Source organism: Silurus meridionalis, chromosome 24, assembly GCF_014805685.1.
Source record: "Silurus meridionalis isolate SWU-2019-XX chromosome 24, ASM1480568v1, whole genome shotgun sequence".
Lineage (NCBI taxonomy): Eukaryota > Metazoa > Chordata > Actinopteri > Siluriformes > Siluridae > Silurus > Silurus meridionalis.
In genome coordinates, this window is record NC_060907.1 from 15,107,400 (window position 1) to 15,179,488 (window position 72,089).

At 39.6% G+C, this 72,089-nt stretch overlaps 4 protein-coding genes across 7 annotated transcripts in view; 2 read left to right on the forward strand and 2 right to left on the reverse strand.

Annotated features, from left to right (window-relative positions):
• cenpe (centromere protein E) overlaps nt 1-2,916 on the forward strand; it is a 30,038-nt gene extending 27,122 nt beyond the window's left edge. The window contains exons 54-57 of one of the 3 annotated variants that reach the window (XM_046838367.1): nt 17-128; nt 216-481; nt 587-625; nt 2,654-2,916. In XM_046838367.1, coding sequence (XP_046694323.1) covers nt 17-128; nt 216-481; nt 587-625; nt 2,654-2,772 — 536 coding nt within the window. In that variant the 3' untranslated portion in view covers nt 2,773-2,916. The remainder of the gene's footprint in view (nt 1-16; nt 129-215; nt 482-586; nt 626-2,653) is intronic. The other 2 variants (XM_046838368.1, XM_046838369.1) reach the window with 2 other exon arrangements.
• A 5,493-nt stretch (nt 2,917-8,409) lies between these two features.
• On the forward strand, nt 8,410-32,103 carry LOC124378669 (transmembrane protein 255B). Its single transcript, XM_046838422.1, is given in 10 exon segments — nt 8,410-8,654; nt 10,616-10,758; nt 10,848-10,910; nt 19,930-20,019; nt 25,393-25,473; nt 28,105-28,190; nt 28,323-28,423; nt 28,426-28,481; nt 30,173-30,322; nt 31,832-32,103. Coding segments are annotated over 10 exon segments (1,044 nt in total). The 5' UTR covers nt 8,410-8,608; the 3' UTR covers nt 32,060-32,103.
• A 3,609-nt stretch (nt 32,104-35,712) lies between these two features.
• On the reverse strand, nt 35,713-60,260 carry gas6 (growth arrest-specific 6). Of its 2 annotated transcripts, none has more exons than XM_046838394.1 (16): nt 60,250-60,260; nt 59,763-59,881; nt 58,561-58,721; nt 55,755-55,779; nt 55,583-55,639; nt 54,661-54,783; nt 49,922-50,041; nt 48,915-49,040; nt 48,111-48,232; nt 47,599-47,717; nt 47,242-47,431; nt 45,208-45,372; nt 41,650-41,818; nt 41,394-41,536; nt 36,725-36,932; nt 35,713-36,645 (listed from the first exon to the last, which is right to left on the reverse strand). In XM_046838394.1, exons 2-16 carry the CDS (start codon nt 59,827-59,829, stop codon nt 36,494-36,496), a joined length of 1,947 nt encoding a protein of 648 aa, XP_046694350.1. In that variant the 5' UTR covers nt 59,830-59,881; nt 60,250-60,260; the 3' UTR covers nt 35,713-36,493. The 2 variants fall into 2 exon arrangements, with proteins under 2 accessions (XP_046694350.1, XP_046694349.1); XM_046838393.1 differs by lacking the exon at nt 60,250-60,260 and adding an exon at nt 60,193-60,211.
• Nucleotides 60,261-65,231: 4,971 nt separating this feature from the next.
• The window catches only part of pros1 (protein S), a 29,607-nt gene continuing 22,749 nt past the window's right edge, over nt 65,232-72,089 (reverse strand). The window contains exon 14 of the mRNA XM_046838389.1: nt 65,232-65,860. Within this exon, the coding sequence (XP_046694345.1) occupies nt 65,694-65,860 (167 nt within the window). The 3' untranslated portion in view covers nt 65,232-65,693. The remainder of the gene's footprint in view (nt 65,861-72,089) is intronic.

The window sequence follows — 72,089 nt, forward strand, 5'->3', positions numbered from 1 at the left end:
CTGCCCTTGTGAACAGTTGTAGATGGTGAGGAACCTCATTCGAAACCTGCCACTCAGGCCAAAACCTCAACTTGCCATAAAGATAAAAAGATTGAAGAGCTGGAGAAGAAGACCGCACAATTTGAAAGGTATGTTGGTTGATTTTAATTGATTCAGCTTGTTTTAAATCCAGATGTGGAAATCCCTTTAAAAAAACAATCTAATCTGATTTCCAGCGTGGTGAGCAAACAACAAGACGAGATCACTAAATGGAAAAACAGAGCATATAAATTGAGGGAAAGCAAGAAAGAAGCTCCTCATTCACCACGCACCCCAACCAAGCGGCCTCAGCTGTTAACAGAAAGCGAAGTGAACTCCCCTAAGAAAACGTTCCTCGACTCTCCCAAAAGCAAGTTCTTTGACGTCCATGCTGGCACTGATCCGATGGCACTCAAGTGCCCAAAACAGTTCTTTGATAACTCCAGCCTTGGAACCATGCCAGGTATGTATACAGGCACATCAGTGTCCTGATGTAGGTCTAAAAACCTACATTTGTAGCTTTTTATTTGCTGTCTTTTTCCGTGTACATTTTATTTCTTTACACCAGATGATCCATCTACAGATGATTCATCAGAAAGTGATGATGGTAATGTACTGTGCATTTTGACTGTTTGTGGTGCCTACGCTTTCCTTTTGGGAAATCACTGGCTTGGTTTCATTCTTGGACCACTGGTTGAAATAAGTTCTGTAGTGCCATAGGGGTTTTTTTTTTTTTTTTTTCTTTTTCCCCCCACAAAAGGGTGAATAGTTGATTTTGTGGATTGCAGCCAAATCTGGTGACTGTTACACGGGTATACTGGAAACATCAGTATCTTCACAAAGTGGAAATGTAAAACGCTGTCGCAGTTGTTCCTTTCAGACTGCAAAAGAGGCTCTATTCCTCAATGTCTGTCTGATTTTTATATTTTCTTTTTTTCATTATTGTTATTGGTTTTTTGCCCTTGATACAAGTTTCCTACAGAACCGCTGCAGTGTCCATTTACTGATTTTCTCTGTGCTGATGACAATTTCTGTATTTCTAGATCCTTACCTAAAGTCCTTCTACATCCATGGCATCTTCCACATGCACAGCGAAAAGTGTCTTGCAATTGTGATTTTTCTCAAAATATTATATCTTAAATTTTTTTATTTTTTAAGGTGTCATTAAAAGCCGTCAAATAAGTCAGCACCTAATTTAATTTGGTTGAGCTAGTATGGATTTTTTTTTTTTGTGCAATCAAAATCCCACTTAAAACTTATTCATCAATTAATAGAAATTAATTCACCAGTTCAACTTTGATTCCATGGAAAATAGTACTAGTAATTATATATAGCCTTTAATAATAATGTTAAACAATGCACTATTGTGAGAATTGTCTCATTTATGGTCTGTGCTGGGCTTTGTACTAGAGGTAACTCATAGTGGATTTTATGGATAACTAGGTTGGATCTTGTCGATAATCAATTAATCACTTGATTAAAATTGATTCTGTATGGGAAAAAATAAGCATACACCATGTAAAATACTGAAATTTATTAGAAAAATAAAACAGTACTAAATCATGAAAATGTGCTAAATGAAATAAATATGAATATACTAATAAATATAGAAGAAAATGCCATGCATTCAAAAAGTAACTCCAAATATCTAAAAACAGTTGCCTCCAAAATGAGTTAAAAAAGACAAACAAACATCATGTGGTGTCAGTGATTTGCCTCTAGAGGCCACTCTTGCACTGTATAATGACAGCAGACCTTCTCAGCCACAACCCGGAAAAACTGTCAATTAATTTTTTGCCGATCTAGCAATCAACAGTTGGTGCATATCAATCATCAAAACCGATGAATCGGTCGGCCTCTAGTTTGTATAGACTTTATTCAGAGTTAAACAAAGTTTGCTAGAACATAGCTAGGCTCATAATCACCCACCATGTGCACCAACGATTTCTGCAACTTTTCTTTCGTGTGTGGCTATGGCTAAAAAAAAAGATTTTATCTTGTATCACTAAAAGGTGTGTTTTGACTTGTAAATACTTTAGCAAATTTGAAGAACTAAAAATTATGTATAGGTGGTAGCTCAGTGGTTAAGGCATTTGACTTTGGATCGGAAGGTCACAGGTCTAAATCCCACCACCACCAAGCTGCCACTGCTGGGCCCTTGAGCAAAGCCCTAAAACCCATCCCCTGCTCAGTTGTTAGTCGCTCTGGATAAGGGCGTCTGCCAAATGCCGTAAATGTATATTAAAAATTGCACAAATTTCAGCCAAATAAATCACAGAAAGGCAGCCTTTACTGTTCCCCTGAACATAAACCTTGTGTTAAATAATTAGAATTTCCCTCAATGATTTTATTTTTTTTCCCCAATAAAAAAATTGGGAATTGTTTCATATTTCTATTAGCTATTATCTGATAATGCAGGAAAATGTAAAAAATTTTTGTTGTTGTTGCAATATTTCTAGGGTATAATTAAATTGATTTATTTAATTGAAAATACATAGTATTGCTTATGGTTTTGCATAAATTATCTTGATAATTGACATTAGATGAAAACTGGGTTATGGCATATAAGATTATGAAATCCTTTGAGATTATTTGTCTATTTCTTATTTCGCTTGTGCTTCTGTATTTTCTCTAGACTCCAGTACAGCAGTCGGCTCTACTGACTCGAACGCAGAAAGCTGGTGGCATATTCCAAACTCCTCGCCAAAAAAGACCAACCTGAATCTAGATGCCAACGGCTGTCCAACACAGTGATTTTCATTTGTAATTGTCTGTCTTTTTTTTAAATGTTTGTCAAGTCTGTCATTCCTTTAAGTATCTTTAAGCGTATGTTTGTTACACTTGTGAGGACAGTTCAGTTCCACAAGTTTTCAGAATAAAGTCTATCTACTAGAATCATGTGGGGGTGTGGTGTTTAGTTTTTAACGTGTACCAAACACAATAATTCGGACATTGTAATTATGGTTCTGTTGGCACTGCTTGCGTAATTTGCGTGTCTGTGAAATGCAGATCAGCAGTTAGGGTTGTTTCTCTCCGTGTAATCACATTAATTAAATTTCAATTCATTTTTATTTGTATAGTGCTTTTAATCATGAGCTTAGTCTTAAAGCAGCTTTACACAGATAATGTAGTGAGATTAAGAACATCTTGTTCATTTTTAAGATTTCACACTATCCAGAGATACTTCTAGCTGCATGTGGTCCTAGTAACAGTAATTCAGTCTTATCAGTGTTGAGCAAAATGAAGTTATCAAGCATCAACTGTCTAATGTCCTTTACACACTCCTCAACATTGTTAAGCTGATCTCTCTCTCTCATCTGGCTTTCCTGAAATATACAGCTGTGTTTCATCAGCATAGCAATGGAAGCGAATACCATGTTTATGTATAATTTCACCCAGAGGCAGCATACAGTGGTGTGAAACAGTGTTTGCCACATGTTTGTCACATTTTAATGTTTCAGATCATCAAACTAATTTAAATATTAGTAAAAGATAACACAAGTGAACACAACATGCAGTTTTTAAATGAAGGGTTCTTTTTTATTATTGAGGGAAAACACGATCTAAAACTACATGGCCCTGTGTGGGGGGGGAGTGTTTGTTAAAACTGTGGTTTATCACATCCGAGTTAAAATCTCCAGCCACACCCAGGCCTGATTACTGCCTCACCTGTTCACAATCAAGAAATCTCTTAAATAGGACCTGCCTGACAAAGTGAAGTAGACCAAAAGATCCTCAAAAGTTAGACATCATGCCGCGATCTAAAGAAATTCAGAAACAAATGAGAAAGAAGGTAATAGAGATCTATCAGTCTGGAAAAGGTTATAAAGCCATTTCTAAAGCTTTGGGACTCCAACAAACCACAGTGAGAAACATTTGCAAATGGCAAAAACATGGAACAGTGGAGAACCTTCCCAGGAGTGGCCCAAGAGCACAGTGATAACTCATCCAAGACGTCACAAAAGACCCCACAACATCCAAAGAACTGCAGGCCTCACTTGCCTCAGTTAAGGTCAGGGTTCAAGACTCCACTATAAAAAAGAGACTGGGCAAAAATGAGTTCCAAGACGAAAACCGCTGCTGAGCTAAAAGAACATAAAGGCTTTTCTCAGTTTTGCCAGTAAACATCTTGATCCCCAAGACTTTTGGGGAAAATACTGGACTGATGAGACAAAAGTTTAACTTTTTGAAAGGTGTGTGTCTCATTACGTCTGGCATAAAAGTTACTGCATTTTATAAAAAGAACATCAACAGTAAAATATGGTGGTGGTGGTAGTGTGATGGTCTGGGGCTGTTTCACTGCTTCAGGACCTGGAAGACTTGCTGTGATAAATGGATCCATGAATTCTGCTGTTTACTAAAAAATCCTGAAGGAGAATGTCCAAACATCTGTTCGTGACCTCAAGCTGAAGCGAACCCGGGTTCTGCAGCAGGACAATGATCCAAAACACACCAGCAAGTCCACCTCTGAATGGCTAAAGAAAACAAAATGAAGACTTTGGAGTGACCTAGTCAAATCCTGACCTGAATCCTATTGAGATGCTGTGGCATGACCTCAAAAAGGCGGTTCATGCTCAAAAACCCTCCAATGTGGCTGAATTACAACAATTCTGCATAGATGAGGGGAGCACAATTCCTGCAAAGTGTTGTTATTGCAAGTTATCGCAAACACTTAATTGCAGTTGTTGCTGCCAAGGGTGGTCCAACCAGTTATTAGGTTTAAACACTTTTTCACACAGGATTTTTGGATTTTGTTTTCTCTCAATAATAGAAACCTTCATTTAAAAACTGCATGTTGTGTTCACTTGTGTTATCTTTTACTAATATTTAAATTAGTTTGATGATCTGAAACATTACAGTGTGACAAACATGCAAAAAAAATAAATCAGGACGGACACTTTTTCACACCACTGTATATAAAGAGAAAAGAAGCGGGCCTAAGACAGATTCTTGTGAAACACCAACCTTGCCTCAGAAAGTGTGGAGAACTCTTCAACAAACTGATAGCGGTCACTTAAATAAGACCTAAGCCAGGAGAGAGCTGTTCCCTTTATTCCAACAACGTTCTCTAGTCTACATGACCACAGTCTGGCCTAGAAAGAAATAGTTCCCAACCTTACTGTGTAGCTTTCTGTTTATTTTTCTTCTAACATACCACTGTTGCTGCCTTTTTACTTAATTTTTAAAAAAGGTACTTCCATTTGACAACAGACAGCAAATCAGGTTTGGGTGCAAAAAAATTTAATCTTTTTTTTTTTTTTAATGGACCATTATGCATGAAAAAATAAACAACCATCATAAATAAAAGTAAAGCACCATAATTGACCCTGCTTTTCACACTTTATATCCAGGAATGAAATAATGCATTGAGGACCAGCTCAGACATTTGTAGGGATAGCAAGGTCTTCTCTGTTGGTCTAAACACCATCACTGACTTTTGTTATTCAATATATTTTCGTGCATGAATATATTCAATTATTCGCAATAGCCTATACTCTACATTTCATACCTCCTTTTTTGTCCTCTGGTGCACTGATACAAAGAGCATCTGCTAACTTTTCAATCAGATTTCAACCCCCACATTGTATTGCAATGTTGTTTAAAGGTAGGTACCTGCCTTGAGCCTTTAATGTCAGCACTTCGTGCTCTTGCAGCATACAGTTCATGCTGCTTGAAGGCTGTTGCTTTAAGCAATGAGATTGCAAGTTTGCGACACAAAAGTCATCTCGAGAGGAGGTGGTTGTTCAGTGGTTGAAACATTGGTCTTTGGAAGGTCAAAGGTTCAAATCCCACCACCACTAAGCTGCCTCGGCTGGGCCCTTGAGCAAGGCCCTTAACCCTCCCCTGCTCAGTTGTAAGTCGCTCTGGATCAGGGCGTCTGCCAAATGCCGTAAATGTAGTCATAGCTTGCCAAACGCATCTGTAGCAAACTGCACAAGATGTCATTTTTTTTTTTATTTCCAATTTTTATTTATGGAAAGCGCTTTGAGCCGTAACTTTTAAAGGCGCTATATAAATTAATGATTATTATATAAATTCTGAATGTAAAATTTTTTTCAAACTGCACCAGCTTAAATATACAGTGAGGAAAATAAGTATTTGAACATCCTGCTATTTTGCAAGTTCTCCCACTTAGAAATCATGGAGGGGTCTGAAATTGTCATCGTAGGTGCATGTCCACTGTGAGAGACATAATCTAAAAAAAAAAAAAATCCAGAAATCACAATATACGACTTTTAAACTATTTATTTGTATGAAGCAGCTGCAAATAAATATTTGAACACCTGTCTATCAGCTAGAATTTTGACCCTCAAAGACCTGTTAGTCTGCCTTTAAAATGTCCACCTCCACTACATTTATTATCCTAAATTAGATGCACCTGTTTGACGTCGTTAGCTGCATAAAGACACCTGTCCACCCCATACAATCAGTAAGAATCCAACTACTAACATGGCCAAGACCAAAGAGCTGTCCAAAGACACTAGAGACAAAATTGTACACCTCCACAAGGCTGGAAAGGGCTACTGGGAAATTGCCAAGCAGCTTGGTGAAAAAAGGTCCACTGTTGGAGCAATCATTAGAAAATGGAAGAAGCTAAACATGACTGTCAATCTCCCTCAGACTGGGGCTCCATGCAAGATCTTACCTCGTGGGGTCTCAATGATCCTAAGGAAGGTGAGAAATCAGCCCAGAACTACACGCGAGGAGCTGGTCAATGACCTGAAAAGAGCTGGGGCCACCGTTTCCAAGGTTACTGTTGGTAATACCCTAAGACGTCATGGTTTGAAATCATGCATGGCATGGAAGGTTCCCCTGCTTAAACCAGCACATGTCCAGGCACGTCTTAAGTTGGCCAATGACCATTTGGATGATCCAGAGGAGTCATGGGAGAAAGTCATGTGGTCAGGAGTGGTGTTTGTTTGGAGGAAGAAGAATGATGAGTACCATCCCAAGAACACCATCCCTACTGTAAAGCATGGGGGTGGTAGCATCATGCTTTGGGGGTGTTTTTCTGCACATGGGACAGGGCGACTGCACTGTATTAAGGAGAGGATGACCGGGGCCATGTATTGCAGATTTTGGGAACAACCTCCTTACCTCAGTTAGAGCATTGAAGATGGGTCGAGGCTGGGTCTTCCAACATGACAATGACCCGAAGCACACAGCCAGGATAACCAAGAAGTGGCTCTGTAAGAAGCATATCAAGGTTCTGGCGTGGCCTAGCCAGTCTCCAGACCTAAACCCAATAGAGAATCTTTGGAGGGAGCTCAAACTCCATGTTTCTCAGCGACAGGCCAGAAACCTGATTGATCTAGAGAAGATCTGTGTGGAGGAGTGGGCCAAAATCCCTCCTGCAATGTGTGTAAACCTGGTGAAAAACTACAGGAAACGTTTGACCTTTGTAATTGCAAACAAAGGCTACTGTACCAAATATTAACATTGACTTTCTCAGGTGTTCAAATACTTATTTGCAGCTGTATCATACAAATAAATAGTTAAAAAATCATACATTGTGATTTCTGGATTTTTTTTTTAGATTATGTCTCTCACAGTGGACATGCACCTACGATGACAATTTCAGACCCCTCCATGATTTTTAAGTGGGAGAACTTGCAAAATAGCAGGTGTTCAAATACTTATTTTCCTCACTGTATTTGTGTGGATGTAATAGCTGTTTTTGTTGTTGTTGTTGTTTTTGTTTTTTATTTCACGATGGATGACCAAGGTGAAGAAATCGATTTGGTCACAAGAATTTTTCAAGAAAATCGGTTAATTGTTAAGGAATCGTCAGTTGTTAACCATTTTCATCAACTATTTATATGTTTCCTGTAGAAGGAAAAATTTGCACACAAAAAAAAAATAATTCTATCAAATCCCCAGGAAAACTTGGGGTCGTTTTATGAGGTTAATATCTGCTAATAATAATAATAATAATAATAATAATAATAATAATAATAATAATAATAAATGCTTCTGCTAGAGATGATGTATGCAGGCAGGTGCAGTTGTGGCTCCAGTGAAAGGAGATGTGTTTCTTGTTTTGGTAATGACAATTCATTCTGGCTGTGTGAGATTCCTGTTTTTGTAATGCAGGAATTTCTCTATAATATTGATGGTTTCTATAACTGTGGTGTCATAATGAGGGGTATGAAGAAGTGGACTGGTTCAGGTAGAAAAAACCCCATCATACCAACAGTAAAATATGGTGGTGGTAGTGTGATGGGGCTGTTTTGCTGCTTTAGGACCTGAAGCAGCAAAACAGCAGCAAAAATGAGGGGTATAAAGAAGTGGACTGGTTCAGGTAGGAAGTGTGAAAAGCACTGGGTTTGAATGAAGTTGAAAAGTTTGTTAAATTCAACACTTGAGCCGTGAGGTGTCGCTTCTGGCTGGTGTTGAACAGTAACAGTACACCTCGGGGTAGTGAACGCACCCCGCACTCAGCAGCACTACACCTGCATGAGGAGCTTCGAGAAGCGGCGCAGCTTCGGTTTTTCCTCTAAAACTCGGTAGTCGGGAAAGAAAACGAATCCGTTTCGGATCATTGGAAATCGTCGTCTTTCTGTTTTTTGCTTGTAAAAACGTAAGAAAGATGCAGCAGCCCTCCGTAACCGCGAGCGCAGACGCAGACGCTGCAGGTAAGCAGCCTGAAACGGCTTCATTCACTCATCTACTCTTTTTCCCTCTGTTTCTACTCATTCACTCTGGTCAATTTATGTGCAATTCAGTTGGTAACAAATGCAACAATTTCCACTTCGAATTATTTCTTTTTTATAATAGAAATAGTACTAAATTTTTTAAAGTAAAACTAAATTACATTGAATTAAACGCTTCTTATTGTTGACTTCATGGTTACTTACAATAAAAGTGATTATTGTAAAGTATTTTCTGATCAAACATAATTTTTCTTTCTTTCTCCATTTTAACCAGGTTTAACATTTATAAGATTATATAAATGGCTTATATAAACATTGAAACACATTCCCAAACAATTTACATTTATTCTTGTGTGTTTTTAATACTGTAATAATAATAATAGTGATGATAATAATAATAATAATAATAATAATAATAATAAGTACTTATTATAGTACAAATTATTATTATTATTATTATTATTATAATACTTTCAGTGGAATATTTATATCTATAAAAACTTTGCTATGTTCATAGAGATCGTAGTAAGTGTATTGATGAGATGCCGAACATCACCACGTCACCCTGGAATAAAAAAATAAAAAATCCTAGCTACAAATTTGTTAGTCATGCATCGTTATACAACTTTTAATGCTTTATTCATCTCACAGGATTTTACCTTGAAACTTTGTGCTGTTTAACATTTCGAGTCGCATCGTCTTGACTGCACCTGGTGATTCGACAATCAAAGTGACTTATGGATCGAATGACATCTGAAAAGATTTGCAAATTGTTTTCAAGTAGGAAATCCTGGGTGGCACTTTTACAACGATGATTTTGGTGTTTTTGGGGGTTTTTTTTATGGGGGGGACGGAATTGCATTTCCTCCCATCCTCTTAAATGAAGCTGTAGTTACATTCGAGTACAAAATGTCTGAATTCATGGTGACTGCCCCGATCAGTAGGAATAAATAATACAAGATTTTCTTCTTTAGCTGTAAAAAAAAAAGGAAAAATGCTACAAAATCTAATGATGATGCAAATTGAGGAGTAATTAATTACTCAGTGTCAGATGTTGGTCAGTAATGAATTCAATTTAGTTGTATTAGTAAAGCACATTTAACAATGTCCCAAAGCAGCTATACAGAGATAAATAAGTAAAAAAAAAAATTATAAATTTAATAATCAAATGAGATAAATTCATTAATGCTGCTTAAATCAGAATATGACTTTCAGACAAAATAGAACTTAAACCTACTATTAAAACTTACAACTTTGGAATTTTCTTCCCATTTAGATTAGACAGGCCGAATCTTTAACTGTTTTTAAATTAAAAAACAACTTTTTTATGCTAGTTTTTATGTGAGACCTTTTTGTATTTTTGTGACGTATCAGTGATGTAAATTGTACTTATTTTTCCGTCTTATTATATTTTGTTATTGTTTAGTTATTATTTATTTTTATTTCCAATTGTTATGCTTGGAAAGCGCTTCGAGCTGTAACTTTTAAAGGCACTATATATATATATATATATATATATATAAAAGAAAAATTATTATATAAATGCTGAATGTTTTAATTTTGAAAGTCAGATAGTAACTTTGAAGATAGTGAGCAGTTTCTGTTCTTTGAAAGTAAAAAGCTTTTAAGGAACCCTTAAAGGTTCTTATTTTGGAAGTAGAACAGTAGAACCCCAGAGAAAAACACATGAAGTCTGTATTTAAACAATATAACACAGTGTTCTGTTTATGCTCAACTTGGAAGTCTTTGGACAACTCTTACAGATCCATACCCTCTGGGGAACTCTTCTCAGTAGAACATTAAGAGCAGTCTGGTTCAGTCTGGTAAAACAACAAAATAAAAAAAACACTGAAAAATCCTAAGGGAACTTGTGTCGTGATGTAGATTCTGGTGTTTGGAAGTAAAGGTGAAGTAAGTGTGCGTTTTGTTGACTCATCACACAGAGCAGTACTCAAAGAGACGCTGTACGGCGATGTGGAGCACTGTGGCCCTACACACACTCTCTGTCATCATCCTGCTCATCGGCCTCCTGGCTGCTACTCGCACCGGAAACGTGGCAGTGGCTGGTTACTACTCAGGCATCATTGTGAGTAACACCATTAGAACGATTACAGTTTTTACTTTTATTTTTAAAAATACAATAACAAACTGAAAACACTTCATTTGTTCTCTTAGCTGAGCTTTGGGACATTCTTAGCCATCGTTGGGCTCAATGTGGTGGAGAACCGCAGACCTATGGTAAGCAACAGTATGTTTACTTCCTGGACAGAAGTATTGCCAGCCATTTGTGGTTCTTTCCCAAACTGTTACTACAAAGTTGGAGGGACGCAATTGTCTGGAATCTTTGGTTGTTGTAGCATTAGATTTTCCCATCACTTGAACTAGGGGACCAGAACCTGTTCCAATGCCTCTGTACACAAATCCATTTCCATGACGACCTGGTTTACGTGTTAGATTTGAAGATCTTGAGTGGCCTCCTATTGTGCTTAAACCTTATTGAACACCGTTGAGATGAATTGAATACGCGCAAACCTCCACAAGCTAAATCTAGTGGAACATCTTCTCAGAAGAGTGAAGGTTATTATAACAGCAAATGGGGACTGAATGTGGACGTTCGAAACACACATGAATCTTATGGTCAGGTTTCCACAAACTTTAATTTAAATCATATAGCAAATGCAGCGATATCATCAAATATATCACTTGGAGGCTGGTGATTTACATCCGTTGTATGGAATTGTATTACGAATCTAATTGTCAGGTGTCCACAAACTTTTGTCATTATTGTGTAGTTACCTCAAAAAAAAAAAAAAAAAAAAACTCTTTGTGTTCTTCACAATCTCAAAACTACTGTGTCGCTCAAAATGCAATAACTTTCGCCCCCTCTAATTTATAATTTTTTTTAACAATTTTTGCTTTATGCATCTTGGTTTATCAGATAGTAAGTATATAAAAAAAATATATTTAATATTTCTCAAATATTTTAATTTTTTAAGGGTTTTACAATTTGATTTTTGCTCAAAAGTCACTTTGGCTGTATGTAGGCTATAATTATAGCGCATCAATTATATATTTACCTTGACTTCCGGAAATAAGTCATACATTTTTCCATCATTTCCTATTAAGTGAAAAACACATTTTATTTTTTCAAATCGAAGCTTTGTATCAAGCAGGTCGTACCGGAGTGTGTTTCTATCTCTTTAGGATTTTTTCTGTCCTCAATCATATTGTCATTACGATGTATGAATCAATTGCAATTGGGTTTCAGCACTTCTGTTTATTTGTGTCACTGAGCGATCGTGTTACAAGCGAAAAGGATGCAGAGATCTTATTGCAAAACAAATGTCATTTTACCTGCATGACAAATACAATTACAGAATAAATAGGCATTGCTTTGCTAACTGTCTGAGTCAAGATGCTCTCAGCTGCATCCGCTGTGATTGGTTAATGGATTTAAGCCCGAGCATGAAGGTAAATCATATTAGCATTGGTGAAAGCCTGGATTTCTCCAAAAAAACCCACTAATGTTTAATATTTATTCCATATTTAGTCCCCATTTGCTGTTATAATGACCTCTACTCTTCTGGGAAGATGTTCCACTGGATTTTGCTTGTGGAGGTTTGTGCTCACAAGGGTGTTAGTAAAGCCAGGTACTGATGTAGGTGAGGTGAGGAGACCTGGGGTGCAGTCAGCGTTCACGTTCATCACATAGGTGTTCAATAGGGTTGAGGTACATAAACACTAACCCTAAAGATCCATGAGGTTCCTGAGGAGGGTTAAACTTAAGAACCATGAGGATGGATTTGTATTGTAATTAATATAAACAGTTACAATGGTTCAGGGCTACAATTGCCATGAACAGTTTTGTATTGCTGTGGTTCATGTTTAAGTCTGGATCCTTTAAGGGTTTCTTCCTCATTCCATCTCAGGGAGTTTTTCTTCGCTACAGTCACCACTGGCTCGCTCATTAGGGACAAATGTACAGGGACTTTATAAATAAACATTTTTAATTCGCCATCAACTGTAGTTAATTTTTTAAGGCTGCTTTTGGACAATTTTATTTTTTTAATAAAATGCATGAAATACAATGATGTACAAATAAAATTGCATTGATAAAAGTCAAAGCTTTATCGTTCATGCTGCTTCCCAGACTGCATTTTGTGGCCAATTTGACCTCTCAGGTACTTTTTCTAGTCTTCAAACTCGATTTATTTGTATTTAGCAACTACATAAGAACAGTAAATGATTAAGTTTATTTAATAGCATCAGACAAGTAAGTGTGGAACCGTTCAGGAACTCATATCTCAAAAATTCTAATGAATATTATAATTATGTTACTTGTCAAGTGTTCCTTGATGCATTAACCTATTATACTGCAGAATCAATAATTTACCTAGCTAACGTAATGCAGTCTTATAGACAGCACTCCTTTTCTTCCGACTGTTTAATGTGTAGTTGGTTTGCTTTTAATGAGTGTTAGGCCAGTTCAGATTTATTTACAGTATTGACCTCACAACATTTTTAGTCATTTTGCCTCTGTATACTAACTCAGTGGATTCATAATAGCAAAAAAAAAAATCTATATTTTTTTACACATTGTCCCTCCATTTTTTACAGGTTCAAAATTAACTGGACAAACAAACATAATAAGTCTAAGAATTAATTGTAATGGTAGTATGGAGACGGATGGTCCGCTGTTGTGACCCCTAATGGGAGCAGCCGAAAGAAGAAGAAGAAGAAGAAGAAGAAGAAGACGAGGAAGAAAAAGATTGTCACTTAATTGAAATTTGGCTAAGGATTAGGATTTTAATTCCTGAAGAGAAGTAACAATGACAAAAGCAAAACTCCCTAAAGTAAACAGAGGACTCCAATGAAAAACAGTCTTGTAAATCATTGTAGTGTTCATGGGAACGTGGTGAAAATCTTCTCGGAATTAGCACAGGATAGTATTCTTGGGTACGACAACACAATATTAAATGTAATTTAATTCATTTTTATTGGTATGGCGTTTTTAACAATGGTCTCAAAGCAGCTTTACAGAGAAAAAGTCGGATGTACAAGTTTAGTGTCTATAAGTTTGTTCCTTATAATTGTAAGTTTATTCCTAATGAGCAACAGTGGCAAGGAAAAACTTCTTGAGATGGCATGAGGAAGAAACCTTGAGAGGAACCAGACTGAAAAGGAACCCATCCCTTATTGTAAATGCAGAACTGTTTATCTAACATGTGGTCCTGAGCCATTGTAGCAGAGTGATGATATTAATTACAGTTCAAATCCATACTCAAAGTTCTTGAGTTGCTCAGTATCTTCATGGATATTCGAAAAACATGAGATCATGCACAATTGTGTTACATTCAGTGTGAGACTATTGTGAGAAATGTGTCTCCATTTGTGTCTTTGACTCAGAAGAGTCCTCAACCAAACCTAGTTGTTTATTCATATAAAATATCATGTTGAAAATGTAATACCGACTCATTCCTATTATGAAGCAAAATCTAGCGTGGAATCATGATTTGGAATTGCTAAACCGAACGTTTCAATATTCCATTAAATTTAAGCTAAAAAAAAAAGATGTCTACTATTACACTGGATGTGACTAATGTAGGCAAGTGTCCTTCATTCCAATCCTGTAACAGAGTCGCCATTTTATTAATTAATGGTGACTGGCTTTAGTGTAACCTGAGTTGCCATATCATTGTCTCTCCGTCCTTCTCCAGTGAAACAAATTTCGAAGAAATTAAGAAAAGCACACAGTGTTCCTCTGACAGACAACACCAAACAACTTGCAACATCGCAACCTCAGTTCTCCGCTTTTAATTCAATGCTGCTTCATGTTTTCAAATCGTCTTTGTGTAAACTATGGTAACATTGTGATCAGGATTGAGATTTTGGATGTAAATGTAGCTCTTTTTTTTCACATTTCCTCTCGAGACCTCTGTATATGATTTAAGGGCCTGTTCTCTCGGTCCACCATCTTGGCCCTGATCCCAGAACGCCCTTTAAAGTTTAATGGTGGAGACTCTGCCCTATGCACACACTCATTCATGTACATACGCAGTTAGGGGTACAGTGTGTGTAACTGAACCCTGCAGGTGCTCACACATACACACTGATATGGTGTACTGTATGTACACACCAGTAACATCTTGCTTATTCAACACACACACACACACACAAGAACTTAGAATACTCCTCATTTTAGCTCCTGAGACACACTGAGAAGCATTTGGTCCCTCTTACACGCATTAACGTGCAACAACCCCTATCATGCTACGGGCAGATCGCTAGTGTCAGGTGGCCTGATGCTGAAACCAGGTATCATCTTCCACTCCTCTGCTCTACCACAGAAATTTAAATATTGAGAATTTTGTTAGAAGCATCGGTTTATTATTTACTGATTAAAGTATTAAAAAAGAACAGATTTTTTTTTTTATTAAACTCATTCTTTAAATAGTTTTTCTCTATGGCATTATAATTCACCAGTCAAGTAAAGTTATTTGGCATTCAAATCATTTAAATAGTATGAAGTCAAATGTTTAATATGCAATTTTAATTCAAATTCAGTGGTTTAGTTCGAAAGTCTATGGTTAACACGGTTAATATCTACTTATTCTCACCACAGCACCAACTCAGCATTTTGAGAGGAATAATTGATGGAGGAAACTCCTGAATCCAATTTGCCACAACACACGTGACCTTATTTTTTTTAAATAGTTGAAAATAAGTTTATGGGCTCATGATAATTGTAATAGATATCAATCAGGTTTTGACTCATTAATATCATTCTATTAATAGATCAATGTGTTAAGAGTAACAGATTCCTTTCACATAAACTGAATCGATTAAGCAAAGAGAAATTAAACCCTTAATAAATCATAGTATTTTGGATACTTTCCTACTTTTAAAGGAAAATACTTTTGTACTTTTACTCAAGTGAAAGTTCACATAGAGCACATTCACTTTTACCTTCTCATCCAACATCAGTGACTGACCTCACAAATGCTCTACTGGATGAATTTGCAAAAGTTCCCTCAGAAATACTCCAAAAGATGTTGTAGAAATCCTTCCCCAGGAAAGTGGAAACTCTTATAGCTGCACAATGGAAAATCTCTAAGTTATTGTCTAGCTTTTTAGAGTGCAATTTCATATAATAATCTGGTGGCCCAATACTTATTTCCATTAAGTAGATAAATGGCAGGTCTGTGTCAGGACCAAAGCTTTGCAACAAGATTTATCAATTGGAATACACATATATTTTAGGTCGTGTCTTTACCAGTACTTTTTTTTTGTATTTGAGAAATTTATCAACAAAGCTAATTCTGTATTTCTAGAACTGTATGTTGTAATGAATGCTCTATACTACATACTTTATGTATAAAATTGTCTTGAATTTCTAACCGCTTGTACACTTACTAAAAGAGAACTAATATGTACTTTACCTTGTCACTGGGTTTTGATCTTTTGTACCTTTCGGATGTGTTTCTACCCTAGAAATAGCTGCTTATTCCTTTAAAGCTTTACATAATTATGGCACAAAAACATAACATAAAATAAGTTGAATTGAAGGTATGTTATGTCTTTGTTTTAAGGTGAGAGATACATATTTAAATTAAAAAAGATGTAGGTGGTACCAGTACCACCGAAGTGACTGAAAAGGTACCTTTTATTTATACGTGTACATGAACCGACTTTGTTGTGTCTCTTTGTGTCCTCTGTTGTAAAATATTGGAGCGTTTGCTCTTGTCTAGGTCACCTTGTGGCCAAAGCAGTGCTTCTGTCAGGGGTCATAATTCTACATCCAGACCCTACAGTTCTCATTAAACCGATGATCAGCAGTGGCATCGATCACTTGACCGCACTATTCCGTTTGGCCTTGCAGGGATATAGATGCTTTCTTTTGCTTCTCAATTCTTCCACTGTGGAAAATAGGTTGTAAATGCTCAGATTGGCTGGGTTTTGGGATCAGATTGGGTCGTTAAAGACGAAAGGAGCAAGTGTGCGATTATATAACGAGATAGCAGTTGTTATGTAAGAACTCTGCTGTCTGGATTTATTCTGCTTTCAGGTGCGTGAAATGACAGCTTGTGAAATTGTTGATTGGTTTCATCAGTTATTACAGGGAGCATTCGGCAAATGTCCAGACCAGTGTTAGGATATTTGATCAGAAGTTCACCCTTCTTAAAAGAGTCAGTGCTGAGAGGTGGCATGTTTAATTAGTGGCTCAGTACTACAACCACAATGATGGGGGGGTAGCTTAGTGGTTAAGGCATTGGACTTTGGATTCTAAAGGTCACCAAGCTGCCACTCTGGGGTCACTGAGCAAGGCCCATAACCCGAAAGCTGCTCATTTGCATACATGAGGTAAAAGTCGCACTTGATAAAGGCAAAGTTTAAGAACTTATTTGCTCCATTAGTTAACAGGTGTTTCATGGTAAAACTATAATGAATTTCCTGTATACATACTTGCAGGTTTTGACCAGATATTACACAGCTAATAAAGGAAATTATTAATTGTCATATTATCCAGTGTTACCCAGATAAAGGTTTTCTCTCGTTTTCTTCCACATTGTTTCCTAGAGTTTTTCCTTGCCACAGTGATCTCTGGCTTGCTAAATAGGGAGATTCATATGGATAAGTATATTAATTAAAATTCTCTATTCTGAATCTATCTACACCAATCAGGCGTAACTTCATGATCACTGACAGGTGAAGTGAATAACACTGATTATCTCTTCAACATATCACCTGTTATTGGGTGGGATTTATTAGGCAACATTTTGTCCTCAAAGTTGACGTGTTAGAAGCAGGAAAAATTGGCAAGCGTAAGGATTTGAGCGAGTTTGACGAGGGCCAAATTAGGACGTCTAGACCACTGTGTCAGAGCATCTCCAATACTGCAGCTCTTGTGGGATGTTCTCTATCTGCGGGGCTGAGTATCTATCAAAAGTGCTCCAAGAAAGGAACTGTTTTGAACCGGTGACAGGGTCACGAGTGTCCGAGGCCCATTGATGCACGTGAGGAGCAAAGGCTGGTCCGTGTGGTCTGATCTAACAGACGAGCTCCTGTAGCTGAAACTGCTGAAGAAGTTAATGCTGTTAATTCTTGATGGGTTCAGGACTGTTTTGGCAGCAAAAGGGGGACCAACACAACAATAGGCTGATGGTCATAATGTTTTGCCTTATCGTTGTATTTTTGTAGGACTGCTTTGTGACCTTTGTGGCTGCGTTGTGATCTAATTCATTCTCCTTGGCATTGGTGCATAAACAGTACTAAACTGGGCGTACATTTCTTTTTAAACTCTATTCTGTTTTTGCATGGTACTGGGAATGTACTGCATAGTTGTACCACTATTGTACATTTAATTATGTGTTTGTGTAAAACTTTAATGGAGTTCAGAGTGACCACAGACGTGATTTTTAGCTCAGTATACACAATCAAACATGTGCTTAATGCCTCTTTTTTTGGCCTGTCCAAAGAGTGCAATTTACCGCATCTACTGTTCATCATCCACTAATGATTTCGGACTACGAACCATCCCTGATTAAAAACTCCCAGTTGGACAGGATTTTTAGGAGTGGCAAAAATATATGTTCAGTCTGACACTTCAGTTTGACAGGAGGGCTGGTAAGTTTTGCGAAAATTAAATTAGGGAGAAGCTTAAACATAAAAAAAAACTGATTAGGATTATGTGTGAGGTTGATAAGCATGTTCAGGGAAGCAAAGAAATTTCTAGATGTAAAAGTTTTCATTATTCACAGTAAGCTTGTGGAATCAGATAGGTGAACGTGATTGCCCTTTGCTGAGTGTAGCGTTGCCCTTCAGGCTGCCTTTGGTCAGTAAATTATCCATAAAGGAGCAGGTTGGCAGACAGTTTCACAGGCTGTACATTTCCTTTATTACTCCATCCGCATCCAGACACTGAAGTTATCAACTAGGGGCAAAGGAAACAGAGGCAAGGGCATTTTACGAAACCCATAGCTATGTATGGATGTGTGTATGTGTACTGGATTACAAGGATGCAGTAGAAAATGTAGATGTGTGTGAAACAAAGATACTCATTGCCACATATAGACAATAAAAAAAATGGCAAAAAAATGTGTTGATATTAATAATAAAAGGCTAACTAAATTATTAAAAAAATGTGTGGCATCTCAGGGTTTCTATGCAATATAAATATTCTTTAATACTGACCCACTACCATGGTAACTGAGCAGCTTTAAATGCCATTTTGCTATGCCAATTTTATGTATTCTTTTTAATAAATCTCTTGTATTTAGTTTGTATGTATGTTTGTTTGTATGTAGTTTTATTGATTGCCACCTTTAGATCAGGTGAGGAGACAGACAGGGCCGGGCCTCCACATCATTGTCATTTGCACTATTATCACCAGGCTCACGACAGATTGGTTACATTTTAATCAGAGGCTATGAAATCTGATCATGTATATACTATATATGATCGGAATACCTGACTTTTCCTACTACATTTGGTTCTTCCCCAAACCGTTACCACAAAGTTAGAGGCACACAGTTGTACAGAATCTTTGGATGCAGTAGCATTACATTTCTCTCTCCCTGAACTAGGAGACCCAAACCTGTTCCATCATGACAATGCCGCTGCACACAAAGCAAACACAATGAAGATATGGTTTCCATGGTTTAGAGATGAAGATCTTGAATGGCGAACTATAGAGCTCAACTTTATTAGGATGAATGTGAAAGCTGACTGCACCCCAGGTCTCCTCACATCACCTACATCAGAACCTGACTTTACTAACACCCTTGTTGCCAATTGAGCACAAATCTCCACAAGCACACTCCAACATCTAGTGAAACATCTTCCTAGGGGAGTGGAGGTTGTTATAACAACAAATGGAGATTAACTGTGGAATGTGATGTTCAAAAAGCACATACGAAGCTTATGGTCAGGCGTCTGTATACTTTTGTCCGTATAATGTGTTTTCAAATATTGAATCGTTTCCTTGAGAATTGAAATCCGATTATATCACATTAGAATCCTGAGATTTACATTCTTTGTATGGATGAGTTGTAAGAAGTATAATTATTTGTATTAAATGTTATAAAATGACTGGTGCAGGTGAGAGGTGTTTAATTGGAGATGCCTTGATAATAAAATAAAGACTCATTCAGTATATTACTGTCTCCAGACCAAAATGTGTTTTTTGTCTGATTCCTCAGCTTCTGATTTGTCCATGTTTAAATCTTTAATATATAATCCATGATTATTTCTCTTGCAGTTGGTGGCCTCCATCATTTTCATTAGCCTGGGTGTGATCTCCTGCTTCTTCTGCGCCATCGTGGACGGCATCATTGCTGCCGAGTACATCGTAAGCGGCACACAAGAATTTATTGTTTGTATGCTTGACTTTGTATACACGTGAGCGGAGACTTGTCTATGGCACATACGTATATCACATCACCGCCTTATCTTTTGTCGTACAGTTTCTTCAGGGTGTTAGATCTGGGTGTCAGCTTCGGTAATAAAACTTTGTGGAAGTAATCAAACCCGAAGCCTCGTCTCGTGCGGCTCAGTGCTCCAATCACACACCTCCATCTCAATGCAGTCCAGTCACTGATGCTTAGAGGCTGGATTCTGACCAGTTCCTGATCACGTCCTAACACATTGGAGGTGGAATCTCAGCCTAACAATCAGAAATAATTAGATAATAACCAGGAATATTAAACCAGTTACTATGTGTGCAGTGCTGCAGGCGTGTTGATACAAATATGTTTAATTTGGTGAAAATGTATATATTATCACATAAATCAACCAAATCAAATTTTATTTGTCACAGCATGTACATTTAAATGAAAATAAAATAGAAAAATACAATTATTCAAATTAAAAAGTATAAAAGTATAATAGGACAGGTCAAGGTCACCAAGGAAAAGTCAAATAATGTTAGCACACTCCTTCTCCATTCTTCAGGCATCCTCTGACCTTCCAGAATCTTGTTAAAAAATCTGGTTAAAAACTCCACTGCCATCTTCCCTAAACATCTCCATGCTTCTACCGGTATGTCATCTGGTCCTACCGACTTTCCACTCTTTATCCTCTTAAGAGCTGTTCTCACTTCCTCCTTACTAATCCTATCCACTTCCTGCTTCACCATCTCCACATCATCCAACCGTCTCTATCTCTCATTTCCCTCATTCATCAGCTGCTCAAAATAATCCCTCCATCTTCTCAACACACTCTCCTCACTAGTCAACACACCATCTCCATCCTTTATTGCTCTAACTTGCAGCACATCCTTCCCAGCTCGGTCTCTCTGCCTGGCCAATCGATACAAATCCTTTTCTCCTTCCTTAGTGTCCAACTTCTCATACAGCTCCTCAACTGCCTTTTCCTTGGCTTTCGCCACATCCCTCTTTACCTGCTTCCACATCTCCTTGTACTCCTGCCTACTTTTCTCATCTCTTTGTCGATCCCACTTCTGTTTCACCAACCTCTTCCTCCTTATGCTCTCCTGCACTTTTCCAGATGTCACACCAAGTACCTTTCTAGCCGTCTCCCTTATCACTTTTTTACCAGCCCCTGTCTGACCTATTCCCTGAATCTCACACTACACTCTTCCTCCTTCAGTTTTCACCATCTTATTCTTCTTTCAGTCCTCACTTTCCTTCTCTTCTTCTTTACCTCTAAAACCATCCTACAGACCACCATCCGATGCTGTCTAGCTACACTGTCCCCTGCCAACACCTTACAGCCTCCAATCTTCTTCAGGTTGCATCTCCTACATAGAACATAGTCCACCTGTGTGCACCTTCCTCCACTCTTATACGTCACCCAATGATCTTTCTTCTTCTTAAAATAAGTGTTCACCACTACCATTTCCAAAATCTACCACCATCTGTCCTTCCACATTCCTTCCCTTAAGACCATACCTACCCATCACCTACTCATCACCTCTGTTCCCTTCACCCACATGCCCATTAAAGTCTGCCCAATCACTAATTGTTCATTCCTAGGTACACCTTCTACCACTTCATCTAACTCACTCCAGAATTATTCCTTCTCCTCCATCTCACAATTCACTTGTGGAGCATAAGCACTGATGACATTAATCATCACCCCTTTAACTTCCAGCTTCACGTTCATCACCCTATCAGAAACTCTCTTAACCTGCACTACACTCTTACTGTACTTATTCTTCAGAATCACCCCTACACCATTTCTCTTTCCATCCACACCATCATATAACAGTTTAAACCCTCAAATGTTCCTGGCCTTACTCTCTTTCCACTTGGTCTCCTGAACACACAACATATCTACCTTTCTCCTCTCCATCATATCAGCTACCTCTCTCCCTTTAACAGTCTCAGTACCAACGTTTAACGTGCCCACTGCGCCAACAGTAGCCAAATTTAACCCTGTTGGCTAATGATACCTGTGGCGGTCGTTGGTAATCCGGTATGAAATTCAGGTTTGTGATCCGCATATTTGATTTGGCACATGTTTTATGCTGGATGCCCTTCATAATGCAACCCTCCCCATTTATCTTGGCATGGGACCGGCACTAAGAGTGCACTGGCTTGTGCCTCCCTAATGGCTGGGTTAAAGGTCAGATAATGCCACTAAATAGGTATATTAATTATTCAAATATGTAATTAAAGATTGATTATATATTCAGATTACACAGTGCTTTGTTCCATACCGAATTCCAATTGAACAAATAAGAAATATACTGTAAGGTCAAACATTTTGTGGATTTTTGAACATAACATTCCACATTTAGTCTTCATTTGCTCTTATAATAACCTCCATCTTCTGGGAAGATGTTCTCACAACAGGGAAGTGTATCGCACATTTAAAAATATCCTGTAAAGCAATATGTTGTCTTCTCCAATATGCCCTTAATAACACAGCAGTCCCAGAAAACATGATCATGTTTTGTGTTTTGGTTTCCACAGTTTCTCCAATGTACAGAAAAGATTTCTACCATAATGTGCTTTCTGAGAGGGTGCAATAAAATATCAGCAACAGGTTCTCATTTAGAAAAACATGTAGATATTCAATGTTTGTTTTATTATGTACATATTGTAGAATAAAAAAAAGAAGATAACTTGTATAGAAGATTAGATTGTAACTGTCCCTGTTTTGGAATGAGTACAGCGATTTATTGTACTGCACTTAAATTATGAATTAAAATAAATACTTCATTACTCTCCATTAAGGGTTAGAATATATGTGACCTATAAATAAACACCGGAAAGCTGACTGGAAAGAAAACACAACAAAACAAGATCATAGATAAATTCTCAGAATTTTTATTTTTATTTTTATATATATATATATATATATATATATATATATATATATATATATATATATATATATATATATACAGTGAGGAAAATAAGTATTTGAACACCCTGCTATTTTGCAAGTTCTCCCACTTAGAAATCATGGAGGGGTCTGAAATTGTCATCGTAGGTGCATGTCCACTATGAGAGACATAATCTAAAACAAAAAAATCCAGAAATCACAATATATGATTTTTTTAACTATTTATTTGTATGATACAGCTGCAAATAAGTATTTGAACACCTGAGGAAGTCAATGTTAATATTTGGTACAGTAGCCTTTGTTTGCAATTACAGAGGTCAAACGTTTCCTGTAGTTTTTCACCAGGTTTGCACACACTGCAGAAGGGATTTTGGCCCACTCCTCCACACAGATCTTCTCTAGATCAGTCAGGTTTCTGGCCTGTCGCTGAGAAACACGGAGTTTGAGCTCCCTCCAAAGATTCTCTATTGGGTTTAGGTCTGGAGACTGGCTAGGCCACGCCAGAACCTTGATATGCTTCTTACAGAGCCACTCCTTGGTTATCCTGGCTGTGTGCTCCGGGTCATTGTCATGTTGGAAGACCCAGACTCGACCCATCTTCAATGCTCTAACTGAGGGAAGGAGGTTGTTCCCCAAAATCTCGCAATACATGGCCCCGGTCATCCTCTCCTTAATACAGTGCAGTCACCCTGTCCCATGTGCAGAAAAACGTAGCCCTTTCCAGCCTTGTGGAGGTGTACAATTTTGTCTCTAGTGTCTTTGGACAGCTCTTTGGTCTTGGCCATGTTAGCATTGGATTTTTACTGATTGTATGGGGTGGACAGGTGTCTTTATGCAGCTAAACGACCTCAAACAGGTGCATCTAATTTAGGATAATAAATGTAGTGGAGGTGGACATTTTAAAGGCAGACTAACAGGTCTTTGAGGGTCAGAATTCTAGCTGATAGACAGGTGTTCAAATACTTATTTGCAGCTGTATCATACAAATAAGTAGTTTAAAAAATCATATATTGTGATTTCTGGAATTTTTTTTTTTTTTGATTATGTCTCTCACAGTGGACATGCACCTACGATGACAATTTCAGACCCCTCCATGATTTCTAAGTGGAAGAACTTGCAAAATAGCAGGATGTTCAAATACTTATTTTCCTCACTCTATATACAGTGGAACCCGGTTATGTCGATGTCCTAGGGGGTCGCCAAAAAGCATCGAGGTAACCGATGATCGAGATAAACGAAAACAAAATGGCGGCAATATATTAACGTGCTTGAAATTTCTTTATGTACAAGATGTGCGTTAATAAATGAGAATGTGCATGCACGTGTTTTTGAGGTTTTTTTACACAACAGCGTTGCCGCGATTTGTTTGATGAAGGCATGCTATAAACAGTTTTTTCGGACACTTTGCTTTGTGTGTTTGTGCGGATTACTTCAGCCTGATGGTCATAAGTTTTCAGAAACTTAGTTACTTTTTTTTTTTCTTTTTTTTCCACATGTGGACTAAATGTGAGATGGCACTGTGCAGCTGCTGAAAATTTTTTTTGGTAAATAAATAGCTGAAATAAAGAAAAAAAATGTAGAAAAGCATGAACGTGGTGTTTGCACACGAGATCTTTATCTGCAATATGGCATGTCTGATTTACAGTCATAAAGAACAAATTTATTTCTTTATGTTTATAATTTATCTAATTCAACAGTAAGTAAAGTCATAAAGAACAAAAAGTTATTTATTTCTTTATGTTTATAATTTGTTACTTTTTACGTTTATACTTTGTTACATAAGTATATTTGTGTGTTAAATTAGGCATAAAAACTTTTTTTAAGGGCTGAAATAAGCGATTGCCTGAGGTCTGGGAACGGATTAATTGCTTTTGCATTGATTCCTATGGAAAAATTAACATGCAAGTGTATTAATGCATTCAGATTCTTTACATGAAAAACACGTCAAAACACATGTTACAGTCAGCAGGTCATAACAGCGACTCTGCCCTCCTTCATTCACTTTTGGCCATGAATTTAGATTCGTCTGTACCATCGGTTTGCTGTAAAATGATCAGAACTCATTAGTTCAAGGATGAATAACTGCCGTTCTTGAAGTTTATTTGAGTAAGAAAGATTGAATGTGACGTCACATGCACCGTATCTGCAGTGGCCTGAACATCCTGCTCTAATAAACGCACAAAGTCGGATTCAATAAAAATAGGATGCCAATGTTTAGTCAGCCGATGTGTTGTGTGCAAAATTCGGCTAAACAGCTACAATATAGCGTACAGTGTGAGCAGTCAAATATCAGAGATGACTGATTCAGCACATTACCTGCTTTAACTCTGTTTGACCTGCTGTATATTAAAAATCTATTTGAGAATGAGTACAGCTACTGAGGTAATTAAACGTTTTCTTCCTGCTTTAGGACAGAAGACCATTAATGGAAGGAAGGTGCGAGTTCTACGCCAGCAGCACAGGTTATGCCTTTGACAACTACTACAATGAGGTGAACATAAACCACTCATTAAATGCTGCATATATCTAAAAAGATACAGTGCATCCGGAAAGTATTCACAGCGCTTCACTTTTTTCCACATTTTGTTATGTTACACCTTTGTTCCAAAATGGATTACATTCATTATTTTCCTCATAATTCTACAAATAATACCCCATAATGATAACGTGGAAGAAGTTTGTTTACAATCTAATAATAAAAGACAAAAAACAATCACACGCACATAAATATTCACAGCGTTTGCCAGGACACTCAAAATTGACCTCAGGTGCATCCTGTTTCAACTGATCATCCTTGAGATGTTCCTACAACTTCATTGGAGTCCACCTGTGATAAATTCAGTTGATTGGAGATGATTTGGAAAGGCACACACCTGTCTATATGAGGTCCCACAGTTACCAGTGCATGTCAGAACACAAACCAAGCTGTGAAGCCCAAGGAATTGTCTGTAGACCTCCGAGACAGGATTGTATCCGGGCACAGATCTGGACAGAAAAGTTTCTGCAGCATTGAAGGTCACAATAAGCACAGTGTCCTTCATCCTCAAATGGAAGAAGTTTGGACCCACCAGGAATCCTCCTAGAGCTCTTTGACCAGAATGCCAAGTGTCATGTCTGGAGGAATCCAAGCACCGCTTATCACCTGGCCGATACCATCCCTACAGTGAAGCATGGTGGTGGCAGCATCATGCTGTGGGGATGGTTTATAGAGGCAGTAACTGGGAGACTGGTCAGGATCGAGGGAAAGATGAATGCAGCAACGTACAGAGGCATCCTTGATGAAAACCTGCTTCAGAGCGCTCTGGACCTCAGACTGGGGCGACAGTTCATCTTCCAACAAGACAACGACCCTCAGCACACAGCCAAGATAACAAAGAAGTGTGAATGTCCTTGAGTGACCCAGCCAAAGCCCAGACTTGAACACGATTGAACACCTCTGGAGAGATCTAAAAATGGCTGTGCACTGACGCTTCCCATCCAACCTGATGGAGCTTCAGAGGTTCTGCAAATAAGAATTAACGAAACTGCCCAAAAGTAGGTGTGCCAAGCTTGTTTTTAATAAATTGGCAAAAGACTTCTTTCACGTTGTCATTACGGCATATTGTTTGTAGAATTTCGAGGTATACAATCCATTTTGGAATAAGGCTGTAATATAACAAAATGTGGCAAACGTGAAGCGCTGTGAATACCATCCAGATGCACAGTACACAGGGGACATGCTAAAACGCTTAGCATGAAAAAGGCTTAACGTAGCTTAATGCGATAAGACCGTGTTTTTAGAAGATTAAACTCAATAAACACATTATTAATAAAGCACACTATGTACAGACAAGCGCTCGAGTTCAGAATACAAATGTAAGGCACTTAATTACGGTTTTCTCCCAAGGAAAACTGTTAAGAAAAACGTGTTTCAATGCGCAATACCAAACTCAGCTAATCTGATTGTTTGCACATAGTGTATATAGTAGAGATGTACAGAAGCGAGTCTGTGTGCAGTGAAAGTATCCTGTTCAAAGGGCCACTTTAATTAACTTGAGAGAAATTATTCTTTTGATCTATACGGTAAATCAAGATTATATGCACAGAAAGGCATTATAAATAAGGCTATATATATATATATATATATATATATATATATATATATATATATATATATATATAAAAATTGAATTCAAATGGAAATTCTATTGGTCCTGTACAGTAACACTGCAGTGAAACATACAATGTGCAAATGTTTTAGGCAAGTGTGAAAAAATGGCATAAAGTGAGAACGCTTTTTTATAATTCATCATTTATTTTTATTAATCAACATGCAAATGGAGTTGGAGATTTGGTCCGGATTAATGTTGTCCTCAATGCTGGGAAATGAAGGCAGATATTAATTCATCATACCATCAGGGAGGCGTCTGATTTATTCTGCGGCGAGAAAATGACCACGTCATTATGAAATATATATTTTTAAAAAAGCAAAGAGCCCTGGAAGTAACAGTTTTAGCTCCCACAGGGTCCTCTGTGGTTCTCCATATCATGGAGTCTGTCTGGGATTACATGAGGAGACAGAAGGATTTGAGGCAGCCTTACAACCACAGACGATCTGTGTTTAGTATTTGAATAGAGAGTAAAAGTCGCTTTTATCTTTGATAATCATTAAAACTGGGTTAGGGTTAGACAAAGAAATGACTTGAGCACAGTAACGAAAAGTACATTTATGCAAATACTTTCTATTTTTGAATTTTATTTTCCACACCTGCCTAAAACCTTTACACACTACTTGACATACACCAGAATTTACATATGTACAGGATCTGTAATGCTGTCCAGGTAGAAAATCTCTGGCGTTATATATTACGTAAGGAATTTGTTGGTAAATTCTGATGCTGTGACGTTCAAAACACATACCTGTAAGCCCTGTGGTTGATAAATATCTGGGCTATTACTTCATTGTGCTTTCAAGCAATTAAAAGTGGCAGATTTCTGTATTTGCTGAACGCCAAATTACAGTTAAGTGCACTGAGTTCTGTACTGTACTCAAACGCAGGACATTTTTTTATTTGATGTGGCTACTGGTAATAAAGGACACAAGATTTAAACTTCTTTCTTTCTGTCTCTCTGGGTCCAATAGGTTGTGTGTCAGAACTATAACCAAGACTGCAAGATCAAGGTGAAGACCAACACCTGTTACTGCTGCGATTTATACAATTGTGAGAGGTGAGCTGTGTTTAGACCGCAGTGTTTTAACATTTTAGTGACTGCCTTTACACTCTACTTTACTATACTTTACTTTTTTTAGAGGCAAATAGCGAGAAAAAACGTTAAATGTTTGTGGGTTTGTCTCTCCAGCCCAGGTTACCACAGCCACTACTTTGAGTTTACTGGTGTGAGTAGTTGCTGGGACGTGGTGCACCTGCACAGGCTGCTGTGGTCTGACGTAGTGCTCAATGTACTGGAGTTTTCCTGGGAATCATTACTGCTGCCATACTGGGAGCTTTTAAGGACTTGGTAAGTATCAAACCCTTCTTTTTTATATGGTTGACTGTTTTGGTGATTTCTTTTAAACATAATTCATATTTTTTATGCTTGTGGACATCTGACCATGTGCTTTTCAAAAATCCCATTCCATTTCTCCTCCTTCCTCATGGGAAGATGTTCCCATAGATTTATGAGTGAAGATTTGTGTTCATTTATCCACAAGGTTGTTAGTGAAGTCAGGTACTGATGTAGGGTGAGGTGAGGAGGCCTGAAGGTGCAGCCAGGGTTCACGTTCATCCCAATAAAGTTGAGGGCAGAGCTCTACAGCAGGCAACTCCACGATCTTCAATTCCAACGTTGCGCACATGGGGAATTGTAATGTTGGAGCAGGTTTGGGTCTTTTAGTGTGAGTGAGGGAAAAATACAATGCTGCTCCATACCATTCCAAAGATCCTGTACAATTGTGTGGTAACATTTTGTCACAAAACTTTTGCCCATATAGTGTATTTTTATTATTTTTGTCCATGACAAAGCAAATGATCTTCAGTGCCATCTTGATATTATTATTATTCTGATTATAAGTGTTTATTATATATTTAATATATTATATCTGATTATACTATTACATTCTTTACACTTTGTGAGCTACATCTTAATTGAAATCATGATTTCTCTTAGTGTGTTCTTCATATCTGGAGGCAGTATTTTATGAGGCATCACTGCTCTGCCTGGACACCGGGTTTGTTAATTGGCTGCCTATAAAACGGCGCTCAGTACCACCGATGCAATAAAACACAATAGAAGTTTACAGTCGTTTTAAAATGCATCGAGTTTGTCATTAATTAACTGAAGATTAGTGTCCTAATGTGCCATGTTTTTTTTTTTTCTTACTGGAACATTTTTTTCAAGGGTTCGATTTCCCCATTAAACCCGCTCACCTTTTAGTAATGGTGTAGTAAAAATTGTGAACAAGTTGTTCTTTCTGGATGAAAATTGGGAGCCGACTCTGAAGTGCTGTAATAAATCCTGTGGCACATAAGCTACAGTAGCAGGGGTTAGGACCAACCAAGATTTGCAAGTCCAAAATGTTGAAAGTGATCAAAAGTTATAAAAACAATCAGTTTCTTTGAATTGGTCAAGTTTTTCCTTTACCAGCTTCATTGTTTTGCACCAGCAATGTTTTCTGATATATTAATCTTTGTGCATGCAAATAAAAATAAAAAAAACAGTCATTAATTATACAAACTTTCATCCAGAAATATGCCCAAGACTGAGACAAGCACATGCGCCACTTAATCAGAGACAAGTCCAAGTCAATAAATCAGAGTCTAATCCAAGATTGGACCAAACCACCCTAGATTTTAGTTTCTAGAGTCTAGGTATCTTCATAGGCTCTTGCATTATATATATATATCTAAGTTTGGTTTCACTAATAATAAAAATACATTTGTGTAAAGCAGCCATATTTGTCCATGTCTATATTCATTAGAGTATTAAAAACGTAAAAAGTATTAATTTTGGGTTCATTAAGTAAAGATAAAAATGGCGATTCATTGGCGATTAAATATTTTAATCGATTGACAGCCCTATTATATATATACATTTAAACATTTAATATTTGTAATTATTTCGTATTGCAGTGTTACATTTTTTGATGTACTACTAGAAAATAGGTGATTCAAAAATCCTGACCACATCATCTTTCTTATCTTGCATTCCAGGTTCCAGCTGTTCAGCCGCAGATGTCTCCCAGGCCAGCTCCTCCACCACACATCCTCTATAATCCCACTCAGCATATGGTCACTTACGCAGGGTTCTGCCCATCCGGACAAGCGCTGCCTGCTTACCCCAATTACCCAGTGCCCATGCAGGTAATCATGCCTCCACCTGGGGCGGTGTTCACACACAGCCTAATCTTACTGAGAGCTCCAAGTTTTTGTTTTACTGAGCAATTCCTATTTCTGATTAAAGGCGTGTCCCTTTACCCCGTCACACCCTCATCTCCCCACTTATTTACCCCGTCTCACCCTCATCTCCCCTCATTTACCCCATCACACCTCATCTCCTCATTTACCCCGTCACACCCTCATCTTCCCTCATTTACTCTTGTCTCACCCTGAATTTACCCAGTCTCACCCTCATCTCCCTCATTTACCCGTCACACCCTAATCTCCTTATTTACCCCTGTCTCACCCTTAATTTACCCTCATTTAACCAGTCACACACTCTCCCTCATTTACCCGTCACACCCTCATCTCCCTTATTTACCCGTGTCTCACCCTCAATTTACCCTTTATTTAACCAGTCACACACTCCTCTCCCTCATTTACCCCATCACACACTCCTCTCCCTCATTTACCCAGTCACACCCTCATCTCCTCATTTTCCCAGTCACACCCTCATCTCCTCATTTACCCCGTCACACCCTCTTCTCCCTCATTTACCCCTGTCTCACCCTCAATTTACCCTCATTTAACCAGTCACACACTCCTCTCCCTCATTTACCCAGTCACAACCTCATCTCCCTCATTTACCCGTCACACACTCCTCTCCCTCATTTACCCAGTCACACCCTCATCTCCCTTATTTACCCAGTCACACCCTCATCTCCCTCATTTACCCAGTCACACACTCATCTCCCTCATTTACCCCGTCACACACTCCTCTCCCTCATTTACCCCTTCACACCTCATCTCCCTCATTTAACCTGTCACACCCTCATCTCCCTCATTTACCCAGTCACACACCTCTCCTCTCATTTACCCCGTCACACCTCATCACCCCTCATTTACCCGTCACACTCCTCTCCCTCATTTACCCCGTCACACCCTCATCTCCCTCATTTACCACGCCACACCCTCATCTCCTTCATTTACCCGTCACACCCTCATCTCCCTCATTTACCCGTCACACCCTCATCTCCCTCATTTACCCCGTCACCCTCATCTCCCTCATTTACCCAGTCACACCCTCATCTCCCTCATTTCCCCGTCACACCCTCATCTCCCCATTTACCCAGTCACACACCTCTCCCTCATTTACCCAGTCACACCTCATCTCCCTCATTTACCCAGTCACAGACTCCTCTCCCTCATTTACCCAGTCACACACTCATCTCCCTTATTTACCCAGTCACAAACTCCTCTCCCTCATTTACCCCATCACACACTCATCTCCCCTTCATTTACCCCGTCACACACTCCTCTCCCCTCATTTACCCAGTCACACACTCCTCTCCCCTCTCTCACCCAGTCACCCAGTCATCAAGATTTCAACACTCACTCGCCCAAACACAGTTCCAGTAAAAATCTAGTTACTTATACATTCATGAGCTGTTCAAGTAAACAATTAGTTCTTCCTCCTGTTCCTCTGTCCCTCAGCACCTCAACAGTTACTCAGCAGCCAGCCCTTCTCCGCACAGCCCTGAGGTACCTGTGACCCCTCTGGATGAGAGCCAGTCTCCTACCCAGCCCAGCAATACCAACCCTTCAGTTCCATCCCAGTCCTCCTGTCCAGAAACCTCAGGCTATATGCTCACTCCAAATGCCCCGTCACTCTATCAACACTCATTAGGACCCTTCGAAAAGCCTCCACCCTATGCCTGCTGAAGGACTTTCACTACATTCTTCCGAAATAAAAAAGAACGCAAACAGTCCTGATATGACATTATTGGGATTTTAGCAAAGGACTACTAGAGTATGGTTTCTATTAAAGATTTAGAAGTGTAGAATAGACCCCCCATAGCCACCAGGGGCATTGAGTACAATCTGAGTAACTTCTTGTATACGTACACATGCAGATCGAGACCTTCTGGTGAAGTCATATGATTTTATGAAACATTATTTGCAAAAACAAACCCACAGCCATCATTACCTTCCTCACACATCATAGTTCAGACCACATGTACACTATATGGACAATAGCAATGGGACACCTGACTTTCCCAGCCAGATGTGGTTCTTTTCCCAAACTGTTATTTACATTTACATTTGCGGCATTTAGCAGACGCCCTTATCCAGAGCGACGTACAAAAGTTATCACAAAGCTGTTGTTATTACAAAGCTGACAGCACACAATTACACAGTGTCTCTTTGGATGCTGTGGCATAAAATCTTCCCTTTACTTGAACTACGAGACGCAAACCTGTTCCAGCATGACAATGCCCCTGTGCACAAAGCAAACTCCATGAAGATATGCTTTGCATGGGTTAGAGTGGAAGATCTCCTGCTATAGAGCTCCGACCTGAACACCTTTGGGATGAATTGGAACACCGACTGCACCCCAGAGCTCATCACCTCACCTGTCTGAATACCAACACCCTTGTTTCTGAACGAGCACAAATCTCCACCAGTGGAACATCTTCCCAGGGGAGTGGAAGGAATTTTAAGAGCAACTTGGGGCTTAATGTAGAATGAGATGCTTAAAAAAACACAGACCATACTTATGACTATGTGTCCACAAACTTTTGCCACTATAGTATTCCGTTCTTTACCCCATATGACGTTAGTGTATTGTATGTTCACTTTTTCTCCATTAACTTACCAAGTTCCCAAGCTGGACTCCACTAATGTACATACTGGGGCTCATTAATTTGTACAAAGACTTCCAAATGAGAGAGGATAATCATAGCTGAACAAATAACAAGGGCCTTGCTTAGGGCTCCAAATGTGGCAGTTTGGCAACCCTGAGCTTCCAAATCAAGCTCTCCTGATCATTGGCCTAAACCCCTGCGGCATCCCTGCTTCTTCCCATCTCATGTTCCCTCCAAGTATCTACTGAGCAGGGGTGTTTTTTTCTACTCTTTCTAATGCCTAACAGAATGGAAGGCATTTCATTCACTGTATCGCACAGACCATTAGCCCCTGCATCCTTAGCCAGACTTCCTACACTGAGGCTGGAATTGCTCAGCACTGTTAGCATGGTCCAGTAGGTTCATCGTATTATGGCACTAAATTACATAATATTACACGTCAACGTGCGTAGTCATGCGGTCCACCATGTGCTGTGATACTAGCTTTTGCTGAGGAGGATGGGATTTCATTGTAAATTATTTTAGGCTTGACATAACTAAGAGAAATGGGTCACCATTTGCAGCTAGATATTTTATTCAAAAGAACGCAAAACCTTGCAGGTCAACCAAAAGTGAAACCACTTTAGACCTCTGGCTCACTAGGGGCAGTGTAACACCACAGGATGTGCGACTCAGCTGCTAAGACACCACAACAGACTGCTTAGAGTACAGAGGGCCATCTTTATTTTTTATTTAAACGGTGTCTTACATTCGAGAAAGGTTGCACAAGGAACAAAGTGGACCTTTTTAATCAGAGACTACTGATACTGGTACTGATACTGGTTCTCCAATCAGAGCCAATCAGCCAGCTGAGATGTCTAATGAATGCCTTTAAACTTTACTGCTTTTGATAGAATTGTGACATCAAACTAGCCAGCAAGAACCTGCTTCCCATTGGTAATTCTTGGATAACCCTCGAATCATCATCTCTCAATGAAACCATTCATGATCCCTCATGAAACACTTGAATGCAAGAGCCTCTAGATACCTTCTGTCCCCTGTTGTTGAAGCTGTTCCGTCAGTAGTGTGGTGGTGCAGGGATACCTTCCATTATACTATAAAGAAAACTTGCAACGGAATATTTCTTGTGTCCAGTGACTTTATCTAAAGAGAAACTGTGGATATCATCATGGCCTATAAGCAATCAGAGCGTCTGGTCCCCCTCAGATATGAAATGCTACAAGGAGGGCCTCTGTTCAAGGGCATTACTTGCCCTCCAGAAAGTCTGGACCGCTGGAGCCTGGGTATCACCATGAACTTTCTCCAGCATCTTCAAGGAAAACGCCTGTCCTGAGAGTCTTGTAAGAGGCAGTATCAAAAAGTTTCGAGACTAATTGTGTTAATTGGCGCTATTCTAAGCACGTGTTACACCAAGGAGAAAAATGTGTGAAACTGGTCATTTGAAGTGTTCTTAGTGGTATGCGCACTTCAAGAGTGAAAGAGAATCATTGCTGGAAGATGACGAGAGACCAGGAAGACCTTCTACGAGCTCAACCCCCGAAAATGTCAAGACCGTTCAGCAACTTGTGCATGATGATCAGCGGAGAACGATCCACACGACCTCAATTCGGCTCCTGCGGACTTCGCGCTCTTCCTTGAAGATGGAAAAACTGGATCAAAGGTCTATGTTTGACACTTTTGCAGAGATGCGGTGCAAATCACAGAAGGTGCTCGACACACTTAGAAAATTAAGACTTCCAGGACGCATTCTAGAAGTGGCTGTACTGCTGCCCAAGGGGACTATTTTGAAGGTGATGGTGTGGAAAAATGCATAAAGTACTTTCTTGTGAACTTTTTGATATCACCTCATAATACCAGTTATTATCATGTATGTGGCCCTGTGATTATAACTGCCAGGGTTCCTAGTCAGTCAGAACCAGAAATTACCTGGTATGAAATTTCTAGGGCAAGATGGCTGCATGTCATTTGGATTTAATACAATACTGTGATGTAGCATTTTGTGACTCGGTATGAAGGCCTCAGTATGCGTGTTTACCCACATAAGAAGGTATCAGTGTCCCTTGTACTATGCCCTGGTTATTCTTCTGTTCAGGGCAGTTCCTCCAAACAAGTTGAATTGTATTGTACTTTACTCACTTGGACAAACTAAGAACACTTAGCATCATCAAAATACACTGATCAGGCATTACATTATAACATTATAATGGTGAAATAAAGAACACTTATTATCTCTTCATCATTGCACCTGTAAGTGGGTGGGATATTATTAGACATTAAACATTTTGTCCTCAAAGTTGACAAGTTAGAAGCTGGAAAAATGGGCGATTGTAAGGGTTTGACAGAGTTTGACAAATTGGGACGTCTAGACGAATGGGTCAGAGCATCTCCAAAACTGCAGCTCCTGGGGATGTTCCTGGACTGCAGTGCTCAGTGGGTCTCAAAAGTGCTCCAAGGAAGGAACAGTGGTGAACCAGCGACAGGGTCATGGAGAGTGAAAGCTGTCACGTGTGCTCCGATCCAACAGGCGAACTCCTGTAGCTCATATTGGTGAAGAATGGATCGTCAGGATCGTTTTGGCAGCAAAAGGGGTCCAACACAATATTAAGCAGGTGGTCATAATGTTATGCCTGATCGGTGTACGTTCATTTTGAAGGTCCAGTATCTCACACTACAGGATGTCCAGACCGAAACATGTTTTACTGCTCTTTACAACCTCGTGCACACAAACACTTCTTATTACAACCACCTTTATTTATTTTTCTAAACAGCACTCAGCCTCCAGTTACACAGCAGAGACTGGAGAGTTCCCCAGTACAAAATGCACCAAGGCCTAACAAAAAGTGAATTACAAAAACGAAAAGAAATACAGTAAAATTGATAAAAAACAAACAAACAAACAAACAAAATTATAAAACAATGACTTTGAGCACCTACTCAGCCTGGCAATATGAAGGCCTTTTATTCTAGAAATGAAGGTAGCAGAATGTCTGTCTGTTTAAAAAGCATTGTACAGTCACATATTTACATATACACTATGTTACAGCTCTCGCTCTCTTTTTCTCGCTCTCTCTCTCTCTTCTCTCTCAGTAGCTTGTGTTGTGGCGCAGTGCGTTTTCAGATGTCTAATGTAGGTGTACACGTTCCATTTATCTATGAGTATAATATAAATTATACAAGTTACAGTGTCTGTGATTGTGTATACGTTATTTACTATCAGAGGCATGAGTATGTAATGAATCTGTCGGAATAAAACTCAGGTTTGAAATGCAGGTTTTGGGTTTTACCAGTAGGAGTGTTTGTTTTTTTGGGGATTGTAGATGATGTGGCTCCATGAGGCTTTTATCAGCCAGTCCTAAAGAGACAAATTAAGTTTACTCTTGAACTCAAATTCAATTTTACTCAAACTTTCTCTTTTTTTAAAGGCATTTGGTTGCAGGGCTAAGCGTAAGCTAGGGCCGAGCTAGGTTGCCCTGGCGTTTTCTTTGATTGGTCCAGGTAACCTTGTGTTTTTTCATTGGTGAGGGCCCACTAGAGGGCAGGCGTGAGAGCGGACGTCGTTGTGCTTGTGTTGGGCTTCGTCCATGTCTAACAGGCGGCCGTTGACTGAAACGTCTATGCAGCCCGTGTAGAAACCAGAGACCGGCGTAGACACCAGAGAAACATCTGCCCGAAGGAAACCAGAGTGAGTGGATTTGTTTTTAGTAAAATGGAAAAGCAAAATGCTCCATGAACATGTCCTCACCTGGAATGCCTCCAATAAATGTGCTGTATGAAAATGAAAGATCCAGAGGCTCCAAATCCTCCACAGATTCACTGAGGCCCAGCTTCCCATCCACCTCCAGGGTGGTGCTGTTTCCTGCCACAGTCACGGTCACTGTGTGTGTCTGCCAGTCACACAGGTTCACTGGAGCACTGGCCACAATAACGTTGCCGAAGGACACTAATATATACTGTTGTGGGAACACAAATAAGAATAAATGCTGTATGTAAAATAAACACTGAATCTAAAAGCAGCAAATAACAGCAGCAGTAAACTACATTTTTAGTCACTGTTGTGGTTTTCAGCGAATGCTTACACTTTGTACACCAATGTATATATATTTGTTCTTTTTTAAATTAAGTCTGTTTGCTTGCTGCGTTTCTCCGTTCCATTCTCTTTTTATCTCTCTACTACTACAGTAACTTCTCCGTATTCAAACGTGGTTTGCTGTGGCTTTACTATGTTTAATTTATGCACATATCATTTAAATATTATATAAAATTTAATTAATTATATTCTAAAAGCTTATATCTCCACAACTGAACAAAATGTCTGTGTATTTTTTAAGCATGGTTGTAAACTTGGCATCTGCAATTATACAAATTTCAAAAATTTGTTTCAAAAACAATACAAATGTTAATTTACACAATTTACACACCTTGCATACGCAAATGTTTTACGGAAAGAAACAATCCAGCATGAGTGAATGTTTTGAAGGAGAAATCCCCCATGCTCTCCTCAACTATAAGCTTTCGAATTAAAGATAGTCAAACTCAAGATGTGGCTTTCGAATTGTTTTAAAGTACTTTTATACATAAATATCCTAAATTATTATTTTATATAGTTATAATGAGCGAAACAGTTCAAAGATTTTTATCTGATGAATCGAGAAAAAAAATAAATATACAAAAAAAACCCAAATAATTAACACTTATTTTAAGAATTTTCATTGGGTGACGTATAAGAGTGGAGGAAGGTGCACACAGGTGGACTATGTTCTATGTAGGAGATGCAACCTGAAGGAGATTGGAGACTGTAAGGTGTTGGTGGGGGACAGTGTAGCTAGACAGCATCAGATGGTGGTCTGTAGGATGGTTTTGGAGGTGAAGAAGAAGAGAAGGAGAGTGAGGACTGAAAGAAGAATAAGATGGTGGAAACTAAAGGAGGAAGAGTGTAGTGTGAGATTCAGGGAAGAGGTCAGACAGGGGCTCAGTGGTGGTGAGGAGGTGCTGGATGATTGGGCAACTACTGCAGAAGTGATAAGGGAGACAACTAGAAAGGTACTTGGTGTGACATCTGGAAATGAAAAGGAAGACAAAGTGCTGATGAGCGATGAGAAAAGTAGGCAGGAGCACAAGGAGATGCGGCAGCAGGTAAAGAGGGATGCGGCGAAAGCCAAGGAAAAGGCGTATGAGTAGCTGTATGAGAAGTTGGACACTAAAGAAGGAGAAAAGGATTTGTACAGAAGTGAGAGCAGTGATTAAGAGGATGAAAAAAAGGTGCAGGACATGTATGAGGACAGTGTGACAGCAGTGAAGTGTGCAGTAGGAACAACAGACTGGTTTAAGGTGGAGGTTTGACTGCATCAAGGATCGGCTCTGAGCGCTTTCCTGTTTGCAGTGGTGATGGACAGGTTGACAGACGAGGTCAGACAGGAGTCTCCCTGGACTATGATGTTTGCGGATAATATTGTGATTTGTGGTGAGAGTAGGGAGCAGGTTGAGAAGAGCCTGGAGAGGTGGAGATATGCGCTGGAGAGAAGGGAATGAAAGTCAGTAGGAGGAAGACAGAATACATGCATGTGAATGAGAGGGAGGGCAGTGGAGTGGTGCGGTTGCAGGGAGAAGAGGTGGAGAAGGTGGAGGAGTTCAGGTACCTGGGAAGTTACCTGCAAAGTAATTGTGTTAGATAAGTGAAGAAAAGAGTGCAGGCAGGGTGGAGTGGGTGAAGAAGTGGAAGGGAAAGTTTATAGGACTGTGGTGAGACCTGCGATGTTGTATGACAGTGGCATTGAGTAAAAGACAGGAGCTGGAGCTGGAGGTAGCAGAGCTGAAGAAGTTGAGGTTTTCGTTGGGAGTGATGAGGATGGACAGGATTAGAAATGAGTTTAATAGAGGGAAAGCGCATGCAGGACATTTTGGAGACGAGGTGAGGGAGGCGAGATTGAGATGGTTTGGACATGTGCAGAGGAGGGACATGGAGTATATCTGTAGGAGGAGAATGCTGAGAATGGAGCCACCAGGAAGGAGAAAAAGAGGAAGACCAAGGAGGAAGTTTATGGATGTGGTGAGGGAAGACATGCAGGTGATTGGGGTGAAAAAGGCAGATGTAGAGGACAGAGGGGTATGGAGACGGATGATCCGCTGTGGCGACCCCTAATGGGAGAAGCCGAAAGAAGAAAAATAATCGAGAAAAAAATAATCACCCAATTAATAGATTATCAAAATAATTAGTTTGTTCTTGATAATTTTGTCCCTAATAAGCAGGTCAGTGGTGACTGTGGCAAAAACTCCATGAGGTGATATTAGGAAGAAACCTTAAGAGGAACCAGACTCAAAAGGGAACCCGTCCTCATCTGAGTGACACTGAAATGCATATTCATCATTGTTTAGTAAAACACACGTTAGGTCCGATAAGTTTAGTGCAAATCCATTGAATCCGGAAACAATTCACAGCACTTTTTTCCACATTTTATCTTACAGCTTTAATCCAAAATGGATTCAATTCATTCATTTCCTCAAAATGTCCTCAAAATGAAAAAGGTTTGTTTAAAAACTTAAAAAAAATAAGAATTTTTTTTTACAGCTCATAGCTTTTGCCAGGACACTTAAAATTGAGCTCAGGTGCATTCTGTTTCCACTGATCATCCTTGAGATGTTTCTTCACAAACCAAGCCATGAAGTCCAAGGAATTGTCTGTAGACCGTTACAGACAGGATTGTATCCAGGCACAGATCCATTTCTGCAGCATTGAAGGTCCCAATGAGCACAGTGACCTCAATCATCCGCAGATGGAAGAAGTTTGGACCCACCAGGACTCTTTCTAGTGCGGGCCGCCAGGCCAAACTTAGGGATTGTGAAAAAGATAGGTGACCAAGAACTCGGTCACACTGAAAGAGCTCCAGCGTTTCTCTGTGATGAGAGGAGAACCTTCCAGAAGATCTCTGCAGCACTTCACCAATCAGGCCTGCATAGTAGAGTGGCCAGATGGAAACCACTTTTCAGTAAAAGTCACATGACGGCCCACCTGGAGTTTGCCAGAATGCACCTGGAGGACTCTCAGAAACAAAATTCTCTGGTCTGATGATGCAAAGATTTAACTATTTGGCCTAAATGCCAATTGTCATGTCTGTAGGAAACCAGGTACCGCTCATTACCTGGCCGATACCGTCTCTACAGTGAAGCATGGTGGTGGCAGCATCATGCTGTGGGGATGTTTTTCAGAGGCAGGAACTGGGAGACTGGTCAGGATCGAGGGAAAGATGAATGCAGCAACGTACAGAGACATCCTTGATGAAAACCTGCTTCAGAGCGCTCTGGACCTCACTCTGGGGTGACGGTTCATCTTCCAACAGGACAACGAGCTTCAGCACACAGCCAAGATAACAAAGGAGTGGCTACGGGAAACTCTGTGAATGTCCTTGAGTGGCCCAGCCAGAGCACAGACTTTAACCCAATTGAACATCTCTGGAGAGATCTGAAAATGGCTGTACACCAACTCTCCCCATCTAACCTGATGGAGCTTAAGAGGTTCTGCAACGAAAAATTGGAGAAACTGCCCAAAAAGTAGGTGTGCCAAGCTTGTAGCATCATACTAAAAAAAAAAAAAAAAAAAAACTTAAGCTGTAATTGGTGCCGAAGATGCTTCAAGTTCAAACAAACTTTTTTGTAATTATGGGGTATTGTTTGTAGGATTTTGCAGAAAAGAATAAATTTAATCCATTTTTGGAGTAAAGGTGCAACATAACAAAATGTGGGAAAAGTGAAGCGCTGTAAATACTTTCCAGGTGCACTGTAAGATTATGCCCAACAAACCCCTGAGATGGTATGAGGAGAAACCAGAGAAGAATCTGGTCTTCTCATTTGGGTGGCACCTAATGCTCCAAACAAAATGTTTGGTTTTCGAACATTTCAAAACCCTTCAGCAACTCATGCATGCAACATTGCTGCCATTGTCAGTGTATCACACGGAACAGTCCAGACGATCCTCACACGTGATTTGAACATGCACCATGTTGCTGCCAAGTTCATGCCCAAGCTGCTGACTCAGCAGCAGAAGGAACACCGTGCCAAAGTCTGCCAAGAACTTCCTTCATGTCGGGGATCATTACTGATGACGAAACTTGGGCAAACGAGTACGACCCTGAGACGAAGCAACAGTCTTCACAGTGGAAGAGCTGAAGAATCATCTTCACCACCGAAGAGGCGAGGCGAGGCAGGTCCGCAGCTCATCGTCTTTCGCAGCATTGTGCATCAAAAATCCGTCCCCAAGAGCCACACCGTCAATAGCGAGTTCTACTGCTAGGTTTAAAGGTGTCTGAGCGAGGACATTCAGCGAAAGCGAGCGGATCTGTGGCCTGCTAGTCTCAAAACGTTTTCATACCACCTCGGATATACAGTTTGAATATATAACTGGTGCAAAACTTACTAACCTCTGCCCATTGCTTGGTTCCCGAATGGTAGTCAGAAAAGGAGATGGAGAGAGGCACGGTATCCTGCCGAACGAGTGCGAACAGAACTCCGGTTGTAGAGGCAGGACGTACGGTGAGTTGCACATTGAGCACCTGCTTATCACCTGCAGGGGAGAGTAAGATAGTATCTCCTGCTCCGTGTGCATCTAGAACAATCAACTAACCAACCCGCGTGTGCCTATATGATAGACGTTAACGAAAAACCCTGAGCACACACCGTGACTGTGATTGAAGTACGCAAACCCGTGGCCTGGGAAAAAGGAGCCGCGATCCTCGGTGGAGAAGCACTGCATGCGCTCGTTATGGCGAATAGTCTCCTGGATGGACGTGTCTTCGTCAGTCAACCAGTGCCACTCTTTCATACAACCGTCTAGACGTGGATTCACCTAAAATACAACACACACACACACACACACACACACACACACACACACACACACACACAGGCAGAGTAAATTGCGTAAAGGGGCATGTTAAAATTAATGTCTTGCATGACCGGCCAAATTTCACAAAACTGTGATGTCTTTCCAGTCAATCAATCAAGCACAGTCAACCCCCGAAAATTCGCGGTTTGGGGCTCGCGGCTCGGAAAACATGGGTTCTCATTTGGAACTAACTATTTTATAAATAGTGGGAATCAACAGCGGGATTGAATGTTCAGGGATTAGGAATAACGTTTTTCCACTAACAAATTTCTTAATTATTTAAAAACACATTATTATATTATTTATTGAAAGTGATAGATAAAGCATGCATGTCCATTACTTCACCTTCATCAACTACTGACTGCTTCAGCACATCCAATAACTTAGTGGGTAACCATATACATTTTTTTTTTATTATTTACAGTAGAATACTGTTAATTTATTATTATTGCTAATTAAATAAATTTAATACATACATTATTTATTGTGTGTGTGAATTTGGTCAAATACAGTACACTATTACGTTTACAACGTTTGATAATGTCTAGATGAATTCACGAAGGTACCATGGGGGATACGGTGGTGCGTCCGAATTTTTTGGATTTTCGGAACTTAGAACGTAACCCCCATGAGTTCCGGGGGACGACTGTACAGGGTTCCTACACATTTAACATTTCCATACTTTTTTTCAGACTCAAGTCTCTGATGAATTCTATTATATTACCAAATAACTGCCAGAAGGTTGTTGCTTCTGTAGCTCATAGAAATTAATAATAACGATAATTAAATAATTCACAATTTTTTGACAAAAACAGTTTTCAAATGTAAAGGAAATAGTATGGAAACAAATATTTTTCAATACTCTTTTTTTTCCACCCATACTAATCTAAACCTGGAAATCACCTTTTTTCATAATTTTCCAATTTGGACTGTTGGAACAGATCGACTTTTCCAGCCTCTAGGGAAAAAAAGCATTAATCCCGACAGGCTGTGCCCTTTCCACACAATGTCCTCTGAAATGTAGAATGTAATAATCCTGCAATAATCAAATTCTATAAAGAGCATGGTATCAATACCCTAAAAACACACACCTGTTCAGTGAACTCGTTTTCCTCCTCCAACATGGTGTTCATTTACATTAACACACCAGTGTCCTCAGAAAAGTATCTTCATTTGAACCCTGATGGCAAACACTGATTTTGGGAGCCATTGACTTCCAGTCCCCACTGGAGAGCCTTTTCTCCCCCTGCCTATTTATGATACATGGCTGCCCCCTAGTGGACAATAAGAATCTACTCATGTTCTAAATTTGGAAGTCAAAGTGAGTTTATAATTGAAAACTTGAGAGAAACAAAGAGGGTACGCTAAATACAGATGCTTTGTGTAAGAGAGGGCAGCAAAGATTTTATCGTTTGCGAAAACTAACCTAATTTAATGTCGATAAAATATTGACGTGGATGTTCTACAGATCCTGCATTGAGTCACTTATCTTTTTCATTGCTGAGTTTAATTCTCTAAATGTAAAAAAACACAACTTTGTTAACCAGGGCAGTAAAATTACAGGGAGGAAGCAGATGTCTATGGCCCAGTTTTATCATGGACAGGTTTTCGGTAAAGCCCAGAGCATTTTGTTAAATGATTCCCACCTGATGAGTTTCACCTCCTCCCTTCTGGCATTCAGTATTAAACTCCTCTTAGTACAACAAATTGTTGTAGACATTTATTTAACCCCTTAGCTGTGAAGTTTATACATTGAAGGTAAAATAAGTCTTAGGAGGTAACTGTGTGTCAGTGGTGCAGAGCAACTAAGTAATTTATTACTGTACTTGAGTAGGTTTTTCGCATATCTGTAGTTTACTAAAGTGTTTCCATTTAGGGAGACTTTAACTTCACTCTATTTCAAAGTCAAAGTCGTTCCTTTTTATTTACGAGGATAAAAACGTAACTGGACAAACATGCAGCGATCCACCAATCAATTCAATTCAATTCAATTCATTTTTATTTGTATAGCGCTTTTAACAATGAACATTGTCTCAAAGCAGCTTTACACAGATAATGTGGTGATTAAACATAAATATGTTCTTTGTAAGTAATCAGGGTCCAGCGAGACATCAATGACAGGAATGCTGGTAGTTAAAAACACCAGGATCAGTCCACCATCTGGGTGGATGGGGTTCATTTTTCGTTCATATACACCAGAATCAGGCTTTTATATTTGTATTATATATTTATTGCCAATTACAGGAAGCCAAAAGTCTGAACACAGCAGTGTAGTGACTTAGAAACATGTCAAGTTGCAGTTAATAATCATTTACATTCATAAAACCAGCAGGCCGCAGTGCTCACATTTAAACACGAGGAAGCTCTGAGGATGCGCACGGGTGGCAAGTCTGAACTTTTGATTCATTCTGAACCTGAGAACGATAGCTTAACTCTAATGTGAACTTCTATGTAAGAGCACGACACAAGCGCCAGGGACTTTCAGACGAACTAAAACAAGAACTTCTCAAAAGAAAAAAAACGACTATCAATTTTTCACTTGTCAACGACCAGCATTCCATAGATACACCGATCAGACACAACATTATGACCACCTGCGTAATATTGTATTGGTTCCCCCTTTTGTTGCTAAAACAGTGCTGACTTGTCGAGCATAAACTTCTTGAGCAGTTTGAGCTACAGAAGCTCATCTGTTGGATCGGATCACACGGACCAGCCTTCTGTCCTCACGTGCACCAATGAGCCTCGGCCGCTGGTTTACCACTGTTCCCTCCTTGGAGCACTTTTGATAGATACTGACCACTGCAGAAGGAGAAAATCCCACAAGAGCTGCAGTTTTGGAGATGCTCCGACCCAGTCCTCCCAAATTTCACTTGCTGCCTAATATCCCACCCCCCACTAACAGGTGGCATGATGAAGAGATAATCGTTTATTCACCAGTCATAATGTCAATGTTATGCCTGATCGGTGTATAACGCTTAATAAATGTAGATAATAAAATGTATGTAAATCCTAATACCACCCCTATGTAATCAGTTCACTTGTGCACAAACGTTTGTGCCACAAGGGTGTATGAGGCCTGGGTGAGGAGAACAAGCCTGAGGGTGCAGTCAGCGTTCCAACTGATCTTAAGGGTGTTCAATAGGGTTGAGGTCAGAGCTCTATATCAGGTCACTCCAACATCATTCATTCCAACAGTCTCCTCGTTCCTAGGAAAATCTAACGCTAGCACATCCAAGACACAATTGTGTGCCTCCAACATTGTGATAACAGTATGGGGAAGAACCACATATGGCTAGAAAAGTCCCAGTACTTTTGTCCATATATTGCCTTCATAACTAAATTCTTACCTTATTAAGCAGTCCATCTTCTTTAAAGGGAACTCCTCCTACAGTTAAGTTGAGCTCATGAATGCCTTTTTTCAGAGTGAAAAGATCTCCGTTCACCGCGATCTTCATTACTGCCTCCTTGTCGATTTTGATCACGAGGCTTCGACCCTGCTCTTCTACTGAGATCTAAAAGCCAGTTGGAGAGAGATAAGCAATGTGAATCTCAGCATATCCATGTACTAATATATATATATATATATATATATATATATATATATACATACATATATACATACACACACACACATATACATACATACAGAGGGGAAAATAAGTATTTGACACATCAGCATTTTTATCAGTAAGGGGATTTCTAAGTGGGCTATTGACACAACATTCCCACCAGATGTAGCCATCAAGCCAAATATTGAATTCATACAAAGAAATCAGAACATTCAAGTATACAAGTTGAGTCATAATAAATAAAGTAAAATGACACAGGGAATATTGAACACAGGAGTATTGAACACACTTTAGACGCCTCTTGTATGGAGAGACCAGTCGTCTGTATTGCTCAGGAGTGATTCTGGCCCATTCTTCCACACAAATGTCTTTAAATCTTGAAGGTTTTTTTGGGCCTCTTTTATGAACTTTGATCTTCAGTTCTCTCCATAGATTTTCTATGGGATTTAGGTCAGGTGATTGACTGGGCCATTTAAGCAACTTGATTTTCTTTCTTTGAAAACACTTCATTGTTTCCTTGGCCTTGTGTTTGGGATCATCGTCTTGCTGAAATGTCCACCCTCTTTTCATTTTCAGCTTTCTGGTAGATGGCAGCAGATTTTTATCCAGAATGTCCCGGTACATTTCTTCCTGCCTTCAATAATATGAAGTCTTCCAGTCCCCCTTGCTGAAAAGCAGCCCCAAACCATGATGCTTCCACCCCCAAACTTAACTGTTGGTATGGTGTTCTTGGGGTTCTCCAAACATGGTGTGTAGATTGACTGCCAAAAAGTTTAATTTTGCCTTCATCTGACCATACTTTAGTCTCCCAATAATCCACAGGCTTCTCCAAATGCTCTTTCGCAAATTTTAACCAAGCCTCAACATGCTTTTTGTTCAGTAATGGAGTCTTGCGTGGTGAGCGTGCATGGATGCCATGGCGGTTCAGTGCATTGCTTATAGTTTTCTTCGAAACAACAGTACCTGCTGATGCAAGGTCTTCCTAAAGTTCTGCCCAAGTGGTTCTTGGCGAACTCTCCTGATTATTCTTTGGACTCCTCGGACAGGGATCTTACGTGGAGCACTTGATCGTGGCCGGTTTATGGTGAACTGATGCTCCTTCCATTTCTGGATAATGACCCCCACAGTGCTCACAGGAACATTTAGCATTCTGAAAATGCGCCTATAACCATTCCCATCAAAATGCTTTTCAACGATAAGATTGCGAAGATCTTGAGAGAGTTCTTTGCTTTTACCCATCATGAAGTCTTTCCTGTGTGCCTCCTGGGTAATTAGAAGCCTTTATAGGCCATCAATTAAGACTAAAGCAGCTGATATGAATTAGTACTGATGGGGGGGCAGGGTTTCTCTCTCAATACTGACAGATTTCAGGTGATCTGGCTTTCTATGCCATTTTGCACTTTGTTATCTTCATGTGTTCAATACTTATTCCCTGTGTCATTTCACTTTATTTAATATGACTCAACTTGTATACTTAAATGTTCTGATTTCTTTGTATGAATTCAATATTTGGCTTGATGGCTACATCTGATGGGAATGTTGTGTCAATCGCCCACTTAGAAATCCCCTTACTGATAAAAATGCTCATGTTTCAAATACTTCCCGCTGTGTGTGTGTGTATGTATGTATGTATATTTTATATATATATATATATATATATATATATATATATATATATATATATATATATATATATATATATATATATAATACTGAGATTTGGATAAATACATATAAAATAGGAGACATATCCTGGTAAATGCATCATGGTTTTCTCAATAAAAAGACTGAAAGGGTCCTCAGTGTCCCCACCTTGTGCCACTGCCCATCATTAACTAACGGGCCGCTGCTGGTCACTCGGCTCACAGCTCCGTATTTCAGCTGCAGCTCCAGTTTCCCGTTATGGATCGCGAGTACAATCCAGGAGCTGTTTAAATGGCCACCAGCGAAGAAGAGAACACCTTCAGTATCATATGTCCTCAGGTCAAACTCAGCTGTGAAGCTGTATGGAAACAGACGTACCAAATCAGAAGACGAATTAATGACTAAAGGGAAAAGTTTATATTGTATTGTTCATACTGGCTGCACCTTTGGTTATTGACCTGGATACCAAAGATTGACTTGGCAGCTTTTATAAAACAATAATCTTTATCTCATAAATCTGTTTACCCAGTCTGAACGAGGCGTCTGAAGCGTAGCTTGACCACGGGAACTCCGCTGAACATGCGGCCCAGGTACAGAGAGCGAGCATTTTTCTTCATGTTCAACTCCAGACAAGGTTTAATACTCTAGAGTGTGTACATATATGATATATATAAGACTTGTACATACTAAGTAATAAAATCAGCAGTCAAAAGTGGATGTATTTAATTAAGGAGTTAGTGGTCGGCCGATTAATCGGCACCGGCAGTTGATTGCTGGAACTATCAGCACAAATCCATATGGATAGTTTTTCCGGCTTCCGGTCTGCTGTCATTACGAGAGCGGCGTCTAAAGGCCAAATCACTGACGCCATGCGCTTTTTAACATTTATTTTTTATTTTTTACAGGCAAGACTGCGTGCTGCACGACCGCTAACTGCCGTTGCTTCTGTATTCATTATTACGTTAGTGTTACGTCATACAGAAGTTAAACGTGCGCAGCAGTAAAATAACGGATCGTGAATCAAACCTATTCATTACCTCACAGCTACTCAGGTCACGGCCGAGCTTCTTGCCCTGTCGGCCGTCACAGTAGCAACGGAAACTCCCAGGCGTGTTGACACACTGCTCCTCACACACGGCTGACTCACATTCATTCACGTCTAGCAAACGGGACGGAAGCAGAATAAGTCACTTCTCTCCAGACAGCAACAACAAGGTGTGTACAAGTAAAACTAAAAAGTCTGACGTCTGAACTGTTCCCACTGGCGCTCTGGCTTTCCATCACATAGAACTGTCCAGGCCCAATAAAGGCAGTGTAAGTGTAGTATAAGAACATTACCATGTGCAATAATATCGGAACACATTCCGAGTAGAGATAGCAATCTTAGAATATTGTTATGACTTACATTTAAATGTTTTGAATCAAATAATAGACCAGACGAATGTAAAACCCTGTAATCATTAATAAAACATTACCAAGACACTAGGCAAATTCGGCGTGACGACCCTAAAGATTTTAATCATGTTTGCTTTACTAGAGTGTTGCAATGAACAAGACTGATCAGTCATATGTTCTTTCAGCCTGCTGCCAGAAAAAATAACTCCAGAACAACTTGGATTCTAATCCTCCTGTTATTCCTCTGTGTTTCCTGGAAGGTGTATAATGTGTGGGTTTGTTTGGCTCGTCATAATGTGTGAGATATGAAGCTCATGCGTGTCAGTAATTGCAGAGTCTGCAGAGATTCGGTTTCTGTTTTCATTGGATTTAAGATTTTTCCTATTATGTTTTTAAACGCTTTGTTACACAGACTGTATGAATAAGCCAGCAGGAATCTGACGCACCATCACAGGATTTGGTCTCGTTATTGTAGAAGTAGCCACCATCACAAAGGCACTCGTAGCTCCCGTCCTTATTCCTGCACTGCGATGTTCCGCACACATCAGGGACATCTGTGCACTCATCAACATCTGGAACAGAAGGAGGAGAAAATGGAGTATGATTTGTAACCATGTTATTTTATTACTGTGGGGGGGGGGGGTGCTTCTTAGCAGGTAAGCTTAGCATTTATATATTTGCATTACGTATGAGAAGTAAGGAACTTCATATCCATATACAATTTCTGAAAATATTTGCTGATTGGATCCGAATTTGTAATGAGTTACTATCAATTTTACTTTTTTTATAGTTCAGTTTATATAATATTGTATAGAATAGATTATAGCATTGTGTATTATAGTATTGTACAGTATAGTATTGTACAGTGTAGTGTTGTATAGTACAGTATAATGTAGTATATTATTGTATAGTACAGTATGGTGTTGTACAGTAAAGTATAGTGTTGTACAGTAAAGTACAGTATTGTACCGTAAAGTATTGTATAGTGTAGTATAGTATTGTAAAGTACAGTATGGTGTTGTACAGTATAGTATTGTACACTACAGTATTGTACAGTAAAGTGTTGTACAGTATAGTATATTACAGTAGTGTTGTACAGTATAGTGTTGTACAGTTTAGTATAGTACAGTAAAGTATAGTACTGTTTAGTGTAGTGTAGCATTGTACAATATAGTATCGTATTGTACAGTATAATATTGTACAGTACATTATAGTATTGTAGTATAATATTAAATAGTATAGCATATTATAGTATTTATAATTGTAGTATAATTTGATTTGTGTTGCTAATTCAAACACAAATTTCATAAACGTTTAGTGAAACCCAGTCCAACACAAGTCTTTGTAAAAAAAAAAAAAAAAACCATTCAGAGTGACCATTCTGATCAATCAGATTTTCATAAAAAGGGAGAGATTTCATTACTGTGTTTTCTCAGCTCTAAATCTGACTTACCCAAACAGCGGTGGTGGCCAGACAGCCTGTAACCATCATGACAGGAACAGTGGTAACTTCCCACTGAATTACTGCACTCATGCTCGCAGTTTCCATTTTCTTTACTGCATTCATTTACATCTGCCAATCAGAAAAGAAAAACAAACAAAAATGAATCTGTTACAGAAATATAGATGTGTGATTTTTGCCTGAACTAATCAATTCGAATAACACGGTCCAACTCAAAGGGCTGAACTCTGAAGACTCAGTGACACATAAACTCAGTGTTGTGCTGCAGCTTACATTTTCCTCTCAGCTGAAAGTAACTTGATTTGAACGCAACTTTAACGCATAAATGATTGCAGCCGCGACAGACCTTTCCAATGCTTAACTTTTCTCAGATCTTTTCCCCTCCTGTTTTCATCTACTTGTCATTCCACACTAGTAGGTGAATGAGTCATGCTGGATAAATGCACTGCAGATAATCTTCTCACTCTCTGCATTTACTACAGAATTTCTTTCCCTTTTCCCCGACAGCTGACTCAGAGCTGCGGCAGTGTTGCTAAACAGCTAATATGCTTGCATGTGCAAAATAATCTGATATTTAACTAAATTACCGAGTATTAGCCAGTTACACACACACAGAATTTAATAAGGAAAAATCCAGTGCTACACTAGACCGTCTGTCTAATCCCATAAATTAATCCGGAAAGTATTCACAGTGCTTCACTTTTTTCACATTTTATGTTACACCCTTGTTCTAAAATGGATTAAATTCATTAATTTCCTCAAAATTGTTCTACAAACAATACCCCATAATGACAATATGAAAGACATTTCTTTGAAATCTTTGCAAATTTATTACAAAAATAAGGAAATAAATCACATGTACATAAATATTCACAGCGTTTGCTAGGACACTCAAAATTGAGCTCAGGTCCATCCTGTTTCCACTGATCATCCTTGAGATGTTTCCACAACTTGATTGGAATCACCTGTGGTGAATTCAGTTGACTGGAGATGATTTGGAAAGGCACACACCGGTCAATATGAGGTCCCACAGGTTACAGTGCATTTCAGAGCACAAACAAGCCATGAAGTCTAATGAATTGTCTGTAGACCTCCAAGACAGGATTGTATCCAGGCACAGATCTGGGGAAGGTCCCAATGAGCACAGTGGCCTCCATCATCCGAAAATGGATGAACCACCGGCCTCTTCCTAGAGCGGGCCACCCCTTCGAGGAAACCAGGTACCGCTCATCATCTGGCCGATACCATCCCTACAGTGAAGCATGGTGGTGGCAGCATCATGCTGTGGGGAGGTTTTTCAGAGTCAGGAACTGGGAGACTGGTCAGGATCAAGGAAAAGATGAATACAGCAACGTACAGAGACATCCTTGATGAAAACCTGCTTCAGGGTGCTCTGGACCTCACACTGGGGCGACAGGTTATCTTCCAACAAGACAATGACCCTCAGCACACAGCCAAGATAACAAAGGAGTGGCTACGGGAAACTCTGTGAATGTCCTTGAGTTGCCCAGCCAGAGCACAGACTTCTGATGGAGCTTGAGAGGTTCTGCAAAGAAGAATTGGAGAAACTGCCCAAAAGTAGGTGTGCCAAGCTTGTAGCATCATACTCAAAAAAAAAAAAAAACTTGAAGCTGTAATTGTTGAAAAAGTAGTATTGAGAAAAGGATGTGAATACTTGTGAACATGTGGTGATTTTTTTTCTTTTTTTTCTTGTTTAATAAATTTGCCAAGATTTGAAACAAACTTTTTCACGTTGTCATTTTGGGGTATTGTTTGTAGAATTTTGAGGAAAACAATGAATGTAATCCATTTTGGAATACGGCTGTAACATAACAAAATGTGGAAAAAGTGAAGCGCTGTGAATACTTTCCGGATGCACTGTAGGTGATTTTTTTATTTATTTATTTAATGTACATTCATACATACATTCTTAAAAATGTGGTGTCAAGAACACTCACACCCAACACACCCATGGCCCACAATCTCTTTTAGAAAAAATATATTACAGGGTTATTCAAAAAGAATGAACCGATTTCATTACGCAATATTTTATTAAGGAAAAGTAATACAAAACTCCAGCCAAGTCACAAGTATTATACTTACAATCAATGACTGAATGAATATATATATATATATATATATATATATATATATATATATATATATATATATATATATATATATATATATAAGGTTTGTGAACAAGCAGAGGTGGAAGAAGTAATTAAATGTTGTACATTGTAAGTAAAGATACTGGTCTAAAAATCTACTGAAGTAAAAAGTAGCTAAATTAAAACGTACTTGTTCACTGAGTAACAGTGGGGGAGGGGGAGGGTGTTTTCTGGAGTAGTTCAAAAAGAAAAAGGGGCTAGAAATCTCAAACTAGTTTTTAACTGAGGGAAGACATTTGCAAGTTAAAGGGCAATGACAACAGCAAAAACTAAAAACCACTACAGTCAAGTCATGTGAGTCAGTATCCCAGACCCAGTTTCAACATGACAATGCTTCTGTGCACCATGAAGACATGATTAGTCGAGATTTTTTTGTGGAAGAATTCTACTTTCCTGGACAAATCCCTGACCTCAACCTCACTGGACAACACCAAGATAAACTGGAACACTGAGTACACCGTAGGCCTCCTTAATCAAACATCGGTACCTCCTGGATATTCTTATAGCAGAATAAACACCAAAAGCCAAAAGGAGCCAAAAAAAATCTACCGGAAATCCTTCCCAGAAGAGTGAAGGTCATTACAGGAGAAAAAGGAGACCAATTCCATAGTCACGGTACTGGAAAGGAATGTTCAACAACCACATATCAGAGTGATGGCTGGATAACTGCACAACTCTGACCAAATTGTGTACTTCAAACGGGAAGGAAACTACTGAAGGAAAACTATGCCACTTTTGACCTTGCTGTGATCTTGTCCCTGCATGAAGCAACTCAAAAAATATAACAAATGAATCAGACAAAAAAAAGTTGTTTAAAAGATAAATTGACTTCCAATGAATCTCAACAAGTAAAAATGTAGTTGGCTGGAGTTCCAGAAGGAAGTAACCAAATTCCTCTCAGAAATCTGTATGTTATCCAGCCAAATACTTCTTAGCCGGGAGACTAACTGGTCCAAATCAACCCCATTGTCAGTTTAGAGAAAACACCCAAGAGGAGGTCAGTGACTGAAAGCCTATGCTACACTCTACGACCAATGAGCCCAATTATCTCTTCATCATAGCATCTGTTAGTGGGTGGGATATATTAGGCAGCAGTCAAACATTTTGTCCTCAAAGTTGACATGTTAGAAGCAGGAAAAATGGGCAAGTGTAAGAATTTGAGTGAGTTTGAATTGTGATGTCTAGACAACTGGGTCAGAGCATCTCTAAAACTGCAGCTCTTGTGGGCTGTTCCTGGTTTGCAGTGCTCAGTATCTATCAAAACTGGCTAGAGGGTCATGGGCGACCAAGGTGCTTTGATACAAGTTAGGAGCGAAGGATGGTCAGATACAACAGTTGAGCTACTGTAGCTCAAATGGCTGAAGAAGTTGTTCATGTTAATGCTCGACTAGTCAGGGCTGATGTTGAGGTTTTCGTTGAGAGTGACGATGATGGACAGGTTTAGAAATGAGTTTATTAGAGGGACAGCCCATGTAGGACGTTTTGAAGACAAGGTGAGGGAGATGTGATTGAGATGGTTTGGACATGTGCAAAGAAGAGACATGGAGTATATCAGTAGAAGAATGCTGAGGATGGAGCCACCAGGAAGGAGGAAAAGAGGAAAGACAAGAAGGAGGTTTATGGATGTGGTGAGGGAAGACATGCAGGTATTCGGCTTAAAAGAGGCAGATGTGGAGGACGGGGGGTATGGAGAGGGATAATCCGCTGTGGCGACCCCTACTGGGAGAAGCCGAAAAAATAAGTAGTAGTAGTCAGGACTGTTTTGGCAGCAAAAAAAAAACCATGATATAGCAACCCCTGGAGCAGAGTGGGTTACGGGCCTTTCTCAAGGGTCCAACAGGGGCAGCTTTGCAGTAAGGTCAGGCTTAAACCCCTGACCTACTCATCAGTAACCATAGATCTATTACCATTAAGCCAATTATAACCAAAGGGCTTGCAACAACAACAACAACAACAACAACAACAACTGCATATTAATTACATATGGAGGGTCATTGACCTACTGCATCAGAACTGTAGTTAGGTATAAACTAGTCCTGATTTAACAGCACACCAGATAAAAAAATCAATTCAGATTCAATTCATTTATAAGCTTTCAGCAGAGGATTAACTAACAGTGTTTCTCTGGGTCTACTTCACTCAGTACTATTGGAAGTCCAATTGAAAGCATAGCTTTTTTTTTCATTAAATTTTTTTTACTATGACCTTCTTTCTGCTCGTTTCGTTATTCTTGTTTTCTTACAAGTATTCTGAGAACGGCACCATGCAAATGAGTATTATTGCTGCTTGAATTTCATTGAGCATGCCCACAAGCCGGGGACATTGGATCGGATCGGACGACAGAAAATATGCATAGTCATGCCAAGGAAGAGGACACGCTCCCAATCCACCTGCATCTAATAATAGACATTTCTAATTCTCTAAAGGGATTAAACATATTAAAAATGTACACGTGAGCTGAAATTAGTCACGTCCTTCGGTAAAACGTTTGGAAAGCAGGTGCCATATAATGTGGAACAGTACTGTATGTGCTCAAAGATGATGACTAAGGGGTATTACCTTTCTCACACCTCAGGCCAGTCCAGCCTGTGAAGCAGTGACACTGGAATTCGCCCTTTTTGTCCTCACACCGCACCGTCCCGATGTGATGACAAGGATTGGGGGAGCACTGGTCTGGAATGTCTGAGGAAGAAAAAACACACACACAGAGCGGTGGAGAGAGGAAGAAAGAGAGAGAGAGGGAGAGGGGAAAAATGTTAGATTCAGGGTTATTTACGGTCAAAACAGAAAGCTGGGCCCTAAAGCCCTGCTTTTTTTCCCCTTCATTCACACTGTAGTCCACCAACTGCATCTTATATCTAAGTTTAGAAAGTGCTTCAGATCATCTTTCAGTTTGCTTTGTCTGCTGACACGGACGCCTGTCTCTTACTACTTACTGCGTCCAGACGTGTCTGGGCAAAGCAGAGAAAGTGTGTGTGTGTGTGTGTGTGTGTGTGTGTGTGAGTACCATGAAAGCGTGAGATTGCACAAGCGAGTCAAAGAAAAAAGCGAGTAAAAAGAGAATGAGAGAGAGAAAGAGAGAGCACTGCAGAGTCACAGCATCACGGTTACTGACTCAGGGCTCCTGCATCGACCAATAAGAGCAAAGGATTCTGATGCACATTGCTGCCTCTGATTCAGCAGAAGCCCGTGGTGAAGGACGAGCCTCCGGAACTCATCTGTGCCGCACATCACGTCACATGCTTGCCTACGCACGCGCACACACAACCCAGTAACGACGTTGATGTCCCAACACTTAATCTATTCATGAACCGGATTTGAGTGCTCCTTCGAAACGACTGCAATGCAGATCTCTACAGCATGATTCAAGATCCAAAAAAAAAGGGCATCACATTCTCCTGTTAAACTATTTATACACAGGGACAAAGGAAGCGGAGAGATTGGGATGGACAGACGGCGACACACAAGCAGGGTCACTCACTGTGGACGCAGGTGACCAGATCCTCCTTCTTCTTGTCTGCGAATTTCTCCACACATGCTGAAGAGACAGAAGGATGCTATTTAGGCTTTCGAAGCTCGGTTCAACCGTATTCTGTGTATAAATGTCTCTTGTTGGAATTTTTTGGAGACAAAGAAATATTTCCAGAACTTACACATATACTTGGGGTAGAAATAGTCCTGAAAAACAGTAGAGATGTGATTAGACACCATCATGACAACAGTTCTTTATATAAAAATGATTTATAGTGTCTTATAAATGAGCTCGGTTTGTAAAGTAAGGGAAACTCATGATCACGTCTGAGGTATATTTTGACATTATATTAACTCGTGAGGAAGAAACAGAATAAGACTGTAGAGAATGTGGTGACCTGTGATAGACAGATCGCTAGACAGTTTTTCAGGACAGTATTCGAGACATTTCCAAACTGCACATTTGCACCACAATTAATGAGAGAAAATATGGATTCTTATGTTATTCTGCCCTGTAAATAAAACATTTAGCAATGATTTACTAGGACTAGTTTCAAACTGTTTTTACACAAACCAGGCTACATTTCCTGTTTGAGGAATTATTCTAAGTATGTATCCTCAGTAGGCATGTAACTCCCACACTGGAACAACATTGGAGCTGGAAGATGTGATGCAATTTTTTCGGCTCCGAACTCTTCGTCTTTAATTTGGCGCTCCTGTCCGGACATGTCGGGTCTGAGTATCATTTCAACTGTTTGTTCCTTTCGCAGAAATCAAACCTGCTACAGTGTGTAAAATGTGTTTCTGGAGTCTGATCAAAACCCTGCAACCTGCACATACTGCAGAGGTATTGGGTGTGGTCAAGCTGTACTTGCAACTGCCTTCCTTGAGACTCTTCTGAGGTATTTCCCAGTCAGGATTTAATCACTGTTAATCCCCATTGAATATATAATATATACTACATATTCAGAAGCACTATGTTTGCACAGCTAATAAAGGGCTTGTCCAAAAACCTCATGTGCATTGCTTTTGCTTACATGCATTGCTATCTATCCATCCATCTGACAACAATTATTACATTACAATATATATACACATACAGCTCATGCACATTTTTCACTGCCATAAATATTACACACTTACAAATATTACACACTTACATAAGCACTTCAGGTATCTATCTATCTATCTATCTATCTATCTATCTATCTATCTATCTATCTATCTATCTATCTATCTATCCTCTTTATAAAAAGGGTTTATGTATAAAGAATTAACCATAGATAAGAACATGTAAACTGCTAAGACATACATATATACACACACACACACACACACACACACACACACACACACACACACACACACCCAGCTGAATTTGTGCAGTCTGAAAGCTGCAGAATCAGAATTCTGCTGAGTCAGATACAGATTCCTCAACTGCACCACATACATTATACACAGATATCACAACTTGGACCACCATAAGCAACGTGCCTAGTGGAGAATATAATCACTGCACATTTATACATAAGTTCACAGCAGTAAGCATGACCAACACCCTATTTAACCTTTCTACTTATTTAGTGTTACATTTACAGCATTTGGCAGAAACCCACATCCAGAGCGACATAGTTGTACAGTTGAGCTTTTAAGATTCAAGGGCCTTGCTTAAGGGCCCAGCAGTGGCAGCTTCTTGAACCCATGATCATCCGATCAGAGGTCCAACTTACTATCCACTGGGCTCCCACTTTAATTTCTACTTTCCCATGTTAAGTTCACACTCAGTAGTATCCCGAGTCTCTATATTTTCACCTCTAAGGGCCCACTGGTGCAAAAGAAACCCTCTCACAATTATAACCAGTCTAATAATAACACTAAGATTATTACAGAATGAAGGCAGATGTAATGCTGTTCACGTGAAGGAGTTGAACAGAACGCCAGTCAAGAGCGCTTGTAAAACACAAAGCCCGGGAGGAACGTAATGGAGATGAGGACATTCTTGTGTTACTCAATCACCACCGTTATTTTAATAGGTCGCGCTGAGGTAATCAGAAATGTGATAGACGTGTGTATTATTTACATAATCACAGACCTGCACACTTTCTTGACGCAAGCCACCGTTTACAACTTACGGGCATGAACTATAAAAGAAAAATCATTCTATAAATGTGCCATCTCATAAAATTGTTTGCATGAATAGACAGTTTAATACTAATCATTTTGACTCCCTGTACACTGTTAGGTGCATATGGAAACGTCGAGGGGGAAAAAATATGCACAGGAAATTATTACTTTTTGGAGTGTTTTAACAAGGTTTACACTCCTCATGTCATACAAGCTGCTTTAAGGATAATTTCTTCCTGATTCTGTAAAATTCACTTTTTGCTTTGCAGATTGATGGAAAATTAAGGACATATATCCAGATGTGTGACTTTCCTACAAATCTCTTGTGATTCAAACTAGGGCATTAAAGAATTAGGGTGCAGAATTGGTCACTACATCTCAAAAGCGACCTTTCGGATAAAAAAAAAAAGTCCAAGGTGGTCATTATAGACAGCAAAACAAGTCAAATCAGGACATTTTAATTCTCATATCAGCATTAAATGCCGAGTCATTTTGATGTCGACTCCGATTTGGTTTGTGGAGTCGATTCGGCAAAACAAGCTAATACAGTGAAAAATGTCTACTAGAATAAACAGTACAATCTTAATCCTATGTTTCAATATATCTCACACTTTATTAAAATAGTAACAATTTAATCCTGTGCTGTATGAAAATTGCGTGAGAACCATTCCAATCGAAGAACCGACTACCCTTTTTAAAGGGAATCGATTCCAAATCCTTGAGTCGGCTACACTCTTAGCACTCACGACACTTTAGCTTCATTATGCGTGCTGCAAAGTCAACAGTGCCAATGAGGGAAACTTAAAAATGGGTTTAAACTGGTTATTAGTATATTTATAAAGAGGAAAATAAAATCCGTTGTACCGTTTCGGGGTCGTTTTCGAACACTTCCCTCGCCTCCTCTTTGGTGCACCTCTCCTCCACACATTCCCTCTCCAAATGTCCTTGTTTGGTTTCCTCAAAAACCTGGTTCGCTCTCCGGTGTCTCTTTAAGAAATGGTTCGCTTCTTCAGGCGACAAAGAGACTGGTGGGAAAAAACCACAGGAAACACCGATTAAACCGGAGCATTAAACACAACGCAGCAGACTGTGAGCCGAGAGGTGAAGTTAGCTGAGCTCTGTCCTTCACAGATCGGGATGCAGGTTACATCAACACCAGTACCAACACCAGACCAGCACCCAAACCTATACCGACACCAACATACCAAAAACAACACCAGTACCAACACATTGTGACACTAACACTAATACTTGCACCAACACGAACACCTACATAAGTACCAGCACCTAACCCTACACAAGTACCAGTACCAGCACCTAACCCTACACAAGTATCAGTACCAGCACCAACACCTAACCCTACACCAGTACCAGTACCAGCACCTAACCCTACACAAGTACCAGCACCAACACCTAACGCTACACCAGTACCAGTATCAGCACCAACACCTACCCCTACACCAGTACCAGTATCAGCACCAACACCTACCCCTACACCAGTACCAGCACCAACACCTACCCCTACACCAGTATCAGCACCAACACCCACCCCTACACCAGTACCAGTATCAGCACCAACACCCACCCCTACACCAGTACCAGTATCAGCACCAACACCCACCCCAGTACCAGTACCAGCACCAACACCTACCCCTACACCAGTATCAGCACCAACACCTACCCCTACACCAGTACCAGTATCAGCACCAACACCTACCTCTACACCAGTATCAGCACCAACACCTACCCCTACACCAGTATCAGCACCAACACCTACCCCTACACCAGTATCAGCACCAACAGCTACCCCTACACCAGTACCAGTACCAGTATCAGCACCAACACCTACACCAGTACCAGTATCAGCACCAACTTCTACACCAGTACCAGTATCACCACCAACTCCTACCCCTACACCAGTATCAGCACCAACTCCTACACCAGTACCAGTATCACCACCAGCTCCTGCCCCTACACAAGTACCAGCACCAGCTATAAGACCAAAACCAGCACAAACTCCTACACCAGTATGATCATTACAGCTCGTATAAATGTCATGTACTTACACTCCGAGGAGCTCGCGACCAGCAGCAGGATTAACATGGAGCCCGACAGAAGCTCTCCTGGGGTCATGGCTCAGGCTCTGCGTCAAACTCGGGAATCTTCTCTCTCTCTCTCTCTCTCTCTCCGTGTGTGTGTGTGTGTGTGTGAATCCGGTAAACCGAAGAGCGACCTGGACAGCTACAGTGTTTGCTACATGCAGCTCGTCCAAAATACCCAAACCCTACAACATTCCGTATCAGCCAAACCTCCTATTCTCTCTCCACACACACACACACACACACACACACACACACACACACACACACACACACACACACACTCTCTCTCTCTCTCTCTCTCTCTCTCTTACACACACACACACACACCTCTTTCTCTCTCTCTCTCTCTCTCTCTCTCTCTCACACACACACACACACACACACACACACACACCTCTCTCTCTCTCTCTCTCTCTCTCTCTCTTGCACACACACACACACACTAACTCACCTCTCTCTCTCACACACGCACACCTCTTTCTCTCTTTCTCTCTCTCTCTCTCTCTCTCTTTCGGTTGCCGTCCACTGAATTGTGATTGGTGGAAAGTTTGCTGCACGCGCAGGGAGGTCCTATCCTCAATGCAGTTTTTTCCCCTCCCTGAACCGGAGAGCTCTCGGTCTTCGTTCTTCTCGCGCACACACACACACACACACACACACACTGCAGTCCACGCCACCAGCTTCACCCTCTCTGTGTGTGGTTAATATATATATATACTGAGCAATAAGCAACCCAAATCCCATGATAGATGAAGCAAACAACTGATTATCACCTTATAATGGCTCCTGGCAAGCAGTGGGATATGTGAGATCTGGAGGTTGATGTGCTGAAAGCAGGAAAAATGGGCAAGCGTGAGATTTTGAGTGACTTTGACAAGGTTGTGATGGCTAGACCACTGGTTCAAAGCATTACTAAAAAAAAGCTCTCTAGAATCACCTTTTTTTATTATTTATTGTTTTTTTAACATCAAATTGACAGCCCAGTGTTTGTGTGTGTGTGTGTGTGTGTGTGTGTGTGTGTGTGTGTGTGTGTGTGTGTGTGCGCAGTACTTGATAATAATAATAATTTAACCTTTATTCATCCCACAGTGGGGAAATTTCTAGTTTTTTCGCATATCCCAACTCATCTGGAAGCTGGGGTCAGAGCGCAGGGTCAGGATGGTACGGCACCCCTGGAGCTGATAGGGTTAAGTGCCTTGCTCAAGGGCTCAACAGTGGTAGCTTGGCTGTGCTGGGGTTCGAACCGCTGACCTTGTGATCAGTAACCCAGAGCCTTAACCACTGGACTACCACTGCCCCAGAAGAGATGGCATCACGATGCACTATGGGATCTATATAAATGTTACTTTGACACCTTACATTTAGCAGAATAATCCTCTCTTCCACACTGCAAAAAGTGGTCAGCAATTGTTGAGGAACATAATCATGGACTCCATACATTGATGGCTAAAAAGATGCTTTGTAAGCCCAAAGGGGTCCTACACAAAATTAGTCCGTTTTGGTAAAACCTACTGTTAATCTACACCCTACAACCTTTTATTATGAAGACCTGCCAAGTTAACTGTACATTATTTTCATACTATGCGTGCCTCATCCATAGGTTCAAGTCTGAAGAGAAAATGTGAAGAACTGGGGCTTTTCCATTTTAGCATCTAGTCCATCAAATCCCTACTAGCAACTGCCATTGCCTTTGACCTCTTTTTTTTTGTTGTTGCAGGAGGTGTGTCCACAAAATGCTGTGTTTATGCAATTAATATCTGTAGAGTTTATTATAAGCATATTATTATATGCCCAAACTTTAGGGTTGCACTAGCCAATGCACTCTTAGTGCCGGCTCCCGAGCCCGGATAAATGGCAAGTCAAATAAGCGGATCACAAAACTAAAAAGACATGTATGAGGACAGTGTGACGGCAGTGAAGTGTGCACTAGGAACAACAGACTGGTTTAAATTCGAGGTGGGACTGCATGAAGGGTTGGCTCTGAGCCCTTTCCTGTTGTTGCAGTGGTGATGGACAGGTTGACGGACGAGGTCAGACAGCAGTCTCCATGGACTATAATGTTTGGGGATGATATTGTTATTTGTGGTGAGAGTAGGGAGCAGGTTGAGAAGAGCCTGGAGAGGTGGAGGTACGTGCTGGAAAGTCAGTAGGAGTAAGACAGAGTACATGTGTGTGAATGAGAGGGAGGGCAGTGGAGTGGTGATGTTGCAGGGAGAAGAGGTGGAGAAGGTGGAGGAGTTCAGGTACCTCATGTCAACAGTGCAAAGTAATGGAGAGTGTGTTAGAGAAGTGAAGAAAAGAGTGCAGGCAGGGTGGAGTGGGTGGAGAAGAGTGATAGCAGGAGTGATTTCTGATAGAAGAGTATCTGCGAGAGTAAAAGGGAAAGTTTTTAGGACTGTGGTGAGACCTGAGATGTTGTATGGTTTAGAGACTGTGGCATTGAGTAAAAGACAGGAGGTGGAGCTAGAGGTAGCAGAGCTGAAGATGTTGAGGTTTTCGTTGAGTTTGACTCAATTTAATCTTCAGACCTGGTGTTGTTTGACTGCAAAGGCAATAGATAATAGGAATGATATGGATTGCAGCACCTGTTCATTAGAACTAAATTAAACACAATATTTTGGTTACAAGTAATTATTATGAACAAAACCCTGGCAGCCTAGAGATCCATGAGCAACTCCGAAACTATGAGGAAGGATTTGGACTGTAATTAAGATCAACAATCTGATCACTGAACAGCACACCTCAATAATGATGGCACTACAATGAATGGACATTCTGTGCTACCTAGATAAGGATTGCTTTCCTTTTGAGTCTGGTTTCTTCCTCATACCTTCTCAGGGAGTTTTCCTTTGCTACAGTTGCCACTGGTTCGCTCATTAGGGATAAACTAAGAAAGAAACTTGTAGGCACTAAACTTCATAACCTCTTGTTGTCTTTGTTAATCTGCTTTGAGACAATTGTCCGTTGTTAAAAGCGCTATACAAATAAAACATTCATGAATTGAATTGAACTAGTTTTTCTCAACACTAACTGAGAATGATCCTGGTTGCCAACCCGTCTGGATATAAAGCCATTTCACAGGCCATTTTCCTCACAAGCATTACACAGTAAGTCAGAGAAATCCCTTCTGCCCAGTTCTCATCTTTATTTGAGGCTGTAAATCATCAAATCATTATCTCCACTGTTGCTGACTTTTGCATCAAGAGATGTGTTCTGGCCTGGTTTTCATGATATCTATAGGGTTGATCCAAATGTGTAGCCTAGAGAGCTCCAATTTCAGCACCTCACAGCATTACTGCAGGAGTTCACCCAGGGGACTGGTCTCGGTCCGTTCTTTTTCTCCTTATTCGCCGAATCGCTAAGCTACAAAAAAAAAGCTTGTGTCAAGAAAGCTGTGAAATGTGCAACTTGAAGACTTTATTCCTCTATCAACAGCTCAAAATATTTTCATTTTTCACCTTCATCATCTTCTCTAACTAAATTGAAGTTAATACATTATTTTATTTTGCTAGTTGCAAAACTTTCTCATGTTATTTATCTTACACAGTTTTATGAACAATATTCAGCGTAAATAATTCTAACACATGAGCCCAAATGAAATCCTTCGTTTTGTTTCCTCAACCATCTGTCATGTGCCATGTGTCCCATTTTCCAGACATGTTGTTGCTGTCAGATCTTTTCCCTGCAGCTGTTTCCAGAATATCTGTTTTTCCCTCGTTTCCCCGCCCCTACTTTTGGATGTGGGTCAGATTACATGTGCACATGCTGAGAAACTCTGGGATGCTGTTTCTCAGGACATGGCTGTAATTCACTGGGACTTAAAAGTGATTGCATATTATTATATAATACTATACACTATATGGACAGATGTTTGTGGACACCTGACCATGAGATTGGAATGTGCTTTTTGAACATACCATTGAATATTCAGTTCCCATTTACAGTTGTGATAACCTCCACTTTCGGGGATGATGTTCCACTGGATTTTATGGGAGATTTGAGCTCATTCAGCCACAAGTGCATCAAATTCAATTTAATTCATTTTTATTTGTATAGGGCTTTTAACAAAGCAGCTTTACACAAATAATGTGGTGATTAAAAGAGAATATGTTCTTTATAAGTGAGTTTGTCCCTGATGAGGAGCCGGTGGCGACTGTGGCAAGGAAAAACCCCCCGAGAAGGCATAAGGAAGAAACATTAAGAAGAACCAGACTCAAGAGGGAACCCATCCTCATCTGGGTTGCACCGAATGTCCATTTATAGCAGATATATGAATTCATTCATAAAATCATGTGTGATGTGAGGCGGCCTGGGGTACAATCAGCATTCTAAATCATCCCGAAGGTGTTTAGTAGGGTTGAGGTCAGAGCCCTATAGCAGGCCACTGAAGATCTTCCACTCCAACCCATGTACACCATATCTTCATGGAGTTGGCTTTGCGTACAGGCACATTGTCCTGATGAAAAAGGTTTGGACATACAAAAACACCCAGTTTTGTGGAAACAGTTTGAGGAAGAAATCACATACGGTTGGAAAAGTCAGGTGTCCTTATTTTCGCCCAATTAATACCACAGAAGCATTGAATTCTCAAATCTGACTGGTGATAATGTTAATAAACCATGTGCTCTAGCTGCAAGGCAACATATTTGGAAGGAGTCTCCAGTATCAATGCTTTTTAAAAATCTAAAAAAAACTAGCTTTTTTTTAAAAAACATGGAAAAGTTATAAGGAGATTTGCCGCTTTGCTACAACATGAGGAGAAAGAAAAAAACGTGTTCTGGAATGAACAATTGTTTATAGCTGCTCTAAAGTATGCAATAACAGGAACTAACTTGTTATGTGGACATCCTTAAATGTTACTCGAAATAGATAAGGAAACTATAGCAGTGTCCTGAGTTCATTATAAGTGGTAGTACTTACTGGGATACTGGGATTTCTTCATTACCATGTCTAGATATTTGACCTTGTAATGATCTTGACCTATTGATTAGTTGCCAAAACGAATGAGTAGTAACCAGTCTACTGCCTACAGTAATAATTCCACATCAATCCTCAAATTTCTTATTGATATATTATGATATATTGATATATTATCAATAAATTTCTTATTGATAACCCTGCACACCCTGTAAAACAAAGTCTCCACCACCTAGTGGCAAGACATCATAAAATATGTTTGCTTTGGTACATTTCTGCAGTATATGATGAACTTTATTCCCAGCACATTCTAATCAACTTTGAGGTGGTAACAGTAACTCCGCTTCATATCGGGTCACATCACACCAAGCCTTTGTTGATTGTTTTCCTACAACAGCATGCCCTATTGTGTTTTACTCCTTACATATACCATGACAAAAGTAGCCATTCTGTGGTGCAGGATGGTGCACAGATGTTTTCTCCTCATTCAATGAACAAATAAAGACGTCTGTTAAGTATTTTTTAGGATAAGTTTATTAAAATTACTAAATCATTTTTCTTACATTGAACAGCATCTCTAACTAAAAAAACAACAACAAAAAAACGCATCTAAACATAAAATTAAAAATGTCCATGATTTCTAATATAGAAGACCCATGACAAGCACATCTTCACGTGTCACATCGAAACGCCTATAAATGCTAACGAGGGTGTAAATTTCCGTACTTTATTTTTATAACCAAGTGAAACTATCCTTCAGAAGCTATGCGTTTACAATCAAGGAAATATACAAATAGGAATGCCCTCTGTAGGTTCAGTACAATAGTTTTTGTAACAGGAGGTTCGTGTGGTTTAGTGGAGGTGTAGGAGAATCCGTAACGAACCCCACACTATTCTGTGTCTCACCTTCTCTCTCTCGGCATACTCTATTACTCTATTTACCACAAGATATAGAGCATCCTAGGCTTGGGTTCTTGATTAGTGGTGGGAGGTACTCTCTGGGGGGGAAACCGGGGGACACGAGTGAGAATTGATGCTGTTGTGTTTGCTGACGGCGTCATCGAAGTCGAGCAACTGCTTATTCACGTGGATCTCCATGCAGCCATGGTAGTAGGCTGAGACTGGCATGGAGGACAGGGGAAGATCTGGAGAGAGATCATTAAGAGATCATTAAAATTTACACTTAACTCTTGATACATTATCAAAAGATACGCTAATTACTGCGAATTACATAATACTAACTACAAGCTTAGCCAACTGGATCCTGCTACCGGGAGCGAAGACAAAAAGATTTTGTGTCCCTGTTGTCAAATTCTGCCTGTGTATACAATCTGAAGCTATTATACTGAATATATGGATTATACACTATACCACAAGTTAGTAGACCTAACCATCTTACCCTTGTGGAATATTCAATTCCAGATTTATTCCCCATTTTGTATTTTTTTTACTTTCATTTGTAAACCTCCGCTCATCTTAGATTCCTTGCCTTTCCACCTGAATTTGGATATTGGCCTATGAGAAGTTTTTCCATATCAACCTTAGTGCACCATGACTCCATCGAGCTCGCTTTGTACACAGAAGAACTGTCATGCTGGCAAAGATTTGGGCCTCATAGTTCTAGTGAATCTGTAACGATAAATTTCTGGCAACGGCTTTGTAAAGAACCACATACGAATGTGATGGTCGCATGTCAGCAAACCTTTGGTTATAAAGTCGAGAAGCTTTTGTCATTTTAACTATATATAGCTAACTAGGTCCCTGGTGGTCTAGTGGTTAGGATGCGGCGCTCTCACCACTGCTGCCCGGGTTCAATCCCCGGTCAGGGAACCAACCCCAGCCATTCTTAGTGCCGGTCCCAAGCCCGGATAAATGGGGTGGGTTGCGTTAGGAAGGGCATTCAGCGTAAAAACATGTGCCAAATCAAAACATGCAGATGATCCGCTGTGGCAACCCCTAACGGGAGAAGCCGAAAGAAAGTTTTATAGCTGACTCAGCACACGGTAAAATTTCTCCAGAACCCTGGTGCTACATAAAACATAGAAATCCATACAGAACACAGAGCTAAGGACTAGCTACATAGTGCAACTGTGTGCAAACAGCGCAAGACTAAAAACAATACGCACAAAACATGTTATACAATAAAGTGTGCAAAATAAGAAAATTGTACACAAAAAGGGGAACCTGTAAACATATACACTTCTATATAGCAGAAGTCTGGGGCAGTTTGAAATATGTGCAAAACAAATATATATATACATACATATACACACACTCACACACATATATATACATATATAAACGAACACAAATTTTTCTAAAAGCTTTTTCATATGTAGCTCTCATAAGACAATACTAGAGTTAAAAAAAAAATTAACTCCAGTATTCATGCACATCAGGCTGAGATGATCATTTTTGCATGTCTCATTGGTGATGCAAGATCACAAGTTACTGAAAAACAAATCTGTCTGGTTCAAATGAATTCAGGTTCAATCCTTTTCTCAGTACAGGAAAATGTCTGTGTGTGATTGTCATTGGCCTTTATTATAGACAGATAATTCCTTTATCATTACTACACCAGTGTTCCCAGGCTGAGCTCTGAAATTTGTGGGAAACATTCTTCTCTCAGTCTGCAGGAGTCCTGCACTTTTCCAGTATACAAGTGAAATTTAATTATATTACTCATTTCACCCTGAATTTGCACAAATTTTCCAGTGACTTCAAACGCAAGCCAGCCAAGGCGTCCTCGCCGTCCAAGTTTTGCTTGGAGAACTACGAAACTGAAGTAGCACCAAGAAACAAGTACCAAAATGAACGCACTGGCGTACAAACTGGATGGAAAATTTGTGTGTGTTTCGCCAGTACCATCATTTTAAAGTCTTGTTTGCCTTGTCATAGTTTCAGCTGTATGACCTGTGGAATGGCCTCGGAGGAATCCCATGCTGACTGACCAATAATGAACGGAAACTACATGCATTATTAAAGAATCGGATATTACAGTTGTTGGATTTAAAATAAAAATCTTCAGTAAATAACGATTGTTTATTACTGCTGGACAGAAATACTTATAGGCATTTATAATCATTAAGAAAAGGCATGGGTGGTGGCTCTTTATAAATAAATAAAAAAAAGGGCTTGTCTGTCTGCAGCTCTATTAAATGCTGATCTGTGGAAACACAAGTGGTCCTTTTCAACCAGCATTCGGAAAAAATAAATGAATTAGTAAATCATTCTCATTAATGATCTTATTATAAACATTCTTCACTTTAGTGTACAGTATGTGAAAATATTATAGTAAGAAAGTACAATTCTTTTGTTCATATATATACAAGCTCCAGACTCAGGAAACTGGAGTGTTGGATCAGCCATGATGCAAAACATCGAAGCAAAGAATGTTAAAGGTTTTGCTCCTGGATTTTATAAAGGCAGCTTGGTAGTACTTGCACTCCAGTAGATGTACATATATACACTGTATGGACAAAAGTATTGGGAAATATTTTCCTGCCATATCTGGTTCTTCTCCAAACTGTTACCACAAAGCTGGAGACACACAAATGTATAGGACATTGGATAATAACATTTTGCGTTCACTTCAACTTGGAAACCCAAACCTGTTCCAACATGGCGACGCCCCATGCACAAAGCGAGCTCGATGTTGTTACCATGGGTTGGAGTGGAAGATCTTCTGACTATAGAGCTGTGAACTCAACCCTATTCAAGCTTTTGAGATGGAATTGCGCACTGACTGCACCCCAGGCCTCCTTACCTCCATTAGTCTAAACAACAAACAACAAAACAACATTAAGCTAAAACACAAGTTACATAAATTGCATAGAGTGCAACCTGGTGCAAACAGTGCAGACAGACAGTGCAGACAGACGACACAAGACAAGACACAAAACCCTATATAGCGCCGACCAGTAAACCTACTGTATACTAGATTATACAGTACTGTACGAGAAAACTGTAAAAACTATACAAAAATATAAACTATATCCCAGAAGTGAGTGTAAACAGTGTAGTGCAAAAAAATACAGCAGCAGTCGAAGGTGCAAAAACAGCATGTAAACAGTAAACAGTATAATACAATGATAAACAGTATAATACAATGTATGACCTGATTTTACCTGATTTTTTACCTGAGTACCTGATTTTACTAACCCTTGTGGCTGATTAACACAAATGTCCACAAGAACGCACCAAAATCTAGTGGAACTCGTGGAACGGAAGAGTGGAGGGAATTATGAGAGCAAACTGGGACTAAATGAGAAATGCACACTTATGACCAAGTGTACACAAACATTTGGCAATATATACACACACTATAAAGTTTACTATATATACACACTTTTTGAGCATTGCATTCCATTTGCTGTTATAATAAAACCTCGACTCTTCTGAGATGATGTTCCATTTGTGCTCATTCAGCCAGAACAGTGTTAGTAGAGTCAGGGCTTGATGTTGCTTAAGGTGTGGAGGCCTGGGGTGCAGTCAGCATTCCAATTCATCCCAAAGATGCTCAATAGGCTTTATAGTTCAATCGCAGTCCTTTAAAAAACTTCAAATCCAACCAATGCAAAGCATATCTTCAGCTGGCTTTGTAAAAGGAGTATTCTTATGATGGAACAGGTTTGGATCTTGTAGTTCAAGTGAATGAAAAGACAACAAAAAGAAAACATCCCGTTTTGTGACAATTGTGTGCCTCCAGCTTTGTGGAAACAGTTTGAGAAGAAGCATATATGGCTGGAAAAGTCAGGTGTCCCAATATTTTGACCTATTAATACTACAGCACCAGTGAATTCTCATATCTGACTGGCAATAATGTTAACAAACCTAAGAAAAGAGATGTGTTCCAGCTGCAAGGCAATTAATGCATCATGCAGCCAGGTCTATACATTAATGTGTTCCTATAAAAGCTTTTACACTGGGCCTTGTATGATGGACGTAATTATTAATATAGCAAAGTTTTCTGTTTGATGCTTATTTAACACATCACAAAAGTAAACCCTCGCATTTCAGCAACCATTTTATTAGATCTTCTCCAGGGACAATACTATAGAATTGAAACTTGGGTATATTTTAAGAGTCATCAATGTGAAGTTTGTGCATCAGTACAGATTTACTGTCCTCTGAAAATAACTAACACCTGTTATTGTCTAAATAACAACAAAATTGAGTACACCGTGGAGTTGGTGTGTTGCTTTAGTGGATTTTGTTTGGCTTAGTGGTATATGTTTGTTCTTGTTTTCGACTTTGGCCTGTATTTTGAACATGAATTTTCCCTGCCCTTTTGGAATTGGTTACCTTTTCTGTATATAGATCCCACTTTACATATACACAGTTCACTGCCAGTAGGGCTTGTGGCTGCCATTTCCTTTGGGTTGGGGATTGTTCTGTGTTTGTAGTAGGGAGTTACGAAAGCTTTATTGTATTTTTGTTTCTTTTCTTACAGTTTATGGAAGCTTCTAAACTCAGACATTTTTTGTTTATTATTTTGGCCTTGTCCCACCCTGAAGACAAGCAATTGTACAGTTGTGTGTATATATATGTAAATATGTACTATTGTCCTATTAATATACAAACACCTGGTGTAGCAAACTTGTTTGGAACAGATGGTGTTCAGTATGTGTGGTGATGCCCTGGTGAGGAGAACCAAGAAAATTGTGTCTTGCCTACAGTCAAGCATGGTGGTGGTAGCATCATGGTCTGGGTCTGCATTAGTGCTGCTGGTACTGGGGAGCTGCAAATTATTGAGGGACACATGGATTCCAGCATGTACTCTGACATTATGAAGCAGAACATGATGCCAGTGTCAAGGAGTTGTAAAAGTCAAAGATAAAGCTAAAGTTTTTTTTTTTTTTGGCAAGGGAAAGTTTTCAAAACAGAAACTGAAGAGAAAGCAAAAAAAATGTATTACGGAATGAACAATTGTTTAGAGTTGTTCTCAAGTATGTGATAACGGGAACCAACTTCTTACGTAGACATTCCACATCCTTAAATGTCACTATAAATAGATGAGATCAGTTGTGTGTCTCAAACATTGTGCTAACAGTTTGGGGAAGAAGCGCAAAATAATAAATAGACGGTTTTTAAGTTTAAGGTGGTCAGGTTATGTTTACTTGCGTCTTCTTTGCCTTTAGAAAACGCAACGAATCAGAGACAGAGCGGAGCTGGGACGAATGCTGGGTTTTTGTGCTTAGTGCTGAGTCTGTGTGTGTGTGCCAGTGAGAAAACACAAAAGCACTCACTGTTAAAAGCCAAAATAAAATAAGCATGAAGCTTGGTTAAATAAATAAATAAATAAATAAAAATAAAAAATGCCCTCTTACTTCGAAGAGAAACAACGGGTTCTACAATAATTCCCATTCGCGAAAGATTAATTTGCATTGAATATTTTGCAAAACAAAACTACCGAGCCTCCTAATTCATTTCAGAATTCCCAAAATATATTTCAGAGGTTGCGAAAAAAGTGCCATAGAAACCTTCTAGGAAAATTGTTCTCCAGAAGGAGGTAGGGCAAACCCTTGGACATATTTGAAATACAATTTTAAAGTAATTTAAATTGCAGTCCACAATTGCAGTCCACATTATGGCTACAGCAAATTCTAACATTACAGTCTACAGCAATGCCAGTGATATTCTATATAGCTTTTTTTTTTTATGTGGATCATTATAAAGATCAGCAAGGCACTGAGCATTAACTGTGCTGGAGGAAAATCTGAAGAAAGCAATCCAGCCATTCATTTTTGAGGTCAATCATTTCAATCCAGAATATAATACATTTTCTACTGCATATAAGAATATACTGTATTGCTTATACATCAGTCAGGCATAACATTATGACCACCTGCCTAATATTGAGTTGGTCCCTCTTTTGCTGCCAAAACAGTTGTGACCTGTTGATCATTTTACAGCATTAACTTTTTCAGCAAGAACAGCTACAGTAACGCGTCTGTTGGATCGGACCACACGGACCAGCATTCGCTCCCCACGTGCATCGATGAGCCTCGACCCTGTCGTCGGTTCACCACTGTTCCTTCCTTGAGCACTTTTGATAAATACTGACCACTGCAGACCAGAAACATCCCACAAGAGCTGCAGTTTTGGAGATGCTCTGACCCAGTCGTCTAGACGTCACAATTTGACCCTTGTCAAATTTTTACGCTCGCCCATTCTTTCCTGCTTCTAACACGTCAACTTTTAGGACAAAATGGTCACTTGCTGCCTAATGATGAAGAGATAATCAGTGTTCTTCACTTCACCTGTCAGTGGTCAAAAGTTATGCCTGACTGGTGCAACTCATATTACATCATATATATTATATAACCAAGTTACTCAGGATCAAAGCAAGTATAATGAGAACGCGATGTAGAC

Excerpts from the sequence above, each read along its gene's own strand:
- gas6 (XM_046838394.1), bottom strand. The coding sequence starts at position 59,829 with ATGACCCCAGGAGAGCTTCTGTCGGGCTCCATGTTAATCCTGCTGCTG. Across the intron at positions 41,819-45,207 it reads AAGATGGACTGCTTAATAAG|GTGAATCCACGTCTAGACGG; the intron begins GTAAGAATTTAG and ends GTTGTATTTTAG. Across the intron at positions 41,537-41,649 it reads GTACTTCAATCACAGTCACG|GTGATAAGCAGGTGCTCAAT; the intron begins GTGTGTGCTCAG and ends TCTCCCCTGCAG.